This window comes from Ictidomys tridecemlineatus, chromosome 9, assembly GCF_052094955.1.
Source record: "Ictidomys tridecemlineatus isolate mIctTri1 chromosome 9, mIctTri1.hap1, whole genome shotgun sequence".
In the NCBI taxonomy this organism is placed as follows: Eukaryota; Metazoa; Chordata; class Mammalia; order Rodentia; family Sciuridae; genus Ictidomys; species Ictidomys tridecemlineatus.
Genome location: NC_135485.1, coordinates 39,313,538 through 39,379,179, shown reverse-complemented (window position 1 = coordinate 39,379,179; position 65,642 = coordinate 39,313,538). Strand labels below are relative to the sequence as shown.

At 35.3% G+C, this 65,642-nt stretch overlaps 1 protein-coding gene across 2 annotated transcripts; it reads left to right on the top strand.

Annotated features, from left to right (window-relative positions):
- Positions 1-21,296: 21,296 nt before the first annotated feature.
- Positions 21,297-63,265, top strand: Chic2 (cysteine rich hydrophobic domain 2). 2 transcript variants are annotated; one of them, XM_078021298.1, is made up of 6 exons: positions 21,297-21,784; positions 40,391-40,445; positions 40,577-40,648; positions 57,681-57,737; positions 57,904-57,963; positions 61,456-63,265. In XM_078021298.1, exons 1-6 carry the CDS (start codon positions 21,666-21,668, stop codon positions 61,504-61,506), a joined length of 414 nt encoding a protein of 137 aa, XP_077877424.1. In that variant the 5' UTR covers positions 21,297-21,665; the 3' UTR covers positions 61,507-63,265. The 2 variants fall into 2 exon arrangements, with proteins under 2 accessions (XP_077877424.1, XP_005320066.1); XM_005320009.5 differs by having other exon boundaries at positions 21,306-21,784; positions 40,577-40,732.
- Positions 63,266-65,642: the final 2,377 nt, after the last annotated feature.

The following is a 65,642-nucleotide window of genomic DNA, read 5'->3' as shown; positions in this document are numbered from 1 at the left end:
GTGGCTCAGTGATATCAAATGACCTTGAGTTCAATCCCTGGTACCAAAAAAAACCCCAAAACAAAAAACCTCACTACACACACACACACACACACACACACACACACACACACATCAGAATAATGGCTACTTTAAATATGGGCCTGAGTCATAGTGTTAGAAAAACTTCTGGAAATAGAAGACAGTTGCTGTTGATCAGTTTTGTTCACCATTGCTTACCAAGCTTCTATGTGCAGTAGGTGCTGGGGCCACAAAAAGATGACTAGAATTTAACCACAGCCAGCGATGGGTTCTAATACAGGTGTGACAGTGGACCCATCTATGGAATCAGGGAGGAGAGAGCAGCTCTTTCTTTCTGCTGGTATCAGTTTTGCTAAGACTGGGCCTTGAACTATTCAGGAGAGATTCTTAGATTAAAAACAACAAAAAAGAACAGGGGAAGAGAATGTTAGGCCTAAGGTCTAGGACACACAGGCCCAGAGGATGATGGAGGTGGCAGAGCTGCATGCAGGACAGAGAAGTAGCAAGGAGTGGCTGGTGGCAGAAAACAAGGGCTCCGAGTGGCACATGGAGTGTGAAGTGTCTCCATGTTAAATAAACAGTCTTTGGAAGATGGGAAGCATAGAATTGAGATGATTATAGATGCTCCTCCAGTTTCAGGGGACCTACATCCCAATAAACCCATCATCAGTTGAAAGTATTGTGAGTAAAATGTGCATTTTGTATACCTAATCTACTGAAAGTCCTAGCTTAGCAACAGTGTACCTGGAGGGTCCTGGGTGCTTACCTTTGTGAAAGTGTGGTTGACTTGGAGCTGGGATCACTGCCAACCAGCATCACGGCAGAGTGTTGCCCTCCATATTGCTAGCCAGAGAAGAGGTCAAAATTCAAAATCTAATACAAGCTATGATAAGTGTTGGTGAGGATGTGAGTAAAAGGCACACTCATATACTGCTGGTGGGACTGCAAGTTGGTACAGCCAATATGGAAAGCAGTATGGAGATTCCTTGGAAAACTGGGAATGGAACCACCATTTGAGTCAGCTATCCCTCTCCTCAGTCTATACCCAACGGACTTAGAAACAGCATACTACAGGGACACAGCCACATCAATGTTTATTGCAGCACAATTCACAATAGCTAAATTATGGAACCAACCTAGATACCCTTCAGCAGATTAAAAAATATGGCATTATATACCATATTTGGATTTAAAAATATGGCATTTATATACCATGGAATATTACTCAGCATTAAAAGAGAATAAAATCATGGCATTTGCAGGTAAATGGATAGAGTTGGAGAAAGTAATGCTAAGTGAAGTTAGCCAAACCCGAAAAACAAAATGCTGAATGTTTTCTCTGATATAAGGAGACTGATGATAGTGGGGTAGGAACGAGGAGCATGGGAGGAATAGATGAACTCCAGATAAGGGTGGGAGGGGAAGGGATGGGGCATGGGGTTAGAAATGATGGTGGAATGTGATGGTCATCATTATCCAAAGTATATGTATGAAGACATGAATTGGTGTGAATATACTATGTATAAAACCAGAAATATAAAAAATTGTACTCTATATGTGTAATATGAATTGTAATGCATTCTGCTCTCATTTATAAATTTAAAAAATTAATAAAAATAGGAAAAAATCAAAATCTAGTTTCTACTGAATATGTATCATTTTTGCACCATTGTGAATCAAAAAATGGTAAATCAAACCCTGGTTAGTTGAGGACTGTCCATATATTATAATCATTGCAAAGAATGATTGGGGATTTGGGGATACAGCTCAGTTGGTAGAGTGTTTGCCTCACATACACAAGGCCCCTGGGTTCAATCTCTAGCACCATACACACACAAAAAAAGATTGGAACAGAGAGAAACCAGAGACAGTACAAAAGTCCAGATTTGAGAAGATGAGGGCTCCTTTAATCCATAGTGGAATGAATGGATAAGAGAGCATAAATTTAAAGTCGCATAAACAGCCTGGGTTACTCATGAGATGGGATGGAGTACAGAAAGAGAAAAGAGCCAGCAGGGCCTTGGGTTTCTAGCTCAGGTATCTGTGTTGATGGTGATGGTGTTGACAAATACCGTGGTTACAGGTAGAAGATAAACAGTTTTTCATCCCTTCAAATGGGGTTCTGGGTGGAGTGGTTGAAAAGGAAGAAAATTATTTGTTTTTTAACATTTTGAGCTTTTTTGTTTGCTTGTTTGTTTTTTGTTCTGGGGATCTAGCCCAGGGATGCTTTACCCCGAGTCACATCCCCAGCCCTTTTTATTTGTTGAGACAGGGTCTTGCTAAGTTGCTAAGGCTGACCTCGAATTTGTGATCCTCCTGTCTCAGCCTCCTGAGTTGCTGGGATTACAGGTGTGTACCAACACTCAGGTAACATTTTGAGCTTTTTTTTTGTGGGGGGGGGTACTTGGGACTGAACTCAGGGCACATGACCACTGAGCCACATCCCCAACCCTATTTTGTATTTTATTTAGAGACAGGGTCTCACTGAATTGCTTAGCGCCTCATCACTGCTGAGGCTGGCTTTGAATTTGCCATTTTCCTGCCTCAGCCTCCTGAGCCACTGGGATTACAGGTGTGTGCCACAGTGCCTGGCTGACATTTTTAGTTTTAAGAACAATCCGGGAGAATTTTTATTTGATGTATAGTAGCAGTTAGATAGATAAATCTAAATTTAAGAGATACTGAGATTGGAAATTAAAAAAAATGGCAAGTTTATAATATTTAAACTACATGTAATTTATTTATTTTTACAGTACTTATAAATTGAATTCACGGTCACTCTACCACAGAGAGAGCTAAATCCTCAGACCTTTTTATTTTTTATTTTGAGACAAGGTCATGCTAAATTGCATAGGCTGGCCTTGAACTTGTGAACTCCTGCCTCGGTCTCCTGAGTCACTGGGAATACAAGCCTGGGCCACTGCACCCAGCAAAACCACATGTAGCATTTGAAGTAATAAGAAAAAATGAATTTACGCAGAGTTGGGTTGGTGGTTAGGATGATGGTCAGGAAAGACCTCAAAGTCACTTGGGTTCATTACCTGCTAGGCTGGTTGGTACATGGTATGTAACAGGTTGAAAACTGAATAAGTTCAAGAATCTCACTCCCCTGCTGTTAGGAATCATCTATTCTTTTGATGAGTCTATCTGGTTTAGTATTTACCACTTGATAGCAGGGCTGGAATAAACCTGGGATACCGGATCAAGGTTATAAGGCAGTTTGGTGTGAATATGGGATTAGAGTTAGAAAGAATTGGCATGAATAGGAAATCAGAGCTGCAAACAGCCTTTTGAACTCACCTGAGCTAAACATGTACCTTCAAGAATTGGCCTGAGCCTTCCTTCCTCATCCCATCTTATAGAAACACGGTGAAGTAGGGAAATCAGACGCCCTACATTTTTTTTTCTTTCTAGAAGACTGCCTCTTCCATGCAGAGCTTGAACACTTTCTGGCTCAGTCAACTTTATGTCCACATAACCTGTTGACAATTTAACATGGCAAGAATCCCATGGAATAGAGCACCCAGATGTTTGTGCCCTGGTCCTAGCTCATTCTCCTCAGCATTGCTCAGATTCCCAGTCTGAGTCAGAATCTTCCAGGTCATAGCATGTTTGTTTGTGTTTCCTGAAGAAGCTGAAGTGCTTGCAAAATGGTCTGTCATATCTACCTCCAGAAAGAAGACTGCTCATCTTTGAGATCCCATGTAGATGGAAGGAGAGAGACATGGCCAATCAGTGCACAAAATTATATACAGTACCACAATGAATCACCAGCTATAGCTATTAACGTTTCATCAGTTACCTCAATTCCTGGACAGCTGCCCTCATCTCATTGCATTCTGGATCAGTCTCCTACTTGAACTTGGCAGGCCTGTTTATGGTCCTCAGTGCAGGTTGCTATCTTACCATATATGAGGCTTCCTACTCATACCTTTCTCCACTTAAAGTGCTTCTACCTTTTTCTCATTCATCTAGTTTTAATGTTCGATGTGCTACTCAAATCTGTAGATTTGCAGGGCCTGGTGTAACACTTCTGTAAACCCAGCTGCTTGGGAGACTGAGGCAGGAGGATTGCAAGTTCAAAGTCAGCCTCAGCAACTTGAAGAGACCCTAAGCAACTCAGCGAGACCCTGTCTCTAACAAAATATATAAAAGGACTGGGGATGTGGCTCAGTGGTTAAGCACCTCTGGGTTCAATCCCTTTCCCTGCCCCCCCCCCCCCGCAAAACACACACACACACACACACACACACACAGAACAACAACAAATAAACAAAAAACTGTAGCTTTTCCACAAAACTTTTTCTTCCTAATGTTAAAAACTCAAATCATCCCAAATTCCTCTGTGGGTCCGTATATGGCAATATTAAGTATTATGGCTCCATAGCATATCCTGGGTATGATTTCTCATACAAAGGCGACAAAGGAGCTGTTCAAACATGCCTAAAGCATGCCTTTCATCTTTCCATAGGAATCCCTTGCAGACTAACTCTCAGCATTGCCTAGAGAGATGCAGTGAGATGAATGGGCTATCTGACTAGGTCAAGTTGAAGTTTCTCAGAGCATCAGAATAATAATGACACTATCATTCATTGAGTGTCTACTGTGCCAGACACTGTAATAAGCATTTTAATATATTATTACATTTGATTGTCACAATAAGCAGTGAGAAGGGTATCATCCTCATTTCACAGATGAAGAAACTGAGGTTCAAAGAGGTAATTTGTCTGAAGGTCTTAATTAGTTAAGTGGCAGAACCTGGATTCAAACCTATGGTTATTTTTTTCTAATTTTATTGAGGCATAATTGACAAAAAATTATATATTTAAAGTATATGTATTAGTCCATTTTCTATTGCTCTGTCAAGTTACCCAAAGCTGAGTACTTCATAAAGAAAGAAAATTTATTTGATTCACTGTTTTGGAGGCTGAGAGTCCAAGACTGGGTGACATGAACGGTTTGACCCCTGGTAAAGGGCCCCTTCCCTATATCACACATGGAGGAAAAGCAGAAAAAGAACCAGCAACTGCATAAGGTGGCCTTTCATGATAGCACCTCACTCTCTGGAGAGTTCACCAGGGTCTCATGAGAATTCCATTAATAACCTCAATGACATTTATTACCTTCTGAGGTTGGCCCCCTCAATGACCTCCCACTCAGCCCCACCTCTTAGAAGTTCTACCACCTCAACACCACCACACTAAGCACCGAAATTCTAGCATAAGACCCTTTGGGGTGCAACTCAAACCCTATCTGAACCACAGTGTACCTGTGATGATTTGATTCATGTACACGTTGTGAAACCATCGCCACAATCAAGCTGATTAACACCTCCAACACCTCACAGAAGTTACATTTTGCATGTGGTATGGTGAGAACACTTAATAAGATCTATCCTCTTAGCAAATTTCAAGCATATAATACAGCATTAACTATAGTTACCATGATGTACATTAGCTCCCCAGAACTTATTCATCTCATAACTGAAAGTTCATTCCCTTGACCACCATGTCCCCATTTCTGGTCCCCATCCCAAGCTCTGGCAACCACCATCCATTTCTCTGCTTCTATGAATTTGACTTTTGAAAATTCCATTTTAAAATGGTCTGTGTCTGGTTTATTGTACTTAGCATAATGCCCTCCAGGCTTATCCATGTTGTAAATGACATGATTCCCTTCTTTTTAAAGGCTGACTAGTATTCCTTTGTATCTGTATTTTCCTTATCCATTTATTCAATGATGCATACTTAAGCTGACTTCATACGTTGGATGCTGTGGACAACTCTACAATAAACAAGGGAGTGCAGATGCCTCTTCAAGCTATTGATTTCTCTTCTTTTCTTTCTTTCTTTTTTTTTTTTTTTTTTTGGATATATAATCCAAGTAGGATTTTTGGATCATATGGAAGTTCTAATTTATTTTTTTTAAAGGAACACCCATGATCTTCCCCTAACAGTTGTATTAATTTACATCAGTTGTACTAATCTTCAAAGATTGCCTTTTCTCCTTCCCTTTACCAAAACTTACCTCTTTGCTTTTGATAAGACTCATTCTGATAGGGTGAGGTGATATCTCGTCATTTCAATTTATACTTCTCTGATGATTAATGATGTTATATACTTGTTAGCCATTTATATGTGTACTTTGGAAAATATATATTTGGGTTCTTTGCTCACTTTAAAGTCAGATTATTATTTTTTTAATTAAAAATTTTTTTTAGTTGTAGATTGACATAATATCTTTTAAATTTATTTTATATGGTGGTGAGGCTTGAACCCAGTGCCTCACACATGGTGGGCAAGCACTTGACCACTGAGCTACAGCCCCAGCTCAGGTTATTTGTTTATTTATTTTTTACTACTGAGTTGTATGAGTTCTTTTTTTTTTTTTTTTTTTTTTTTTTTAAAGAGAGAGTGAGAGGTGGGGGGGGACAGAGAGAGAGAGAGAGAATTTTAACATTTATTTATTTTTTCTTAGTTCTCGGCGGACACAACATCTTTGTTGGTATGTGGTGCTAAAAATCGAACCCGGGCCGCACGCATGCTAGGCGAGCGCGCTACCGCTTGAGCCACATCCCCAGCCCCGAGTTCTTCATATATTTTGGATATTAACCTTTTATTAAATATATGGTTTCTAAATACTTTTTTCCCATTCTGTAGGTTGACTTTTTTATTTGTTATTTCCTTTGCTCTGCAGAAGCTCTTTAGTTTAATGGATAACTTGTTTATTTTTACTTTTAATCACTGATTTTAATGTCATAGTGAAAAAAAAAACATTGGTAAGACAAATGTCAAGCAGCCTTTTCTTTGTTTTCTTCTAGGAGTTTTATGGTTTCAGATCTTATGTTTAAATCTGTGTTAGTCAGCTTTCTGTCATGATAACAAAATACCCAAGATAACCAACTTGTAAAAAGAAAAAGGTTTTAGTTTAGAGTTTTGGAGTTTCTAGCCAAGGATTCATTGGCCTGTTATTCTGGGGTCCATGCTTACCTCCTGGTCAGGAAGCAAAAGAGCAAGAAAAAGGGACCAGGATGCCACAATCTTCTTCAAGGGTGCACTCCCAATTATCTAAACACCATTCACTAGGTCCCACCTTTTAGATTTCATAGCCTCCTGATTAGTGCCACTCTGGGGACCAAGTCTTTAATATATCAGCCTTTGGAGGCATTCAACATCAAAACTAAAGAAAACTCTTTACACCATTTTTGAGCTAATTTTTATATGGTATAAGATATGGACCCGATTTCATTCTTTCTATATGGATATCCAGTTTTTCCAACACTGTTGTTAAATAAACTAACCCTTCACATTGTGTCTTCTTGGTTCCTCTGTCAAAGATTATGGGGCTAGAGTTGTAGCTCGGTGGTAGAATGCTGCTTGCCTAGCATGTGTGAGGCACTAGGTTTGATTCTCAGCACTGCATATAAGTAAGTAAAACATAATAATAATAAAAATCCATAGACAACTTAAAAGATTAGTTGACCATGTATGTCTGTCAAACTCATGTCTTGCCTAGCATGTGAAAGGTCCTGGGTTCAATTCCTAGCACTGTAAAATACAAACAAATGAGCAAAAACATGGCTGGGGGCTGGGGATGTGGCTCAAGCGGTAGCGCGCTCGCCTGGCATGCTTACGGGGCCCAGGTTCGATCCTCAGCACCACATACAAACAAAGATGTTGTGTCCGCCGAGAACTAAAAAATAAATATTAAAAAAAATTCTCTCTCTCTCTCTCTTTAAAAAACATTAAAAAAAATGGCTGGGTGTGGTGGCACACACCTGTAATCCCAGCAATTTAGGAGGCTGAAGCAGGAAGATTGTAAATTCAAGGCCAGCCTCAGCAACTTAATGAGACTTTGTCTTAAAATAAAAAGGCTTGGAGATGTTTTTCAGTGATAAAGCATCCCTGAGTTCAATCCCTAGGACCCGCCCCCCCAAACAATAACAACAAAAACATGTCTTTGAGACTATGTGGCTCAAATATTTTAGTGATCATTTTAAAAAATTATAATTTATTATTATAATTATTATTTTTTTGCAGTACTAGGGATTAAACATAGAGCCTTAGGCATGCTGGGTGAGTGCTCTACCTATGAGCTACATCTCTGGTCCCAGTATTCTTTTTTTTTTTTGGCATCAGGGGCACTGAACCACCTAGCCACATCCCCAGCCCTTTATTGTATTTTGTTAGAGACAGGGTCTTGCTAAGTTGCTTAGGTCCTCGCTAAGTTGCTGAGGCTGGCTTTGAACTTGCATTCTCCTGCCTCAGCCTCCCAAGTCATGTGCTACCACACCTGGCCAATATTCATTTTTTTAAAAGACAAAAATGATTCTAGAACCTTCTTCCTTTCTTCTTCTTCTCCTTCTCCTTCTCCTTCTCCTTCTCCTTCTCCTTCTTCTTTTTGGTGGTAAGAATCAGACCAAAGGCCTCGCACATACTAAGCATAATACCCACCACTGAACTACCTCCTTAGACCCTCTAGTATCTTCTTGATATTTCTTCATGCCTTCTTGCACAGGGCTGTGTACAGAATGCTCTAAATAAATGTTACTCTTCTATGTTACAGAACATGTGGATGCTCAATTTTCTTCTGAAGATTGGGTATTTTGGTTAATGGTATACAGGGAAGTAAAGGAAAATGTAGGACTTGACTCAATGAAACCAAGGCTCATGGAAAGATGGATAAGTCACTTCCCCTGTTTTCTCAGAAAGGACTACTTAGATCCTTCCTCTCTTTGAGAACAAAGCTTTCTAATACTCAGATAAAAGGTCCTTTGTTTAAGAAAACAGTTCTTCATTAATTCAACAAATATTTATTGAGCATTTAATGTATGCTATGTACTTTTCAAGACTCCAAGGAAAAATGGTGAACAAAACATAAGTTTTCTCCTAATGGACTTACATTCTAACCATTCCTTATGTTAAATATTAGCAATAATGAAAGTCACTGCGGTGGTGTCATTGTAACACTTATTTTCCAGGTTCAAAGTCTTCTGTATTTTTAAGACTGTGCTTCAGTTAAGAGGTGAGTTCTCTAAATGTGAGGGCTGGATCTCCTGTAGTCATTTTGCAGAGAAAAGGGAAGGATCTGACTTATTCTAAAATTGAGCCCAAAGGATTGTGAAGAAATGGTAATAGAAGACTGATCATATGATCATATTGTGCCTTGCCTGTGCAGCCTCTGAACTTCAATCATCAGTGAAGTCAATAAATGCCTTTATTTATTGAGATAGTTGGCATGGAGTTTTGGTAATTGCAATTCAAAGCAGAGTAATTTCCACTTTAAAGAAGTTATCGTTCTCTTTTTATTTCTCTAGAAGCATTTCATAAAACTAGATTTTCTCAACACAAATTTACATTGAAAATTGGTTTCGACAGTTGACAGTTGTTAACTGATATCCCAGAGAGGATAAATATGTATTATTGTGACTAAGATCTTTTCTATTTTATAAGGAATAATTTTATATATACTGATATGCATTTTAAGTGCAAATTAATCTCCCTAAATACTAATCTTCAAAAAGGGCACATGGTTTAAATCTTTGACATATTTTTTTCAGCAAAGAAAATGCCTTTGAAATATTAATAAAGGAAAAGAATAAAAAGAAAAAAAGGTCAATATGATGATGATCAAAAGAAAGAAATTATGTATCTCATGGAAAGAATGAATAAAAGATGGAAGAAGAAGTTTTAACAATTACTTGGACAAGATAGAATACAGTAAAATTTCCAAGATTGCATAATTTAATGTCATATAGGAAAAGATGTAATGATAATAGTTTGTAAAAGCACAACAGTTTTCTTTCTTAAGGTTGAGTGAGCAGAAAAATGAAATGTTTAATATGCACAAATATAATTCAAACTATGTTAATAAATTTGTTCCTATATTATTTTCATGATCATCCAGAAACAAATGATTAAAAAGGATTATAAGACTATCCCGAATGGCATAAACCTAATCTGGTTTTAATCTGACCAGACTGCTCTGCTCAAGCCAACCATTGAAATGTTGTTTTGGATCATCCTTGAAATAAAAATAGAGAATTATATCTGATCCTTTGGCAATCGTATGTATAAAATGAAATTTCACATGCATATGACAGTAGGATCCCAAGCTATTTAGTTTGTAAACTCATTTCAGTAATATGGGGGAAAAAAGCCTCTATTAGTGAACACTAATTATAGATCAACATGTGAGAAGCATTATGTTCATAAATTGATTGGCACGACTCTTAGTTAATCCAAGATTATCATCTAAAAAGATTTTGATTTAGGATTCAATTGCCAAGTTACATCATCCCTAAAACATCTCGGATCAGGCAGCACAGGAAAAAACCACATGCTAATGTCACAGGATGTAGATGGGTCCAAAAGGTCCCTGATTTAGTCAACAGCAATGCTTTCATCATGGATGATCAGCTGCTCTAAGACACTGCCAAGAATGATCACCTACTCAGGTGACATGCCCTTGAACAACAAGTCCTTGTGGTTGGCAGTGGGGTGGGTGGATGATGGCCTAGTAGAACTACTGGCAGAGAGTTTTGGGCCAGACTGGGATCATATCTAGACTGTGCAGTCAGTATATTAGAGGACATATCTCTTCTTACAGGCTAATAATCACTATGGTTGTTGTTGTTTTCTTTCTTTCTTTCTTTCTTTCTTTCTTTCTTTCTTTCTTTCTTTCTTTCTTTCTTTCTTTCTTTCTTTCTTCAGAACTGGGGGTGGAACACAGGGCTTTGCAAATGCAAGGCAGACACTTTGCCATTGAGCTACATCTCAGCACTGATAATCACTCTGGCAATCCCATAAATAATACTGATAAACAACTTGTCTTTCCTTAGACGATACATGCATTGCCACTTCCTTGAACCCTCATAGATAAATGTGCACTGTTCATTTTATTCTCAGAAAATGATAAAATCAAGTCAACTATTCTGTCCCGTTCAGCCATTGAATAATAATAATAATGATAATAATAATAACTATTATTATTATTATTTTGGTACTAGGGATTGAACTCAGGGCCACTTAACCACTGAACTACATTCCCAGTCCTTTTTATTTTATTTTTTTTTTATTTTAAGACAGAGCCTTGCTAAGTTGCTTAGGGTCTTGCTAAGTTGCTGAGGCTGGTCTTAAACTTGTGCTCCTCCTGTCTTAGCCTTCTGAGCTAAGAGAGGAGGGTTGTCATTGAATTCTTCAACTGCCAACCCACATAGGTCTGAATGGATAATGGCTCATACACCCTTTCTGCTGCCCAATGGTATGGCTTTGCTCACAACAGGAAGGAAAGACTGGAAGGGAGAAATGGTTGTACAAATTTCTTGTATCCAGGCGTGTTGGTACACACCTATAATCCCAGCAGCTTGGGAGGCTGAGGCAGGAGGATCGTGAGTTCAAGGCCAGCCTCAGCAAAAGCGGTGCTAAGCAACTCAGTGAGACCCTGTTTCTAAATAAAACGCAAAAAAGGGCTGGGAATATGGCTCAGTGGTTGAGTGCCTCTGAGTTCAATCCCCAGTACCAAAAAAAAAAAAAAAAAGAAAGAAAAAATTTCTTGTATTTTTACAAGGTGCTCAGAACATGGTCCACTATGGTGAATTATTTCTGTGAAGGAAGCAGTTAAGAATATTGTCTTCATTCTTTAGATAAAAGAACTGAAAGATAATTTAGAGTTTGCTGATTATAATGCAGCGTGAAAACATATGTGTACTGCTTTTTATCTAGGGTTTTCTCCACCCTGATTAACAACAACAACAATATCATCAATAACAACTAACATTTATGGAGTGCTTATCATTCTTCATATGCATTATCTCATTTAATCCTTGCAACATTCTGGGAGTGAGCACTATAATTAGCTCTACTGCACAGACCAGGACAACAAGTGTTGAGTCAACTCTTCTCCCAGTTTCTTATACATGATTCTGAGGTTGTTAAATATTTGGTGAAGTGCATATGAACTTTTAAATAACTACCTAGCAGTTGTTCATTATACTGAATCAAAATATTAGCTTCATTTTCTCATCAAGTTTACAGTTTTTCCTTCTTCTCTCCCTTTAGTGGAAACTTTTACCCATAGAAACACTAGATTTCTTAGATCCTAGGTGTACTTCACCCTTTTAGGAACCATTGCACTGGAGTAAATCATTTCACTTCATTTTCTGCTGAAGTTTATGCATTTGAAATAATATCTCTCTGTTTAGATCCCTAGGGTGTCATGAGTGTTAGAAAGAAACTTTTATACATAGGAAAACCCAAACAAACCAACAACAATAGCAAAAACTTAAAACTTCACAAATTAAGAGTTTAATCAATCTATTCAATCTATTTTTCTTTGTCTTTCTACACTATCTATCTATCTATCTATCTATCTATCTATCTATCTATTTATTTATTTTTAGCAGTACTAGAGATTGAATCCAGGGGTGCTTAACAACTGAGGTACATCCCCAGCTCATTTATTTATTTATTTATCTATCTATTTATTTATTTATTTTTACTTTTGAGATATGGTCTAAGTTACAGAGTCTGGCCTCAAACTTGTAATCTTCCTGCCTCCACCTCCAGAGTAGCTTGGATTAAAGGCATGTACTTCCACATCAGCTTTACTCTTTCTTATGATATCTTGAGTTAGGAAGAAAGGGCTAATGTCCTTTTCTTCTGGCCTTGACCATATAATTATCTATGGCTACATAAAATCACTCAAAATATAGTGCCTTAAAAATAACAGTAACAAGCTGAGCATGCTGCCATGCACCTGTAGTCCCAGCTACTTGAGAGGCTGAGGCAGGAGAATCACTTGAAACCACAAGTTCAAGAATTTGAAACAAGTCTGAGCAACATAGCAAGGTCCTGTCTCAAAACAAAAAACAAAGACAATACTGCTAAGTAAATCCAGGGTCTCAAATGTGCTAGACAAATACTTCACCTCTTCTTCAACCCCATATCTTTGCTGAGCTGTATCACTAGCCCATAAACATTTATTCTTTCTTTTTTTAATATTTAATTTTTAGTTATAGGTGGACACAATATCTTTATTTTATTTTTATGTGGTGCTGAGGATCGAACCCAGTGCCTCACGCATGCTAGGTGAGTGCTCTATCTCTGAGCCACAACCCCTGCCCTATTCTTTCTTTAAAAAAGAAAAATTTTTTTTAGGTGTCCATAGACCTTTATTTTATTTATTTATCTGCGGTGCTGAGAATTGAACCCAGTGCCTCACGCATGCTAGAAAAGCACTCTACTACTGAGCTTCAACTTCAACCCAACATTTATTATTTCTGATGATTTCTGTAGGTTAGGGACTGAAGAGTGGCTTAGCTAGATAGTCAGGCACAGGGTCCCTCCCAACGTTGCAGTCAAGGTGTTATTTAGGGCTACTGTCATCTGAAGGCTTGACTGGGGTGGACGATCTGATTTGGGATGGCTTGCTCATATCATTGGCAGGAGGCCTCACTCCCTCTTCGTGTGAATCTCCACGGGCTCTTTGAGTTTCCTCATGACCTGGACCTGACTGCTTCCACTGTGGGTGATTTAAGAGAACCATTTGGAAATTAGGTCTTTTGAGATCTTAGAAGCCACACACTGTCACTTTCACAAACCCCATTGGTCATATACGTTAGCTCTATTCAGTGTGGGAGGGTACTAGAAAAGTGTTAGAGCAGATAAGTAGTCTCATAGGAGGTCATCTTGGAGGTTAACGATAATACTCATTTCAATTTTGTGATTTTGAGCACCTAGTATTAAGAAAGTTATTGGACAAACAAAGGCTGATGAGAGTCAAAGAGTCAGTCTTTGACTGCTGGCTGACTACTGGGTTCCAATTTGGGGACTTAAAACTACCTTCCTGGAGGAAATGTTGTTGAAGTAAATGGGCATATTTAGCTCAAAGAAAAGAGACATGGGATGGGGACTCTAGTTCCTATCACACAGGAATAGACTAGTTTTGTGTCCCAGAGACTGAAATGAGAATAGTTGAAGATAGGTTCCATGACTCTTGGATTCTAGGTAATATTCAAGGACTTGAAATGAAAAAAAAAAAAAAGTCAAAACATAATCCCAAACTTTAAGAATCCAGTCTTTTATGTGGAAGAACACAAGAGTATTTCCCCATAAGTTCAATATGCTCTAGATACTTCATATAATTATTGGAGGTGTTTAGGTACAGAGGGAAGCACCACATGATGAACACTGTTATATGGTTTTGAAGGCCAGTATGGACTACATGACTTCTGGGCTCCATTCTTGATTGATGAGCCTATGATTTTGGGAGCAACTGACAGTCCCTTTATGAACTGAAATCATAGTAGTGAGGAGAGCCTGGCACAACTTGTATTTCATATTTATAGTGTTGGTTTAAATTGGATTGTATTTAGATAATATTTTGATATACATATTATTTTAAAAGAATTAATGCCCACCATGTAGGGTTCTCAAATGGGAAAATCCACATTTTATAATAGATTTATTATATTATAAAATATTTTAGGGATATAGTTTTAATAGATTTATTTATTATAAAATATTTTAGGGATATAGTTTGAACTAAATATTCAGTGTGAAATTACCTAGAAAAAATAAAAGAATGATTTTATACAATGTAGCCATCTATTTAATATTCATTAAGTACTAATTAAATGGTGTAGCTATTGGGAAGATAGCGGTATGTCACCTGACTATTTCCCCGCTGGAATTTAAACCCATATGTGCCGCAATCTGGCTGGGCACAATTCAGGAGCCACTTGTCAAAAGAAATGAACTTTATTTTTAGAACTATACACAGCACCACACAGCTCCTCAGGAAAAACCCTCAGAGCCCAACTGCCATCACTGGCTTCTCACAAGCCTCTCAACCTCCCCTACTCCTCCTGCTCTTGAGGCCTATTCGCTGGGTAGCATGGGCGGAGCCAAAAAAGTCCCCCAATGAACAGATCCATAGTCTGAAAGGGCGGGGGAAACAGCCCAATGAGCATCACCGCAGAGGAGCCAATCAGTTGGCAGCTAGAAGTTGCTGGGGCCTCTGTCAGCCAATCATCAGCTGTCAGCTGGAAGTTTGCTGGGGCCCCTTGGCTCTCAACACATGTGGTATCATGGGGGGGGTGGGGAAACAAGTTTTTAGGTTCAAGTCCTGATTCTACCATTTCTTAGTTATGTGGCCTTGGGCCAGGTTACCTTGCACTTCAGTTTGCATGACATATAAATAGCAATGAAAAGGATACCTATGTGGTATAGATGTTGGTAAGACTAACGGGGTTGTTATGTTACACAGTGCTTAGAATAGTGCCTGCCACACTATGTGTGTGATGAAAGCATTTGTTCTTCCCCCAAACAAAATTGGTTCTACCCTCAGGAAGCCCCTAGTCTAGCTTACACCATCTTCCTTCCCTCTCCCTTAGTTGCCTCAGTTGTATGGAAGCTGAAGAAGATACCTGTTGCTCCCTGGAGATCTTTTGTGGAGTTGTATTGCACATGGCTTTCCTCAAACCTGGGGCACTGGAGCAGCAGCTTTGTTTCCCATGATTCTCTGGGTACCAAAAACTCTCTAAGTTTGGGGCATATCCTGCATATTTTAGGTCACATGTTCACTACTGGAATTGGAGGTACAATCAGCTTAACCCTATCATGTGACCTGAAAATGGGGAGATAGGATTTAGCAAAGATTCTGCTGTTGTGATGCAGAATGCATACTATTTGCAGAACAGGGGAGGATGATACATGCACGGTGGCTGGACTACTGGGTTCCAATTTGGGGACTTAAAAATACACATCTAATAGTGTCATTTCCCAACTTCCCATCTTCAGCATCTTTACTCTCAGGATGAATTTCAGACTTCTTACAAAGACCATCGGGTTTCCATGAACTTCTTTGACTCCATCTCAAAAAATTTTTTAATTGTTTAGATTTTTTATTGATTTTTAAATTTTTTTAAAAAAATAAATGACAGTGGAATGCATTACAATTCTTATTATACATATACAGCACAAATTTTCATATCTCTGATTGTATATAAAGTATGTTGACACCAATTTGTGTCTTCATAGATGTATTTTGGATAAGGATGTCTATCACATTCCACCATCTTTGTTAACCCCCTGCCTCCTCCCTTTCCCTCCCACCCCTCTTCCCTATCTAGGATTCATCTATTCCTCCCATGCTCCTCTTCCCTATCCCACTATGAATCAACCTCCTTATATTAAAGAAAACATTTGGCATTTGTTTTTTTGGAGCTTGGCTAACTTCACTTAGCATTGTCTTCTCCAACGCCATTCCTTTACCTGCAAATGCCATGATTTTGTTCTGTTTTATTACTGAGTAAAATTCCATTGTGTATATATGCCATTTTTTTATCCAGTCATCTACTGAAGGGCATCTAGGTTGGCTCCACAGTTTAGCTATTGTGAATTGTGCTGCTATAAACATTGATGTGGCTGTGTCTCTATAGTATGTTGATTATATGTCCTTTGGGTATAGACTAAGAAGTAGGATAGCTGGGTCAAATGGTGGTCATTCCCAGTATTCCAAGGAATCTCCATACTGCTTTCCATATTGGCTGCACCAATTTACAGTCCCACCAGCAGTGAATGAGTGTGCCTTTCCCCCACATCCTCACCAACACTTATTGTTGTTTGTCTTCATAATAGCTGCCATTCTGACTGGAGTGAGAAGTCTTTTCTCTGCCTTCCTCAACATGATCTAGCCACACTGGCTTTGGTTTGTACCTCATATGTATCATCTTCTTTTCTGCCTCAAGGTCTTTAAACATACTGTTCCCACTGTCTGGAATTTTCCCCTCTCTTCTCTCTTCTTCCTTACCCCTACCACTTTGCTTAGTTCACAGCTTAAACCTCTTCTTCTCTGAGAATAAATTCCGATTTCTCAGAGTGAGTTAGTTTTGTTTACTACTCTCTTTGGCTCCTGTACTTCTCCACAGGACTGATCACACTTCCAATAATTATTTATTTTCACAATTATCTCCCCAGTGGACTTTGTGTTCCATGAAGGCAGAGCCTCTGTCTCATGTACTGTCTTACTGCTAAGTCTCCATTTCCTAGCATAGTGTGTGGCAGATGGGAGTCATTCAGTGTACATTTGTTGAATGAATGAACAAATGAGGATTTATATGCATAACAAAATAATACAGCTTGAGTGTTAGTCTGGTCAAGCTGATATAACACAATATCATAAACTGGGTGGCTCATAAACAACAAAGACTTATTTCTCACAGTTTTGAAGACTAGGGAGTCCACAATCACAGATTGTCAGATGTAGTGTCTGTTGAAGGTCCACTTTCTTTTTCACAAATCACTGTCTTCTTACTATATCCTCACATAGTGGAAGAGTGCAAATGAGCTCTCTAGGGGTTATTTTCTAAGGGCATTAATCCCATTCACTAGGGCTTTATTCCCATGATATAATTATGTCCCAAAGGCCCTACATCCTAATACCATCACCTTAGGGATTAGAATTTCAACAGACAAGTTTGGGGAGGACATAAACATTCAGTCCTTTGTAGACTGTGTGGCTTAAACAACAGAGATGTATTTTTCACAGTTCTGATGACTAGCAAATTAAAGATCAAGGTGCCATCCAAAATTTTTCCTGGTGAGGGTTCTCTTCCTGGCTTGCACTCAGCCATCTTCTTGCTAGTTTCTCATAGGGCAGGGAGGAAAAGAGCAAGCTCCTGCTGTCTCTTCTTCTAAGAGTACTAATCCTACCAGGAAGACTCCACCATCAGGATCTCATCTAAACCCAATAGGCCCCATCTCCAAATACCATCACGTTGAGGGTTAGGGTTTCAATGTATACATGGTGGGGTGCAATTCAGTCTAAAGCACTTGTATTATCTCCTCTGATCCTTGACAACCCCATGACACAGGTTCTATTTTAGGATGAAGAAAAATAAACTTTAGACCATTGAATCTTCCAAAGGCTTCTCAGCTAGGTAGGGACAGAGCTTGGAGGCTTTCAAATCCAGGAACAATGGCTTCACCAGCAACTCAAGACTGGCAGCCCCCCCCCCCCCACCAAGCATTATCCTGTTTGGCTTTGAGTCATGTTGGTCTGAAGGTAAATGTGAAAGTATGGGAGACAGGAGTTGAAGGGGAACTCCAATGGAGAGGAGTGCACACAGGCATGGGAACTCAGCAGGGCAAAGAAGAGCCCCTGAACATGGAGGGAAAAGATACTGAAATGGGTGGTTGGGGAAAGAAGTTTGACAGGAAACTGAACCCTGGAAGGTTGGGGGTGGAGTTTGGAACTATGATGTCAACTATCATAGGGAAATGTTTGACTCATCTTCCCTCACCCTCTTGGCCTTGTTCCCAGGTCCCACACCCCTTTTCTGGCACTGATAGGTTTTTCTGAACAGGAAAAAAGAAGAGCCAAAAAAAAAAAAAAAAAATTAACCCCCACCTTATACCCAAACAGTGGGAGTTACAAAGATCTCTCTGTTGAATAGTTCTTAGAGCAAGAACATTTCTCCCACATAGAACCAGTGTTAAGATAGATAGGGGTGAGATTCCCACAGTCCTCCAAAGCTTAGTTAACTCAATAGCTTTCTGGAAATAGCTTCAGTGACCATATTGCTCAATTCACACAACATTTACGGAGCTCCTTCTCTGAAATAGGAACTGTGAAAGTGGCTGGAGATTTAAGGAGTTGTGTTTGGCTCGCTCTGCCCCTGGGTCATGGTGAGCTTTGTGATGATTAAGGTATTTCAGGCAGCACTCCCTTGTCTGGGTCACTGTTTCTACAAAAAGGTGAATTCCCAGCCACAGCAGATGGGGGTGGGCTGTGTTGGGAATAGGCCTACCTTCCTCCCTTATGCTTTTATCTTACCTTCCCATTTGAAGGCACTCCTTTGAGTGTAGTCATTATCCTCCCGGTTCCTGCTAAGAAGAAAATTCAGAAGCCTGGCATATCCAATGTGTTGGTGCTGAAGCCCTGAGTGACCATTAAATAACTGTGTGGCCATGAGAGAGTCATATGGCATTTCTGAAACTGAAGAAAAAACACCTTCCTGCTTACTTTACAGGGCTCTTGGGGAAAATATCCAATGATATATTACATATGTCACTCAAAAACTACAAAACATTACATAATGCCAAAAAAAGTGTAGTGATTTTCTCTGGTCTTGGTGGCACACACCTGTAATTCCAGTAACTTAGGAGGCTAAGGCAAGAGGATGGCAAGTTTGGGGCCAGTCTCAGCAACTTAAGTGTGATGACCCTGTCTCTAAATAAAAAGGGCTATGAGGGTAACTCAGTGGTAAAACACCCAGGGGTTCAATCCCCAGTACTGAAAAAAAATTGTAATTCTCATAGTTAATGAACTGGATGGGCCCTTTAGAATGCCTATTGTCACTCTTTATTTACTGAGGGCTTGGTCCTCTTCTAAACGTTTCATATTTCACATATTAATCTGAACAGCCCAGTGGGGTAGGTACTATTGTATCCTTCTTTTTACATGTGAAGAACAGAGAGGTAAGTGACTGGTTCAGGGTCACATAATAAGTGACAGAGCCAAGATTCAAAAGCAGGCAGGCAAGTTCTAGAATCTACTGATAACTACCAGACCAAGCTGTCTCCTTTGTGCTCTACTAGAACATCTACATAGACTTCTGAGCACCTGATGGAAAACTATAATTGCTTCCTTTAATGGTAGATAAGGTAACGAAAGCAAAGGAGTCATGTTCACACACACACACACACACACACACCTGTTGTTTGTGGTTTTTTTTTTTTTTGTGTGTGTGTGTGATGGTGATATATTTTCAGTACTGGAACTGAACCCAGAGCTGGAATATGGTAGGCAAATGCTCTATCAATGAGCTATATCCCAGCCCTTTTTTTATTTTTATTGAGAGAAGAGTCTAGCTAAGTTGCCCCCATGGAGTAGCTGATGACATATGTGCCCCACCATGCTCTCTGAGTATGTGTGCGTGCTCAATCTCTCTCTCTCTCTCTCTCTCTCTCACACACACACACACACACACACACACACACACACACACACTCTTGCAGAGTTCCTGATTCATAGTTGAAGCTCATTAACTATTTGTTGAATGAATAAAACCTCTGAGATGGTATACAAGTCTGATAACAACCACTGTTTTTCTTCCACCTTTATTTGATTGACTATGCACATTTTCTCCAGCCATTTCCAATAGGAGGTTGTTTGGCATTTCTCCCTGTCCTTATTGTCCTCCTTTCCACTTTTTCTACTTGGACAATGACGCATGTAAAGTAAACTTCAAGGATGTGAACACTATACTTGGATAACAGTCTGATACACTGGGTCAAATAGGACTATCCCTTCATCCCCCTAAAAGTAGACCCTAATTATTCAGGGATCTGTCCTCAGGAGCCCACTTCTGCCCCTGTATTGTTTGCCTGACAGGTTCTTGACTATGAAACCAAGTATCCAAGGTGACTCTTGGGCCTTAACAAGGCAGATAGGCAGAATCTATGAAGACAACTGTCTTTCCTTCCTTCCTCCCTCATAAACAGCAAAATATTCTGTCCCTTCTAAACATTTCTCTCTCTCTCTCTCTCTTTCTCTCTCTCTCTGTATATGTGTGTGTGTTTTAAGTTTTTGGTCAGAAAGAAAACAAAATTCTTTTAACAGAAGAAAACAGATGATGTTTTGTAAGGGATTTGGGGCAGGAAACTGCATCTTCTAATCTGGAATCTGGAAAATTTATCAATTTTGTTTCATAGAGTAACTAGTGAAGATTTCTTGCAAGAAATAATTATCAGTACCACTGGCCTCACAAATCAGACTATATTCAAAGGGCTAAAAAGGGACAAGTTTTTGAATTTGGAGGTTTTGGGAAGTCCTGTAGTACAGTGGACAGGAATGCGTCTTGTTGGTCTCCTCATGTTGGGAAAGTACAGACCGTTGGTTCTCATCACAAACTCAAAAAGAAAAAAACTGACAAAAATCGAGATTATTAGATAACTGGCAATCACACGCATGATTCATTCCTTATTCCAACCAGGGCTTTTATTTTCGGTTGTTTGTTTGGGTTAGAGATTACTTTGGGGAACTGTACGTCCCACCGGACACTCCAAACTCGTTTCTCAAGTCGAGGTCATAGCCTCCAATCCTTGGAGGGCCACCGCCTTCCGGGTCCGCGACCCAGGAGTTGGCCGGCGGGGCCGCGCCGGCGGGAGCGCGCGCCCCAGCGTGCCGGTGGGTGTTAAGAGAAGGAGGACGCCGTCCTGGGAGCGCGCGAGGCCTCACGTGCGCGCGCGCGCCCGCCCGCCAGCCGGCGCGCCCACGCACGCTCCCGCCCCCACTCCCGGGAAGTCTCGCGATGCGGTAGCCGGCTAGTCCCGCTGCGGGTGGCTCCGGCTGTTGCTGTGGTTGCTTGAGTTGCTGCTGCGGCGGCGGTGCTGGTGGAGGTGTCGGCCCCTGGGCGGATGTTGACATTGTGTTGTTGTTATTGCCGATGGTAATGGCGGAGGCGGTGGCGACGGTTCGGACCCCATCCGTTCACTAGCCGGAGTCGAGACAGACGAGAGCGAACTCCGCGGCCTGAACCGGCAGCAGCGACTCCCTCAGCCTCGCCGCCTCGCCAGCCGGAACACCGGCGCCAGACCCTGGAGTCAGGCCCCTGGGGCAGGGGGGCTCGGAGGCACAGAATGGCGGATTTCGACGAGATCTACGAGGAGGAGGAGGACGAGGAGCGGGCCCTGGAAGAGCAGCTGCTCAAGTACTCGCCGGACCCGGTGGTGGTCCGCGGCTCCGGTCACGTCACCGTGTAAGGCCCGGAGGAGGGCGAGGACGGGAGGTGCAGGGTTGGGGTGGGCCCCACCTACTTCCCGGGAGTCCCCTTCCCCAACCCCCCCCCCCCGTGTCTGTCCGGTGTCGGGGACCTTCGGGAAGAGCAGGCGACCAGGAAGTGAGAACTTGCCTTATTTTCGTTTGTTTAGGTCTCCAAAGAGGGGGCCGACCCCCACCCCCCGTCCAGCAGGCCCTGCAGGCCTGGGCGATGTGCCGGATCCTAATAGGAAAGGTTTTTCTTTAGGGTTTGCCTTTCCAGGCACCCCTTCCAGCCTCGGGTTGGAAGTGCAAGTATTTATGAGGTGCCTCCCCCTCGTTTTCTCGCCCAGTTACCCTGTGGTTCTCTATGCCTTTGAACCTAGTGACATATGGCTCAGAGGCCAGATCTGAGCCCGTGCAAGACCCCAATGACCATTGGCAATGAGGTTTACTGTCGAAGATCTGTGTTTCACACATACCCACAGGTCTTCCCCAACAGAGTTAATTTCTGCGGAGCTAATGCAAGTTCCTGTAGTTAGATGTGATAAAAATATATAGATGAGCAGAAATTTAAGTTACGCAGAAATATATATGTTTACAATGAGTTAAAAAAAAGTTACAATCTGCTGATATTACTGAGAGCTCCCAGCAATGTAAGTTGTACCTTGGGGCATGAACTCTTGATTGGCTTCTTCGTTTGATAAAGGTTCCTGTAAGACTTTGGAAACATCAAAAGTTCCAAATTATTCAAACAATAAGGAATGAAAGCTTTCTGAAAAGGTCATGACTAATAAAGGAATGTGAAGACTTGGACCAAATAATGAGCTGTCCGGAAACAGGAAGTTTTGTAATGTTTCTCTGAAGTCCAGAGTTTTGTCCAACTTAAAGTATTGATACTCTTTCATGTTAGATCTCTTGTTCAAATTTCCATACTTTTCCTGTGCCTCTGCATTTCACCTTTTCACTAAAAGCCTGCAAGTCTGAGAATGCCTGGAACTATTTTCATTATATTTTGGTATAGGGTGAGTGGGATGTGCTTTTAGTAACTTAGTGAAACAGTAAGACTTCTCATATAAAATTGTCAGCAGAATCCTTGTTTTCCCAGAACATTTTTTGACCAGCCATATTGGTGTGTAGGTATGCTTATGTAATGCTTTGATCCTTTAGCACCTGTTAGTTTATATTCAGGTGACTTAAAGGGTAAAAATACTGCATAATCAATCAAAGCATCATGACAAGACAATGGAGTTTATCACCACAATAACAGTAAGTGTTTTAACTGTCATTATCAGCTTAATTAAGAAATAAAATAAAATATTTATTTATTTATTTATACTAGGGATTGAACCCAGGGACACTCAATCACTGAGCTACACCCCACCCCCACCCCCCACCCTTTTTTTTTTTTTTTTTTTTTTTATTCTGAGGCATAGTATCCCCAGTTGTCCAGGCTGGGCAAACTTGCAATCCTGCATTGGTTGGGATTATAGGTGTGAACCACCATGCCCAGCTATATATTAAAATTTTTAACATGTATCACAGAACATTTTTAGTGCCATAACCTGTCATTTCATTTTTAGTTTGACTCTTAAGACTTTTTTTTTTTGCCTTGTTTTAAACCTCAGAAGTATATGGATGTTGAAGGAAGCATCCAAAGTTTTTCATGTGTTCTGTCCTTTCCTCTGCATTCCTGATGTCAAAGGAAAGCTGCTAAAATTTAGAAGGTTCAATTAGGGCTTGGGATGTTAGCTCAGTGGTAGATTACTTGCCTATCATGGGCCAGATTCTAGGAGCACTGCAAGAAATAAAGGTTCAACTGTAGTAGTAATGCTTCCTCTGTTTAAGAGGAGGAAAAGCTAAACACTTTGTTGGATAAATGGAAGGTATAATAGAGTGCTCAGAACCAAATAGGTGATCTGTCAGTTTGATTGTAGTTGGATAGAGAGGTTAATAGGGTGGGAAAGAATTATTAGTGGTTTTCAATCTTATTTGCTCCCTTAGAGTCATTTGGAGTGCTTCTTTAAAAAATAATACCTGTGGCCCTCCCTAGATCAGTTGAAGACCAGGTTATCTGAGTGAGGGATCCCGTAAATGAATAGTTGGGAAAAAAAAATTCTGCAGATGATTTTTAATGTGTAGACAGAACTGAAACCTGCTATTCCAGGATATAAGGAAGAACTGCCATCAATAAACAATATGCCATTCTACATTAGGAGTTAATATTTCTGTAATCTTTCTTGACCACTTCCTCCTCCTCCTAATTACCTTGGTTCTAGGCTCTGGATTCAAAGCCACCTATACCACTTCTTGAGTAAATTATTTATCTTTGTCTTTTCTTTTCAGATAGGGATAGTTACAGTCCCTAGATTATTAAGAATTAAGTAAGATGATAAATGCAAAGAATTCATCACAGTGTGTAGTGCTGTGCTCAGTAAATACTAGTGTTGAAAGTGTTTATTTGTTATCCTTCTCAGGTATAGTTTTCCACTTTGAGATACACAAGTGTAAAATAACATATTAAAAAATCAGAACTGCCATTTTTAAACCTTATAATGATTCACTTTAGTCTGATATTTTCATTTTTTAAAGAACTTGTATGACCTTAAATAACTGTGAAGTATTTCAATCAGAATAAGAATCTTTGTACTGAAAACTTAGTAAGCCTGTTTTGTAATAACATAGATAGGTATAATAATAGTAATGTAATTTTTTTTATTATTGTTACTGAGGATTGAATTCAGGGGCAGTTTACCTTAATAATAGTAGTATAATTTTGTTGTTGTTGTTGTTATTATTGGGGATGGAAATCAGCTACATCCCCAGCCCATTTTATTTTATTTTATTTTGGGGGATACTAGGGATTGAACTCAGGGGCACTTGACCATTGAGCCACATCCCCAGCCCTATTTTGTATTTTATTCTGAGTTGTTTAGTGCCTCCCTTTTGCTGAGGCTGGCTATGAACTTGCGATCATCCTGCCTCTCTGCCTTTGAGTTACTGGGATTACAGGCGTGCGCCACCGTGCTGGTTCAGCTCTTTTAATTTTTATTTTGAGACGGGGTCTTGCTAAGTTGCTGAGGCTGGCCTCAAACTTGTAATCCTCTTGCTTCAGCCTCCCAAGTTGCTGGCATTACAGGCATGCACTGCTGTGCTCCACATAAAACTTTTTTTTACATGACCGACAAGCACATTACCCAGTCATTCTAGATTGGGTAGCCCAGTTAGCACCTGTAAATGTTTTTGAAATTGATGCTTATATGTTACTATAACTGTTGAGCATGTTCAGTTTTTCTTGCCTTTAAATATTAATGTGAAGGGCAATTACAATTTCTAGTAAGACTATAATCCCCCCACCTTTTAACTAAGTCACTGATCAGAGCAGTCTTCCCTTACCAATTGGAAAGTAAATGATAGTGTAAACTGAGTCATCTAATTCAGGTCATTCTGGAAGGGTATAAATCTGTCTCTATATTTTTTATAGATTGGACTGAGTAGGTTGAATATTTCTTCATTTTTTCTACTTTAATATATTCTAGTATTAATCCTGGTTTTATTTTAGAAATCATTGTATTCTTGTATGACATAATTGGCATGTCGTGGTGATGATGTGAAAAAGTAAGTTATCTTCCATTTTGTACTACATAGGCAGGTCCAGCTTAGTTTTGAAGCATAATCAGATTTTAGGGGCATAGGATACAAAATGTCTAATTTTTGTGAACAAAGTCTGCTTTGAAGTGGATTTTAATACAATATTTTCATATGACCCCAAATTAGACACTTAATTTTACTCTTATTGTGAGCAGTGTTCTTTCTTGACATTCTTCTGGATATGGGTAACATTTTTCTTCATTATTAGATTGTATTTAGCAGAAGGGAAAAATCTGGTGTAAAGGCATATTTTGAAGAAAAGTGGTAATAGAAGGAATGAAAGGAAATGTAGATTTAATAATATTTGTTTACATGAAACTTAAAAGGCTTGAACTGGCAATTCAGTTAAAAATAGATTTTTCTTTCCATGGCTTCTAATATTATGTAATGAAAATGAGGGAAAAAATGACTAACTTATTAGATATTGTTGGCCATACTAGCTAGTATATTTAATGGAGTTTTTTTATTTCTCAGAAGAAATTTGTATAAAATATATTGATCATTTATTGAAGACTTTTGATTTTTCATAAGTATGATAACTCTAAGTGATGTGCTAATCTAAGAGTTAGATATTGAAAAGTAATTTGAGGCCAGTATTTTCTAGACAAGTTGTCATTATGACTGCCATTATTCTCTCCCATCTTCCTTATAGATATCCATATCAAATTCAAACTTGGGCTTTCCTAGAGTATTTATAATCTATGACTTCTAACTTAAATTGTGTTGTAGAGTTATTTTGTAGAGGTTTGTTTCTAATGTTATACTCTTCTAATTTTAATATATTATCATATCTTCATGTACTTCTGAGGTATAATCTTCTTCCCCTCTCCAAAAGTAATTCCTCATTTTTCAGCACCAGCTTTTATTAATGGCTGTGGGATACCACCCTTTTCTTGTTTTCATCTCAGCTAGTGAGATGAGGAAAATTGAAGACTTTGAATAATGTGACTTGAAATGAAAAAGTTTGGAAACTGTTTTGGGGTGCAGCATGACGTTTACATAGACAGTGTAAGAACACTTGTTTTTTGACCTTTCAAATGATAAAGGTAATAAAATATTGTCTGTCTTGAAATTTATAATTATCTCAAGACTGCTACTAGATTCTGTGGTTAGCCGTAGGAATTCAACATGGTTTGCCCAAATTACAAAATTGCTGCAATTAAATGATTTATTAAAATGTCATAATTTCTACCTCTTTCTCCCACCCAGCATAATAGGTGAGACATATTCCATTTTCTTTATAAATATTTTAAGTAAGTATTTTTTTGAGGTGGGATCTTTCTGTGTTGCCCAAGCTGGTCTTGAATTCAAACTATTCTCCTGCCTTAGCCTGCCAAGTGCTGGAATTTCAGGCCTGTACTATAGCACTCTGCTAGGCATGTTCCATTTTTAAAGATAAAAATTATTTGTTTTGAGATTTTTTTTTTGATGTATATATCATGCTGGGGATGGAACCCATGGCCTCAAGCATGCCAAGTAAGCCCTCTACCACCAAGCTACACCTCCATTTCTTTTTATTTTAGTTTGTAATCAAACTTACAATCTTCCTGTCTGTTCTGAGATTTTTGAGGGTCTTCTTGGTATTTTTCCACAGGCTGTAAAATTCTTTGAGGGCAGGGATGGTGTTTATTGGTCTTTATTTCTCCACTATTTATTAAATAAATAGTAGTGTCTAGAATATTATAGGTCTTCAAGTAAGTCTTTTTATTTCATTTTTGTCGGGGAGGGGTACTGGGAATTGAACTCAGGACACTCTACCACTTAGCTACATCCCCATACCTTTTTTATTATTTGTTTATTTCTTTATGGTGATACTGATAATTGATTCAGGGGTGTTCCACCACTGAGCTACATCCTCGGCTCCCATTTTTTATTTTTTTATTTTGAGTCATGGTTTTGCTAAGTCCACGAGGCTGGCCCAAACCTTATGATCCTTTCTCAGCATCCTGAGCACCCCTGGGTTCAATCCATAAGAAAAAGAAATTAAAAAATAATAAAATGCTAATGCTAGAATATTATAAAACATTTTCATGAATTATACTGTGTTTTCAGAGAGCTGAATGAACTCAAACATTGTTCAAAGTGTGGTCACAGAATTAAAATTTTGAGACTAATTCTAAGACGTATCTCTATATCTATATAGTTGAAAAAAAAATATCTATCTATCTATCTAACTGCAGGGGCGTGTGTCTTCTGGGTGGAAAGAGTACACTTTCAGTTCTATCCTTTAGTTCTTGAACTACATTGATACCCAGACATATATTAAGACAGACAGATAAATTTAAAGCATGATTTGTAGGCATCAAAATCCGTTTATTTCTTTCATAGTTGTTGTATTACATTTTTGTTAGCCAGCTTTTGTGTGTGTGTGTGTGTGTGTGTGTGTGTGTGTGTGTGGTCATCAAAATACCTGACAAGAATAACTTAGAGGAGAAAATATTTATTTTGGCTCATTGTTTCATAGATTTGAGTCCATGGTCAGCCTGCTCCATTTTGGGGGGCCTGATGTGAGGGTAGATTATCATTGCAAAAGGGATTGATGAAGGAAAGCTGATACAGCTTTTGACTTCTAGGAAGTGGTGGAGTGGCGGGGAGCGAGTATGGAGGTGAAGAAGAGGCTGGGGAGAAAATAAATCTTTCCAGGTTACACCCCCAGTGACTTACTTCCTCCAACCAGATCTCACACCCAAATAGTTCATTCAGGTATCAGTGGAATAATCAAATGGATTAATTTACTGATGAGGTTAGAGCCTCATGATCCAATAATTGCCTAATAACCCCACCTTTGAACCTTGTTGTAATAGGGATCATGCTTTCAACATGAGACTTTGGGGAACATTACCAGATCCATACCATAGTAATCTCCAAAAATAGCTAGAAATCTAATTCCATTGAATTAAATGGAACTAAGTACTGTTTTTATTTACCATCTGTATAACTCATATTCAGTCTGAGTCCAAAGTTTCTAGTTCATATATTCATAGGTCTTGTCATATCCATGGAAGATAAAGTTCTGTGAATCCAGACTTGTTACAGGTTGAGCATGTCAGAATTCATAATATACAAAACTGATTTGTAATCTTCCTTTCTTATCAGCTTCAACTGCAACCTTTGTTTATTCATTTTTTTTTATTGATTTAAAAAAATAAATGACAGCGGAATGCATTACAATTCTTTTTTTTTTTTTAAGGTGTTGTTGGACACATGCCTTTATTTTATTTTTATTTTTATGTGGTGCTGAGGATTGAACCCAGCGCTTCACATGTGCTAGGCAAGTACTCTACCACTGAGCCACAACCCCAGCTCCATGCATTACAATTCTTATTACACATATACAGCTCAATTTTTCACATCTCTGGTTGTACACAAAGTATGTTGACACCAATTCGTGTCTTCATATGTGTACCCTGGACAATGATGTCTGTCACATTCCTCCATCCTTGCTAACCTCCTGCCCCTTCCCTTTCCCTCCCACCCCTTCAACTGCAACCTTTTTATTTTCAGTTGATGGCAGACCCAGAGTCCTATTTATTTAGACCTTTTTTTTTTTCTTTTTGGCATAGCTTTGATGTCTCTCTCTCTACATTTCCTTCTTTCAAGAAATTGTTGGCTCTCTGTCTTCAAAATTTGACCCCTTTTTGACACACCATTGGTGTGAATTGCCATTGTTTCTTTTTTCTGCCTTATACTTAATACTTTCCCCTGTTGCCACCTTTGCCTCTCCTGTTTATAGATTCTTTGGTATGTAAGCCTTAGTGATTCCATTAAAATATAAATCAGATTATGTCTCTTTTCTGTATCAGCATTCCAAAGTCTCCTTACCTCCTTTGGAGTCCTTTTAATAGTCTCTAAGATCCATCATGGCCCACGGTTACTTCTCTGACTCCTCTTCCACTTGTTTACCCTACATTAGTCATATTGGTTTTCTTTTTATTCCATGAATTACTCCAGGCATATTTCTGATTCAGTCTTTGTACTGGCTGTCCACATTTCCTGAACACTCTCCCAAGATATCTAGAGGGTAGGTACTTCATCATCTTCAAATTTTTTTCCACTATCTTTCTAAATGAGTCTTACCTGCCTCCCTATTTAGAATTCCACCTCAACCACCTTCCCCTTACTCTTTGCTACCTTTTTCTTTTTTCATAGTGCTTCCACTGTTAGAAGTTGAGATGAGCCAGACTTGTTATAGTATGAACTTCTGATAAACATCTCTTATAAAGAGAAAAACTTTGAATAACCTTTTTGGACAAGAATGGAAATTTTTAAAATTTTATTGTTTTATAGCAGCTGTCTCATCTAGGAAATGAACCTAGAAAGCATTGCTAATTTTTTTTTTTTTTTTTTTTTGGAACGGGGCTGGGAATTAGCACAAGCTCTGGATTTGATTCTTATTACTGAAATATACGCACACATGCAGGCACACACACAAGCAAATAAAAAACCAACTTTGGGAAAGTGTGTGTTTTTAAATTTTTTTTAGTATTGGGGATTGAACACAAGGTTGCTTTATCACTAAATTACATCCTCAGTCTTCTAATTTTTAAATTTTGAGATAGAGGCTCCTTAAGTTGCTGAGGCTGGCCTTGAATTTGAGATCATCTTGCCTCAGCTTTCTGAGTTGCTGGCATTTCAGGCATGTGCTACTATGCCCACTTGGGATAGCATTTGACTTTTGGGCCATCTATGACTGATAGAAGTCTTTTGCCTTATCTGAGGCAAATAAAACCAGAAGGAAGATATGCTTCATAAAATAATATCTAGTTGATATTTAAACCTAGATTTTTGAATTCAGTTCTTTGTTGTTGTTCTAACTTCACCACAATGCCTTTTTGTGCTTTTCAGTTTCTGTGTTGCCTGCCTGGATTCCTAGCCAAATGCTTCCCCATATTAGCTGTCAACTCTTTAGTATTACATGGTTTTCTTGAAACCCACATCTCCCTTGTGTATCCTATTTGCTAAAAAGATAGAAAATTTGCAGTTAATGTTAACCAATTTGATCATTGGCAATTTTATTTGGAAGCTATTTGATGATACTTGTAAAGTCATTGAGATCTGGACATTCTCTAATTTATTGGGTTATCCATAGTGGTTATTAAATGATAGTATTACCCATTTTACTAAAACGATGATCACCACAATAAAAAAAACATTGTTTTATAGTAATAAAAGCAGCTAAGATATACACCACATATTTTTGGTGCTTTATATGAACTCAGTTTGTGAGTTAGCAGTATAATTACTAGTGGATAAGTAGGAAAACTGAGGCTCAGAAAAGGTAAAAATTTGATCAGAGTGATACACAGTATATGGAAGTGTTTTGGAAGTACATGAATGTATGTGGATTATTTTAATCTATGTAGTATGATTACAGTCTGTTTGCCTAATTACTTCTTTTATTTTATTGAACCAAACCAACAAAGCTAAGTATTCTCATTTTAACATGAACATTGCAACAGTCTCTCATATATCTTAGCATGTTAGGTACAAATGTGAAAGGTCAAAAAGAGATTTTTTCTTAGATCCAAACAGAACTTTAGTGTAATTTGTGCATTAATTTTAATTTTATAACATCTGTTGATAGAAAAAGAAGACCCTCCCCATTCTCAGTTTCTAAATTTAGAATGTTCTATTTCAAGTGGATTAACATTTTCTATTACAGAGAAAGCTATTAGTTTCAAGAGTAGGACCCTAGCCTTGATCTCATTTATTAATTGATCATGAAACTCTTTTAAGTTATTGTCTCTTCTGCATCAGTTTTCATCTCTAAAATAGAATGTTTAGACACAGATAGCTGTGGTCTCTTCTAGCTGTCAGAATATGAAATTCTGCTGTTGTGGAACTAAAAATTAATTTTTTCCTTATAATATACTTAATGTAGATAGAAATAGTCTTCAAAATATTCTCAAGAAACCCTGAAGTATACTTTGAAACTAGAATTGTCTTTAAATCTAGATATGTCATTTACACATACATTTCTTTATTGTGACTAAAAACCAAACACTTTAGTCATCTATTTTTTACTTCAGGTTTTAATCCTGATTGAAAAGGAGGATTGAAAGTTTGAGGCCACACTTTGTGAGACCCTATCTCAAAATAAAATTTAAAAAGGAATTGGGGATGTAGCTCAGTGGCAGATTGCTTGCCTAGCATGTGTGAATAAGCAAAAAGAAAAATAAATAAACAAACAAAAAATAAGCATCTACAAGAATCCCTGAGTAAGTACATAAATCTGATTTTCAGAGTTGCCACAGTATGTTATGTAAAATGTCCTTTTAAACAACCAAAAAAAATGACTCATAAAGAATCAGAATATTACAAATCCCTGAATTCAATCCCCAGCATTAAAAAAAACAAAACAGAAAACTATTTAGAAATTGAGAAGTTGTATTCCAGTGAAGTGGAAAATAAAATAATAACCTATAATCACCGAGAGGCAAAGGTCATATCATATATCCTGGTTGTTCTAATTTTATTTTTTTTAGAAACTTTTTTTTTTTGTATTTGAATACTAATATATATTATTAGGGAAATCGTGACAACATGAAAATATAAAAAATACAATATCCTTAATTCCATTACCTAGAATTAACTACTGTTCATATTTTGATGGATTAAATTTTTGTTTTTGCATGTAAAGATTTTTATTAAAAATTGTGATACTAATATTTTGTTTTTTACATTTTTCATCTAATATTTCATTTGGAGCATCATTATGGGTTCTTAAAAAGTATTAGGGTCTTTTAGATTTCAAAGAACAGAACCACCTTAGTGGCCTTAAGCAGTGGAAATTTATTATAAGAATGCCTGGGGACTAAGGAAGATAGGAGACATTGCCATTTTACAGCCAGGCTCCAGGAGACCGAAAAATTATTGTTTTGGATATAGTACTGCTTTGGTGATCTAGTTATTCTGTCGTTTTCTCAGCACCATGTGTCCCTTGCTCCCTACTCTAGTGCTGTTGTCACAGTGATTCACCTACTTTCAGTTCCAGCTTTTGCTGTTGCATTGTGAACTGACAGACCTCTTTCCCCTGTACCTCATAGTTTCTGCTTACTATTGGTGTCCATTTATTATTGACTTCACTTATTCATGGCTGTACTGTATTTTGACTTCAATTTAAACTCATTCTCTATCCATGTTTCCAACTATTTGTCTTGCAGATAAACTCGAGAGAGATCTGATTGAGTTAGTTAGGTTGTCTGTGGGGCAGCCCTGTTGGCCCCTGCCATCCCATGTGCTACTAGCCAACCCAGGGATTAGCTGTTCCTAAAGCAAATGCCCTTTGTGGTCTAACTAGCCAGAGTGTAGGGAGATCCTAGTTAGGCATTCACAGTAATGGGCTTCTATCTTATAAACATGGTTTTGAGCTATACTATTTTTTTCGGATTGATATAATTTATATAATTGAAAGACATTTCTGTAGCTTTAAAATATTCATTGTTAACAACAGCACTACAACTCAGAAGAAAGGAAAATAAATACTGAACACATCTTTTTGTTAAGGGTGAAACAAGTTGAAGCAGTTAGATTCTTATTTTTCTGTATTTAAGTCAAAATTCACAACTTTAAAATATGTCCTTAATTCAAAATGATAGTGCAGAAATGAATTGTAAAAGATATAATCTGAGGAAACATAAGGAACATAAAAGTTAAAAACTATAAAAAGGGCTAGTGATTATGTGAACCTGCATTATGGAAAAGATTGAATGGCATTCTGGAAGACTTGATTAGTGAACCTAAGCGTCCCTATTTCACTTATGATTAAGTGCCTAGTTATACAAAATAAAAAATTCTTATAGAAGAAAAACTGTGATTGTAATACTTATTACAAAAATACATTTAATGTATTTATTTAGCAACAGTTACCATTACTTAAAAATAGGTCCAGTTTTAAAAAATTGTGAAACAACAAATGAAACAAAAGGTCTTTAATAACCTCCCCAAAACAGTAGAATATTTCACATATCTGTACCACTGTGTTTTTTCTTGTGATATAGTTCTAGAAGTAGAATTATTGGGTCAACTGGGCTGGGGAATGTAGCTCAATGGTAGACTGTGTCTAACATTTGCAAGGACCCATTTGATACTCAACACTGCCAATAACAACAATAATTATCACTGGGTTAGAAGATAAGCATGATATATATATATATATATATATATATATATATATTTTAAAGGTAAGCATATTTATGTGTGTTTATGGATTATTGTTTCTTATTTTACTTTATCTTATTTTACAGTACTGGGTTGAAACCTGGTATATTTGCTAGGCAAGTGCTAACCACTTAGCTTCATCCCCAGCCTAGAATTTTTTTTTTTTGTACTGAGGATTGAACCCAGGGAGGGACCTTAACCACTGAGATACATCACCAGCACTTTTTTTTTTTTTTAAATATGAGACAGGGTCTTACTGAGTTGCTTAGGGCCTCGGTAAGTTGCTGAGGTTGGTTTTGAATTCATGATCCTCCTGTCTCAGCCTCCCAAGTTGCTGGGTTACAGGAATGTGCCACTGTGCCCAGACCCTGGGAATATTTTTTAATATTCTTTTTATACACTATTAGATTGTACTGATGAAGATTATTCAACTTATAAGGTTCCCCCACGCTCATTCTTTTTTTTTTTTTTTTCCAGTACTGGGGATAGAACCCAGGGACACTTTACAATGAACTGAGAACATCCTAAGCCCTTTGTATTTTTTATTTTGATACAATTTCACTAAATTGCTGAAGTTATCTTCAAAAGTGGGATCCTTCTATCTCAGCCTCCCCAGTCACTGGTCACTGGGATAACAGGCGTGTCAACCACACCTGGCTAGATTTTTTTTTAAACAATTGAGATTGTGCACATGTGAGGCGCTGGGTTCAATCCTAAGCACAGCATAAAAATAAATAAATTACAATAAAGGTATTGTGTCCAAACAATTGAGATTGTGCTAAGCTACAGTTTTGTCATTTTCGTGTTATTAGTTTGAAGGTTTCATTTTTAGGCGTCGTCGTCTTTTATAGAGATACTTATCTACTATAGTGTTCTGAGTAAATATTTTTGTGAATAAAATTTCACTGACTTGTTTATGAATAAATTTTTATCCACATTTCACATTATTTTTTGGTTTACATTTCTAATAAGAGAATTTATTGTGACAAAAATTAATTTTAATGCCAAATTAATTTCTGGAATGGTGGTGATAATTTATAGTTTTATTGATATACTACATGAAATTTTCATCTTGAGACCTTCTTGCCAAAATAAAATATTTTTAAAAATTTTGTTTTACTTATTATTAGTCTTTGTAGATAACTGAATTAAGATACTGCCTACCTTGAATTGTATGTTTTTAAATTAAGTGCTACTTCCAGCTTTTTGGATTAATGGAATGTTAGGTTATTAGAGTTGAGATTCACTTTTCTACCCAGTGTTGGAATTATTACACTTCACTCAACACATCAGATTATCACTTTATGGGATAAAATTTGGCTTTTTGAATATACTCCCAGGTCAATTGTACATTTATCTTCTAATTAAGTTATTATTATTATTTTTTTACCATTTGAGGGAGTAATTTGTAAAGCTGTTAATTTAAACTTAAACGTTCATCCTAATTCCATTCTAAATCTGCTTCCTGCTGAATTTTTTTAAAAATAAAAAAAGTCAAAGCTTAAGGTGGTATAAAACTAGGCAATTTATGCCAGGCAAGGTGGTGCTCACTTGCTTTTCCAGCTACTTTTCCAGTTTGGGACTAACTTGGGCAATTTTTTTTAATATTTATTTTTAGTTATAGGTGGACACAGTGTCTTTATTTTATATTTATGTGGTGCTGAGGATCGCGAACCCAGTGCCTCATGCATGCTAGGTGAACGCTCTACCTCTGAGCCACAATCCTGGTCCCTAACTTGGGCAATTTAGTGAGATCAAAGTTAAAATTAAAAAGGGCTGAGAATGTAGCTTGTGGTAAAGCAACCCCATGTTCAATCCCACACCACAAAGAAAAAGAAGAAAAAGAAAAAAACCTTTAGCAGTCTATAGAAAATCAAAACCATCAAAGATGATATTTTGCAGTTATATTATCAAACATGTAGTATGGATTTTCATATCAGTTTAATAAAATACAATGATCTTGTAAAAACTTGACCTGATAGTATTGCTTTGATTGATTGATTAAAAAAAAAAAAAGCTTTGGCAAAGATGAAAGATATAGCAAAGGAATATTTGTCGATGCCTTGCCAAATAAGACTTTCTGATGCCCAGGCTCTTTACTAGGAGAAGGCATACTGTAAAAGAAGACTTGTTGAAAAGAGTTGTTTTTTAACTGCTCTGATGAGATCAGTTTCATCAGTAAAGATGCATTTGAAAGCCTCGATTGTTATAGTTTGCATAATGAATGGGATCTGAGTTAAAGATAGTGGATGTAAAGAACTCTTTCAAGACTCTGAGAGAGAACAAGAGATGGATGTTATCATACATTGAGGGAGAAGAAAATCCCTATAAAACATTCAGGCCATGTGGACTTATGCAGGTTTGTAGTCTATGTGTACAAAGATAGGGATTGCAGAGGGTATGCAATCAGGAGCAAATAGTTAGCTTTGAGAAGATAGTTGCTGTAAATCTAGCAACTGGGGAGGCTGAGGCAGGAGGATCACGAGTACAAAGCCAGCCTCAGCAACTCAGTGAGGCCCTAAGCAATTCATGAAGATAGTTGGTAGCAAGCCTTTAGCTACTTTGGGAGTCTGAAGCAGAATGATCAAAAGTTCGAGGCCAACTTGGGCAACTTAGCAAGATCCTGTCTCAAAATAAAATTTTAAAAAGGCTGGGGCTCAGTGGTAAAAGCATCTGGGGTTCAATACCCAGTACCCAAAGAGAGAGGGAGAAAGATATAGAAGACATGTGGCTAAATCTAAAAGTTAAAAGGAGGGAAGCTAAAGCAGTTTATATTCAGTGATTTTTTTTTTTCCCCACTTGGAGTTAACCACTATGGTTATCTGCAAAAACTGAGTTGTGAGGATAAAGCTGAGTACATGAAGAGGAATAACAACCATGGAATATGGGTAAGGTAATTTAATGGAACAGAAAAAAGATTGCTTAGGCAATAATACTGAAATTAGAAATAATATATTTATAAGTTAGGGTGATTTTTTTTCCTAGTAGCTCCAGGCAGTGAGAATTGAAGAAAGTAAACAGTTTAATTGAACCTGGGTTGTCAGAAGACACTGTAAAGATGATAATGCATATTTGTTGGAGTACGGTCAAAACAATTAAAAGTTTTGTAAAAAAACAAAAACAACAACAAAAAAACCAACAACAAATGAAAATGAGTATATAGTTCTGACACATAGGGAAGGAAATGGAGCCATTGGGAGATTTCAAGGGGTGAAAAGCAGTAAGCTATAACCAGAGGGGCTGGGGATATAGCTCACTTGAGATATAGCTCACTAGAGTGCTTGCTTCACATGCACAAGGCCCTGGGTTCAATCCCCAGAAGCAAAAAAAAAAAAAATATATATATATATATAATCAGAGACCCAAAAACCTTGGTGTAAATGGATGGAAGACATGGAATGTTTAATAGTAGTAATAGAATTTTACAGTTCAAAATTTCAGGTGATACAGTCCCAATGATAACAGTATCCGGACTATATTACAGTGTATATAAGCTGCTGAATTAGATGGAGCTTAATTTCTTCATAATTCATTAAGTTAGGAATGTGTTACAGTTGAGAATTCCTAAGGAAAGAGGCATTTTTCCCCCACATTTTTTTTTTATTGGTGTATTGTAGAGGTTATAATTGTGGATTTTTTTTTTTTTTTGTACCAGAGATTGAGTCCAGGGGTGCTTAACCATTGAGCCACATCCCCAACCCTTTTTTATATTTTGTTAGAGACAAGGTCTTGCTGAGTTGCTTAGGGCCTCACTGAGTTGCTGAGACTGGCTTTAAACTCGTGATCTTCCTGCCTCAGCCTCCTCAGTTGCTGGATTTACAAGCATGTAGTGCCTGGCTCCTGATAATGGAATTTGTTGTTACATGTTCATTTATACACACAATATAACAATATAATTTGGCCAATATCATTCTCCAGTATTTTCCCTTCCCTCCTCCCTCCCCTGATCTGTTTCCTTTTCTGTTGATCTCCTTTTGATGAAGAAAAGATATAAGGAGGTATATACTGGTAGCAGCATAACAACAGATTAGGAGTTCCAAAGGAAAGAGTAAAGGGGATTTTAAATGGGAGGCAGTATCAGGAAAGAGAAAGGCTGAATTGGATGAAATGAGAAAGCAAGGTAACAGCTTAGTTTACACTTTGAGTTATGGCTGTAGATTGTAGGAAGGAGGACATAGTGAACTGGAAGTATGTGGAATATGAATAAAACAAGCCTATTTCAAGAATTAATTTCTACATAAATGCCAAATTACATTCAAAGCTTTGCCTAGTGTTTTGCATGAACTTTTTTAAAATTTATTTTTATTAGTTGTTCAAGACAATACAATGATCTTGACATATACATTTGATTCAAATAGGGTATGAATTGTCATTTTTCCACGTGTACAGATTGCAGAATCACATTGGTTATACATCCATGTGTATACACACAGCAATCCTAGTGTCAGTTGTATTCTGCTGTCCTCCTTATGCCCCACTCCCCTCCCCTCCCCTCCCATCCCTATTGTCTACCCACACTACTGTGACACTTATCTCTCTTTCTCTTTTTTTCCCCTTTCCTTCCCCCCCCATACCATCGTAGATGTATTTTGTGAACCCATGAGGGTCTCCTTCCGTCTTTTGTGCATTTCCCCTTCTCCCTCCCTTTCCCTCCCTCCTCTTTCCTTATTTCGTGGTAATCTTCTCATGCTCTTCCTTCCTACTCTGTTTTGAGTCACATCCCTTATATCAGTGAAGACATTTTGGCATTTGTCTTTTAGGGATTGGCTATCTTCGCTTAGCATAATTTGCTCTAGTGCCATCCATTTCCCTTCAAATGCCATGATTTTGTTATTTTTTACTGCTGAGTAATATTCCATTGTGAATAAATGCCACAATTTCTTAATCCATTCATCTGTTGAAGGGCATCTGGGTTGGTTCCACAGTCTAGCCATTGTGAATTGTGCTGCTATGAACATTGATGTAGCTGTGTCCCTGTAGTATGCTCTTTTTAGGTCTTTTGGGTATAGTCCGAGAAGGGGAATTGCTGGGTCAAATGGTGGTTCCATTCCTAGCTTTCCAAGGAATCTCCATACTGCTCTCCAAATTGGCTGCACCAGTTTGCAGTCCCACCAGCAATGTACGAGTGTGCATAAACTTTAAATTTTTTTTTTTTAAAGAGAGAGAGAATTTTTTTTTAATATTTATTTTTTAGTTCTCGGCAGACACACATCTTTGTTTGTATGTGGTGCTGAGGATCAAACCCGGGTCGCACGCATGCCAGGCAAGCGTGCTACCGCTTGAGCCACATCCCAGCCCCCTAAAAATTAAATTATATAAAAGTAAATTGACCTTGTACATTATTTCTTTAAAAAAAAAAGTTCTAAAAACTTCCCATTATAGGATCATCAGGACATATCTCATAGAAGATGTTCAGTATTTGTAATTTGAATGCCCTTTTCTCCAAGTATTAGTATATTTCTAATAGGTAAGATCATAGTGTGTTAAGTTTATTATTTTTTTGTGATCTTTGAAAATCGTTTATCACTTCTAAAGCCATGTAGTATTTTAATCCAAATTTAAGGAACGATCTTTCAGGTAATAGGAATAGATGGCGATAGAGGAGGTGTCGGGTTTTCTTTCATACCATTTAATACACTGACAATCAAGTAGGTATTGAGTGTCACCTAAGATAATTCTTGGTAGCATTTTGTCAAGCCCTACTTTGTTTTTATTTATATTTTCTCTCCTTTCGCTCTTCTATTCCTCCTTCCCACTTTTTTCCTTCTCTTATTACTTGTGTCTACCAAGGACACCTATTAACCTTCAAAACCATGGCTTATCTCTACCACTAACATTCAAATCTAGAAAATTGGCTATCATGTCTATAAAGGTAATATGTTTTATGGTGTACACTTGTAATCCCAGAGGCTCGAGAGGCTGAGGGAGGAGGATTGCAAGTTCATGGCCAGCCTCAGTAACTTAGTGAGTCCCTAAGCAACTTAGGGAGACCCTATCTCAAAATAAAAAATAAAAAGGGCTAGAGATGTGGCTCATAAGTTAAGTTTCCCTGGGTTCAATCCCTAGCACCCCCCCCCCCGCCCCAAAAATGCTCTGAAGTTTTTAAGGAGGAGGTGGTAGCTCAAATTAAATGAATCATCTATTCTTTTACTTATACTGCTGATTTGGTAACATTCAGTCTCATATTATTATATGAAAGTTTTGATTCATTGACAAATAATTGCTTGTTAAATTTCATAAATTGATTATTATGAAGCTCTTGTGTCTTATACTTTCATTTGTCTCTAACTTCTATATATATTAATCCACATTCTACTGGTGTTTCTGATCTTTAAGTTAAATATTTATTTATTTTTTGTGGTACTGGGGATTGAACTCAGGGTACTATATCACTGAGCTAGGTTCCCCCTCCCTGCCGTGCTGCCTGCCCTCTTTATTTATTTATTTTTTAAAATATTTTTTTCTTTAGTTGTAGATGGACATAGTACATTTACTTTATTTTTATGTGGTGCTGAGGATTGCACCCAGTGCCTCACGCATGCCAGTTGATTGCTCTACCACTGAGCCACAACCCCAGCACACAGCCCTCTTTATTTTTATTTTGAGATAGTCTTATTAAGTTATCAGGCTGAGTTCAATCCCCAGTACCACAAAAAACTTGTGATCTTCTTGCCTCAGCCTCCAAATTTCTGGGATTACAGGCCTCTGCCACAGAGCTAGTCTAAATGTTTACATTTTTTATTTTTTTATAACAGTGATAGATAATAACATTTTCTTCTTATTTTTTTAAAAATAGATTTGGACTGAGCAACAAATTTGAATCAGAATTCCCTTCTTCATTAACTGGAAAAGTGAGTGGCTCAATTATTTATTTCCTGTTTAGATGTTTCAAAACTAAAGTTTTTCCTAGAAAATTAGACAAAATGTATGAGACATGTTTGTTAATATTTTGATGTTGTTATTTCTTAAACTCTTTCTTTAGGTAGCTCCTGAAGAATTTAAAGCCAGCATCAACAGAGTTAACAGTTGTCTTAAGAAGAACCTTCCTGTTAATGTACGTTGGCTACTTTGTGGCTGCCTTTGTTGCTGCTGCACATTAGGTTGCAGTATGTGGCCAGTTATATGCCTCAGTAAAAGAGTAAGTTGAATCATATATTTAATTTTAAGTTTAAACTAATCAAACAAGTCTTATATGTACCTAGTTTTTATTTTATTTTATTTTTTGATGGTACTAGGGATTGAACCCAGAGCTTCATGCTTCCTAGGCAAGTACTTTACCTGGGAGCTACATCCCCAATCCTAGTTTTTATTTTTTCTATTTAATGGATCACATTTACAAATATTATACAGAAATAATTTGATCTAATAGAGGAGTGGTTAAGTAAATTATTATATATTCAAATGATATTGGATAGCCATCTAAAATTATAATTTTTATGATATAGGAAATTACTTAGGAACAAAGAGAAGAATATGTTATCATCTATATCAATGATGATATTGTGTAGTTATCAAAGATGCTGGGTTCAACTCTACCACTTATCTCTGTGACTATGGACATATTTCCTAACCACTTTAAACTGTAGTTGATAAAAACTGTAATGGTACTATTCACCTATTACTTGAATAAGATTGTTATAATAATAAAATAGTGTTTATAAAACTCTTAGCTGAACAACTGAAAACAAGTGGGCGAAAAGTATTGATTAGTAGCATTTTTACTAAGTAAGCTAGTACTCACAGAAGAAATAAAATAATTAGTGGTTATTTATAGTTGGTAAAATTATAGGGAATTCTTTTGTTGTAAGTTTTCTGTAATGAACATGTAGTGACTATGCAATCAGAAAAAATCATATAAAAACTCAATAATTTGACAGCTTATAATAAAAGATTCCTAAGAGGTTAGTGGATATAGGACAAATTAGTATAGATTGAATATATTGTATGTTTTTGTTAAAAAACTTTTTAAATGGTATATGCTCAATGGTAAAGTGCCCCATTCAAATGAAATAGTGTTCAGTTGAAATTAAATTGTTCTGTATTTACACATTTCATTTTGTCACCAAGTAATGGTAAGGAAATATGGAATAGCAAATTCTATTTGGCCCCTGATTTCTGTTATAAAATAAGAGGTGTATCTGAAGTTTTTTTTTTTTTTTTTAAAAACGGGTACATTTTATTGATGGGAAGGAAATGATACCTTTATAAGAAAATTACTTTTGTAAATATTTTCTTTTATATTTATAATATTTACTTATCTCTAAGAACATTTCTCTTTTTCATAGTTTCATTAGATTATCTCTAGACTGCAGAAATCTCTTTTTTTCTCTCTGGTAGTTTGATCCACAGTTGAATTGCTGCCCTTAGATCCCCTTACTTTCCCCTCTACCATTTAAACATTTGCATTGTTTAAATAACTGCTGTATCTCAATTGGTTGGTAATTGCTGTTATTTAACCCAAAGAACCAGAGGAGTGTATTACTGTAGAAACCTTTAAGGTCTAGCTATTTGGGTTTTGGTTTCTGATCCTGTTTTTCACTTTTTAAATCAATAATGCAAGATATCTCAATGAGTGTGTAGTGTATTTAGGAGACAAAAGTAAACATTTTACACTTCCCCACATATTATCAACTTAAAATCCTTTTTGAGATACCTTTATTAAATTTCTTTTTGTGCATAAGATAGATGTGGTTTTTTTAGACTAGTTCTATCTGTAGTTTCAGAAAGTACTTTTCATTTAGCCCTAGAGTCAGGTCTCTCTTTTTATATATATATATGACTAGATGGAACATTTATTTGATGGATTTAATTTTACATGGAAGACTGGGGATGTAGCTCAGTGGTAGAGCACTTGCATATATTTATCTATAAATCTATATATCTATATCTACATATATACACTCTACTATCTAATGAGGATAAAGAAATATAACTATTGCTCTAAAAAAAAGCTGTGCATTTCCTTGTCTTGGGTGTAAACTGTTATGTAACCATGGAGATAGTGACACTTCATAGATATATGTAGAATATTAGAGAACCTGGAGAAAGAAATTTTGAACCAGTTGCAGTGCTGCATACCTGTAATCCCAGCTACTTGGGACACTGAGGCAGGAGGATTGGAAGACAGAGGCTGGCCTGGGCAACTTAGTGAGAACCTGTCTCAAAATTAAAAAAAAATATGTAGGACTGGGGAATGTAGCTCAGTGGTAGAGCACCATTGAATTCCATCCCTAATATGCCAAAAAGAAAGAATGAAAAGAAAAGATTGAGGAGCTTTGTAAGATGGGAACAGAGTAATTACCAAAGTACTAAAAAACTTCATATATATGATTTGTAAATATATGATTTATAAATTTATGCTTTAGCTGGGTACAGTGGTGCCTGTCTATAATTACAGTGATTCAGGAGGCTGAGATAGGAGGTTGGCAAGTTCGAAGACAGCCTCAGGAATTTAGTGAGTCCCTAAGCAATTTAGAGAGACATTGTCTCAAAATAAAAAATGGGCTTGGGATGTAGCTCAATGGTAAAGTGCCACTGGGGTAAATCCCTACTACCAAAATAATAATAATAAATTTATGAGTCTTAGACTCCAGTACAAATTAGGTCCAAAGGCACACTTTAATTCAGTTCAGTGTTTTCATTTTCCTAACATTAGTGACCAATTTGGATAACTTAATTTCTGCCTGCCTTTGAAACTCATCCCCACCTTAATGCCCGTTTTTTTTGACTTTTTCCAGAGACCTTGTTTTTAATCTCTCCTGTTATAATTAGACATTCTAAATTGAATTTTTAAAAATTATCTTAGGTCTGTTTTTGAAAATTATTTTTTCAGAATGCATATAAAAGAAAATAGTAGCAGATCCATGATACCATCATACAATAGGAACACTATGATTTCTTTGAGTAATAAAGGCAAAATCCTGTTTAGTCAAGATAGTTGTTTTTATATATTCACAGTCTAAGGAAATATAGTACATAGCTAAAGGTTAAAAATGAAGATAAATTTTTATACTATCTGCTTTCGTGAACTTCCAGAATTCTATCTAGATACTATGTATCAAGAACCCTTGAACTGGGTGCAGTCATGCATGTTTATAAACCCAGTGACTCTGGGGGCTGAGGCAGGAAGAATGCAAATTTGATTCCAGCATCAGCAAGTTGGCAAGACCCTGTCTCAAAATAAAAAGTTAAAAGGGCTAGGGACATAATTAGTGGTAGAGTGCTCTTGGGTTCAATCCCAGGTACTGCTATAAATTAAAAAAAAATGAACAAATAAATAAATGTTTAACAATTAAATAAAATATTTTTTAAAAACCCCAGAAAACAAAGGATCCTTCATTTAGAGGTGCTAGTATTTTAAAAAAGTCTAAAGCCCTGCTGATTACTAGTCTGTGAGCCTCTTTTCTCCTTTATCTGTGATGTAGAATCCTCCTATACAGTTAGAATTATCTCAGATTCCAGGACAAATCAGGACCAAATGTATAGTTTATATTCAAGTCAGCATTTTCATTTTTCTGATATTTGTCACAAATTTTGGTAACTAAATTTCTGTCTTTCCTTTGAAACTCATCTTCAACTTACTGCTATCTTTTTATTACTTGTTCTTGTTTCAGAGGCTTTAATTTATCCTATTATTATTATTATTATTACTGTTTCACTTCATTATTATTAACAACCTTCTGTTTTTTCCTTCTTTTTTTAAAATGATCTTTAGTTTATTTTTGAAAATTATTTTTTGCACTGGAAATGAAATATATCGTAGTGGTACACTGCTTGCCTAGCATGTGGGAGGCCCTAGGTTTGATCTCCAGTATCACAAAATAAAAAAAGGAAGAAAATTATTTTTTAGTATACCGAAAAACTTATTTTTGGTGTATGGTTCTATCATTTTTGATAAATGCATAGAGTTTTAGGTAAAGCTACAAAGTACATCACAGTGCTCTCCAAAAGGTTCTTTGTGTTTTCCCTTTGTAGTCATACCCTCTTCACTTCTTAAGCCCTGGTTTCCACTAATCTGTGATTTATGCCTACAGTTTTATTTTTTTCTAGAATATTATATAAATAAAATTATGCAAATATATGTAGCTTTTTGAATCTGGCTGCTTTTATTTAACATTGTGCATTTGAAATTTATTTTGTTTTATGTATTAGTTTTTTCCTTGTTATTGCTAATAGCATTTCATTCTGTGGATATATCATATTTTGTTTATCTGCTCACCATTTGACAGACATTGGGTTGTTTCAATTTTTGCTGATTTGAATAAAGCTTGCTTAAAAACATTCACATGCATATTTTTGTGTGAACCTGATGTTTTATTTTTAGAGTAGGATTGCTGGGTCTTATGGTAAGTGTATGCTTGATTTTATAAAAAACTTCCAAACTGTTTTCCAAAGTGAGTAAACCATTTTGCAGTCTAACCAGTAATGGATGAGAGTTCTAGTTGCTCAGCATCCTTTCCACACCTTGGTAATATTAGTTTTAGAAATATTAGTTATTCTTACATGTAAGTGGTGGCATTTTATTATGGTTTTAATTTGCATTACCCTCATAATTAATGATATTGAGCACCTTTTCATGTGCTTATTTACTGTTTGTACATCTTCCTTTTTAAAGTGTTGAGGGCTGAAGGTGTAACTCAGTGGTACAGTGCTTTACCTAGTATTCGAGAGGCCCCTGGGTTCATCCCCAGCACCATAAAAACTAATGAAAAACAGTTTTTAATTTTAAAAATTGTTTTTCCTTATTGATTGTTGAAGGGTTTTGAATGTAGCCCTGAATCCAAGTGTTTTGTCAGATTATGTTCAAATATATTTTTCTAGGCCATAGCCTGTCTTTTTAAAAAATCTTAACAATGTCTTTGACAAAGCAAATGTTTTTGATTTTGATAAAGTTCAATTTATCACTTTAAAAAAAATGAATTCTGCTTTTAGTATCATATCTGTGAATTTGCTTAGGCAAATTCAGTGATCCTCCAGTGATCCCTTCTCTCTTTTTTTCTCTGACCAATTTGAGAAAAGGTTTATTAATTTTATTGATCTTCTCAAATATCAGCTTTTGATTTTGCTGATTGTTTCTATTAGTTTCATGTTTATATTTCATTGGTTTTACTTTGACCTTTATTATTTCCTCTCTTTTAAAAATTTACCTATTTATTTATTTGTTTATTCTAATTAAGTATATATGACAGCACAATGCATTTTGATTCATTGTACACTCCTCTCTTCTTATTTTGGGTTTGATTCATACTTCTGTTTCTAGTATCTTAAGGTAGAAATAAGGGACCTTGATATGAGACCTTTTTTTTTTCCCTAGTATGTTTAGTGCTATGAATTTTCTTCCTGAGTACTACGTTACTAGTATCCCATACATTTTAATATGTTGTGTTTTAATTTTCATTTAATTCATTCTACTTTGTACTTTGCCTTTGATTTGTTCTTTGAACAATGAATTATTTAGAAGTATTGCATTTAACTTCTTAATATTTTGGGAAATTTCTAGAGATATTTCTATTACATATTTTAATTATGGTTAGATAACCTATTTCATATGTTTTGAATCTTTTTAAGTTTAGTGAAACTTATTTTATTACTAAGAATATAAACTGTCTTAATAAATGATCCATATATACTTAAAAAGAATGGGTATATTTAAGCCAGATATGCTCGGTAGGCTGAGGCAGGGGGATCATGAGTTCACAGCTAGCCTGCACAAAACCAAGGTGCTAAGCAACTCAGTGAGACCTTGTCTCTAAATAAAATACAAAAGAAGGCTGGGAATGTGGCTCAGTGTTCGAGTGCCCATGAGTTCAATCCCTGGTATACCCTACTCCCAAAGAAAAGGAGAGAAAAAAAAAAAAGAGTGTGTATTTACCTGTTATTCAAATTTTTTAAAAAAATAAATGTCAGTTATGTTAATTTTTTTTCAATTTTTCCTTTTTAGTTGTACATGACAGTAGCATTCATTTGATGTAATTATATAAGCATGGAATATATCTTATTCTAATTAGGACTCCGTTCTTGTAGATGTACACAATATTCATTATGGTGTATTCATATATTTACATGGGAAAACTATCCCTCCTCTCTTCCCTTCATTCCCCTTTGTCTAATCTACTGAGTACCTATCTGTTCTTCCCCTTTTGTCCCCTTATTATGGTTAGCTTCCACATGTCAATAAAAATGTTTGGCCTTTGGCTTTTTGGGACTGGCTCATTTCACTTGACATGATAGTTGTCCAGATTTATCCATTTACTGGAAATGTCATAAAGTCATTTTGCTTAATGGCTAATCTGTATTGTGTACATATAGCACATTTTCTTTATCCATTCATCTGTTGAAGGGCTTCAAAGTTGGCTCTAGCTCTAGCTTAACTATTGTGAATTGAGCTGCTATAAACTTGATGTGGTTGTGTCACTGCAGTATGCTGATTTTAAATCCTTTGAATATATACTGAGAAGTGGGATATCTAGATCGAATGGTGGTTTCATTCCTAGATTTTTGAGGAGATTGATATTTTTATTGATGTTTCTCTCCATTAATTTTATCAGTTATTTTTTCATTTTGTGATTTATATATTTTGACATTTTATAACTTGCTTCCTAATTTTTCAGATTTTTTTGGTCTACTTCATAGATTGCTTAATCATTATGAATTGACTTTTATTTTTCTCTGAAATCCATTTCATGTATGTTAATATACTCATTCCAACTTTCCTTTCATTAAAGTTTGTATGGTATTTCTTTTTCTCTCCTTTTAGCTTATTTGTGCCTTTTATTTGAAGTTCATTTTGTATAGGTAATTTGGGGTTATTATTTGTTTTTAGTTTTTTCACCCAGTACTAGGGTTTGAATCTAGGGCCTTACCTATGCTTGGCAAGAACTCTATACCCCCAGCTATACCCTCAACCCTTTTTTATTTTAGACAGGGTCTTGCTAAGTTGCCTAGACCGGCCTGAATGTAAAGATTCTCCTACCTCAGCTGTTCAAGTAGGTGGGATTATAGGCATGTACCACCACACCCAGTAGTATTGGGTCTTTCCTTTTTATTTAGCCTGATAATTGCTACCCTTTTATTAGGAATTTTAGACTATTTACATTTCTTTTGATTATTGTTGTGGCTAGATTTAATTCTTTCATTTTAGTATTCCCCTCACTCCAGTTGTTTATTTCCATTTTCCTGATTTTTTTTTTTTAAGTAATAGTTTATTGAGCTTAAGTTCATATAGTCATTTAAGGACTGGGGATGTAACTTAATGGTAGAGTGCTTGCCTTGTGTGTGTGAGGTCCTGGGTTCAGTCCCCAGTACCATGAAGGAAGGATGGAGGGAGGGAGGAATTTTTCCTATAAAATTGGTAAGCTGGTTACCATTTCTTTTTGCTGCTAATGTACTGTTCTCTTGGGTCCCCTTCACCACCACATCACCCGCAACAGTGCTGAGGATTAACTCAGGATCTTACCCATTTTGGGCAAGCACTCTACCACTGAGATACAACTCAAGCCTCTTGGATTATATTTATTCATTAATTCAGTGAATGTACCTGAAATAACACTGTGAGCTTGGTACTGTTTTTGATGCTGAGTTTATGTAGTTTCTATTGTGGACCTAAAAAGTAGACAAAAGCAATAAAATAAATACAAAATAATTTTACGTTGTAATTAGTGCTTAGAAGACAATAAAACAGTAAACTTCAGCCTTTCAGCATGTTCTTTGTAAGAGCCTGAGAAGCTTACAAATAAATAAAATGTTTTAGCTTTATTAAATAGATTTTATGATATTTGCTTTGCAGAAGCTTAGTTTTGTTTATGCTTTGCTTTTGGGCTGTGCCCAATTCATAGTGTTAGAGGTTAGAAAATGTATAATGTATATCCATGTCTTCTTCTTTTTTTTGGGGGGGGGTGCTGGGGGTTGAACCCATGGGTACTTAACTACTGAGCTATATCTCCAGCCTTTTTATTTTTTATTTTTAGATAGGGTGTCACTAAGTTGTTGAGGCTGGTCTTGAACTTGTGAGCCTCCTGCCTCAGCCTTCTGATTTGCTAGGATTATAGGTGTATGCTGCTGTGCTTGGGCTGGCTCATTCCTTGAAGAAACATTTTTCATAATTTTATTATGTATTGTATTAAGGAATTTTGCTTTTATTGTTTTCTGTTCTAAGTAACTGTTTCACTTTTTGTTTTTATATTTATGCATATATCATATCCTGACTTTATAGACTTTGTTTATATGTGCTTTTAGCCCTTATCTTAACTCAAAAGTTTCACACTGTTTAAATATCAACTTAACCTTGTTTTTACTTTTAAAGTTTTCTTTTGCATACAAATAAATAGTATAATAGAGTTTAAGTCCTTGTTTTACTTAAAGTTTTAGTATACTTAGGATTACTTCTGAATATCTCTTCTCAATCTCAAATTTACTTATCCAATAACTGTAGGTCACTCTGGTTTAAGGTGTATTAGGAGTTGAGAATCTAAACGGCAAGGGCTGGGTGAGTAGTTCAGTGGTAGACTACTTACCTTACCGATGTGAGATCAGGGTTCAATCCCCAGCACTGAGAATATTATAGAATATTATGGTGGCACATGCTTATAATCCCAGCAGCTTTGGGAGGTTGAGGCAGGACAATTGTGAGTTTAAAGCCAGCCTCAGCAATTTAGCAAGACACTTAGCAACTCAGACCCTGTCTTTAAATAAAATGTAAAAAAGGGATGTGGCTAAGTGGTTAAACACTCCTGGGTTCAATCTTGAGTGAAAGAAAGAGAGAAAGAGAGAGGGAGGGGGGAGAGGGAGGGAAGGGAAGAAAGAAAATTAGATGGAATAAAAAATTAATAGAAGAGGTAAAGAGTAGTGATTTATTTTTTACTTTGAAGCAGCAGGTAGCCTTGAAAATCTTAAAGAACGTCAAGGGAAAGTGAACCAGGAGAAACTAAGCAGAAAGTTAAATATATTTGTATATGGGAGGAATTTGAAATACATGCAGTTATACTAATGGTACTGAAAGTTATTGAGAACTTTCAAACTGATTTTCTCTATATTTGGGATTTGAACATTTGTAGTCATTAATTCTGAATCCTAAACGAGAAAGGCATTGAACATTCAGAAGAAGAATTAGATAAGAAAAATGCCTCTAACATATTGCAGATAATGAAACAAAGCAAAACACATTTGAAAGGATATTATCAAAATTTTAGTGAAGTAGGTCTCCTGAAAAATTTCTAATGAACAAGGCATAATGAATGAAGTATATTCTAGTAATATACTGTTATTATTGATTGAAGATATAGTGCTAACCTTTTTTTAAAAGAATGCTATCCAATTTGCTTTATTTTAGTAAATATATTTATAAGGATTTTAATTTGCTTTGATGATCTTTAATCTTTTTTGACTTTTACATGCTTTTATTAAGTTCTGAAACACCTGGTCTTTGTTGTAGTGGAAAAGTTTATTCCAATACATTTATACATTAAAAGTTGAAGGTAAAGTGATAGATTTAGCAATTTGAAATACAATTTTCAGAAATTTTCAACAAGAAAACCTGGAAAAAAACAACAACTTGAATTCTAAGTTTGTGTATTTAAATTAGAAATATCTTAGTTTTACATTTAAGAAAGTCTATCACATAATTTTAGATTTTAGACATTTACATGTAATATAATTTAAGGTGTAATGGCTTATAATACCAGTTACTCCGAGTCACTAAATTCCTGATATTTGTATAACTTAAAATATATTGCTTAAAAAGTAAAATCTGTATTGACATACAGTGGAATAATAGACTTCAAGAAGCAAATGAAGAGGAGAATAATTATTGTATACTTACAAGGCAGAAAATATATATTCTCCTTTAATTTTCACAAAAATCCTATGTGGTAAATATCATGGTAGCATCTAGTAATCATTGAGTGTTTTCTGTATCTCAGGGATTGAGTTAACCAATTTATTTGTATTGTATACTTCCCAAAATTCCAGGAGTAGAGACATTCATATTATTCCTATTTTAAGACTCAGAAATCAAGTAACCTGTTTGAGGTTTCTCAGTTTATAAACTAGAGAAATTTAGCAATTTGAAAGACTTCTCAAGTTAGAAAATTCAGGTTCATAATAGTAGGTTATAATTTACCTAAATTTATCTAGTTGATAAATGGCAATAGCATATAAGCATTGTTTTGTCATTTTCCAATGATAAATGCTCTATTTAGTTTTTCACAGCTTTACTGTTACAATTTTTTTCTATCTTTTGCATTTATTGAAGCTACAACCAATAAAGGAAAGAGACTGTAATACAGGTAAAGTGGATATGGGATAAAAGTATATTTTAATAAGATTTTATACATCTCAGAGTTGATGTATTGCTTTTACTGTTCAAGTCTTATAAAAAATAAATGAAAACGAACAGACCTGTACTTGAAAAATTTTTTGCTTCCTATTCCCTAGCAAATACACACTCATGATTTCCGGTAAAGCTCTTTTTTCACTAATGTTGCATTCTTTTTTTTGAAACATGTATTTACTCTCAGAGTGATTAAAAATGACATGTAATAAGTGCCATGCAAAGTTGGAAAGATGAAAAGAAGAATCAGGTTTTCCTCTAACCCTACTTTAGGTTGTCAATTTTTTTTTTCCTCTTCTTCACTTGCAGTAAAGAAATCTTATTTCATTCACTTTGCAAAAGTGGTCTCATACAAAATTTCTTACAACTAGAGGAATACATTTATTGCTATTTCATTTTAAAGACTGTTCTAGCCTTGAAAGGTAGAAAACTGGTTCTTATATAAATTGAGATCATTAGTGTGAACAGCACTGAGAACTTGTTTTTAATTAGGGTGAAAACGTGTTCTAAATTCTCATTATAAAGAGGATACGATAAAACTGTAAGTTTGAGCCTTAAATTTACAGAGGTGGCAATGGGACTTCATAAAAATGTGTTAGAATTCTTAGAAAATGTGTTTTTCTCAAATCTGGCTGACTTGCAGTTCTGTAGCATGGTATTATTGATGTGGTAGTTTATAGGAAGATTTGTCTTCCTGTCACCAATCTGTTGTTAACCAGTCCAGTGAGATTTTTTACTATCAAATATTATGCTTTTTAATTCTAGGATGCCCATTTCATGTTTTATAGATTACACTTCCCTTTTTAAATTCTCTGTTTTTTTCCATCTGTCTTTACTCTCTGTTTTCTTGGATATTAATTAATCATAATTTTAGGGTCAGTAAGTAATAATTTGGTTGGTGACATAAATAATTTGCATGCCATAGATACATTATTTGCCTCAAGATCATCTGTTAAATCTGACACATTCTTTACAAACTCAATAGCTCTCTAATAGGTACCACAGAAAAAGTATGAGGTTGTAGGCCATATTAATTTTCAAATCCTAGCTCCTCTGTTTCTTAATGTAGCTTTAATGTTTCTTGACCTCTCTAAGGTTCAGTTCTTATATGTAAAATGAAAGTAATACAATCTACCTTATAGGTTTTGGTGTGCAGGTTAATAAATAAGGTAACAAAAGGAATATACTAGCATGGGTCAGACCCCATATCAGGTTCCATAAACAATAATTCTTAATCCATTCATCCATTCTTATTTCTCCAGTTGTCTCTTTTAATCAATGAACAGTTGATTTTTTTTTTAAACTGCTTTTCTACTTCTTGGTCCTAAGCACTGATTCATCCTTTAAAAATTATATTTAGTTTTTCAAAAAGTCCCTATAGTAGTACTTATTTGGTGAAATTAATTTGTCTTATGAATAGTTCTTTAAATTTTCTGCTTTCAGTTGAAATTCGGTTTTAGTTTCCTGAAACATTATTAGTATTTTGTTAAATGTAACTGGGATTTAATGGATCACTCCCTTGAAATTTTGTGCAGCATTTTGTATTTCTGTATATGTGCCTCTTTTTCTGGAGAAAGAGTCTGTTAACTTTCATCATTTATAAAATGGTGTAATTTTAAAAGTTATGAGCCACTCACTAGCCTAGCTCATAAACTCTTGATGAAATTCAGTTTAATCATACATTACTTAAGATTAGCACCTATAAGTGATGGCTCAGTGCTGCCTCAAGGATATTTTTGATCCACAAATGTTAACAGTTGTTTAGCTTATCTCTAACAGAGGTACTTTTTCTTCTTCTTTTTTGCAATTATGGGGATGGAACTCAGGACTTCTTCAGGCTTCACAAGCACTGTACCCCTGAACTATATCCCCAGCCCCAACAATACTACTTTTTAACAAACATTACTAAAAACTTTATTCTAATGATACTTTAGTGGATATTTTAGTATATCTAGATTATTTGAAATTCAGTGTTCACATTACAATTTTTAAAAGGAGCTTTTATGTAGAGGAAGGGAATTTGGTTGAAAATTCCTTTGAGCAATTCATACATATTCTTGTTATATGGTTGGTAATCCAAGTTTTTCATATGTCATAATTTTGAGATATGACAGAATTTTCTGCACATAATTGGAATATAAGATTTAACATTAATCCAGAACAAACAGAAGTAAATCAAGTAATTTTCTCTTTAGTTCTCCAAAGTTAAAATAATCCATTCCAAATCATATGTTTTTCTTCTAATAACTTATAACTAAAAATATTAATTGTCTCACTTATTTTAACAATTTCAGTTTATAGTGAAGTCTAAATATATGTGTAATTCTTTTTTGAAAAACATTTAAAAGATAAAAATAAGATTATGAATACATTTAAAGCATTTTAGTTAAAGCTTAATGAATTATACTTTTAGAAGTTTAAAATTCAAAATTTGTTTTAAATATGAAATTGAACGTTTGAAATTTGGCTTTGACATTCTCTGATGTTATGAATAAATCCAATTCAAATAAACCTGTAAGTAGTGAACTTTATCTATAGAGTAAAAGTTAGTTAAATGAAATTGTAAAAATATTTTATAATCAAATTTGAGGTTTTTTTAGGAAATCCTGATTTTCTATTTCAGTAATTTAGGTTTTCACAGTGTTTCATACTTTTTTTTTTTTAAACTATTGTAAGCTTACTTTATATTCTTTTTTGGAACTTACAGGGTATGTCATATCTAACCTTGTTGATTAGTCACCTAAGTAAGTTGTTTTGTGCATTGTTCATATCCTTTGACTTCTCTTGCAGTTCTCATGTTTTGGCTTATTCCCACAGTTTTACCAAACATTTCAAAGCAACCAAGCACAACAAGAGTAGAAGCCAAAATGTTTCTCCTTGTGGTACTACTGCTTATTACTCAATTTAAATCTATTTAACGTATATTTATTAATTGAATTATGTTTTTTAATCTCTTGTTATTTTAAGAGGCTATATTAGAAGTAACTCACTAATAAGGAAAATAAAACCACCAAGATGTTGAAATGAAGAAATATGTTGTTACTGTTTTAAAAGGGAGGGCCTTCAAAATGAACTCTCAAGGGAGATGGGTGGGAGTCCAGATGCTTGAAGCTGTCCTCTTCCAGGTTAGTGACATGACATTCTCACAAAAAGTTGTTTTGCTTACATGGTGTAAGTTGGTGGTCCTGGTACTTTTAATTAAAGAATTTATCATAAAATTAGATTTCTTATTGATCATCTTAAGCAGAAGGACTGAGGATTCCTTGGTAAAGAACCACTAACCTGTCCTCTCACCCCCAGGGTGTAGGCACTGAAAAGGATTAAGGCCCACTGTAGGGAACCTTGTACTGAAGCCTGCACTGCCCTTTCCCCTGTTCTTTCAGCTAAATAGAAGATCCTTAGTTCCCATGACTATCAATTCGGGGCTTTTCACAAGCACTAAATTCTTTAAAGAAAATTAAGATGACTTATTTTTAAAAGCTAGCCTAGAAAGATAATGTTTTATTGGTATTTTTTGTGGCAGGCCTCTACATATTTTTTTCTAATGGTTTAATTTGCTTTATTTTGAAACTTGGAGGTCAATATAGACATTTAAATTCCAGGACAGTTTTTATATGATTAAGTTTGCTTGTCCAGTTAGTTACGGTAGAGTTTGGCAATGCTGAAATTAGAAATAGATCTCTGATAGTCCTGTGGACATAAACTCTTAACTTTTATTTCTAAATGACTGCAATTGAAGTTTGAAAGCTTTGAAATTGCTTTTATAAATGCTTAAGTGTCATTTTTTTCATGATCTGTCAAATTGGTATTGTATTTAATCTTGAAAATATATTTTGATTTTGTTAACTAAAATTAATTGCAGAGTATTAAACATTCTCAGTAGTTACAGCTTTTTTTTTTCCGTTTAATTTGAGCTTTTGTTGCTACTAACAAATAATTTGTGGCACAGTTTCTTTTCTTTCTTTTTTTTTATTTTTAATCTCTGCTAGAATCTACATACTTGTCACCTTAGTGTGCAAGAAATGTTCCACTCAAATCAAGGGTTCTTTCTGGTTTTGTATGTTCTCACCTGCTCCTCACTGTAAATCATTGAGATGTCAAGTGCAATGATTAATTAAGCTGCACGTGCAAGTGCCTTTTTTTTTCACCTGTCAAGCAGGAAAGAAGTCTTATAGCAAGATTAGATGGTGCTAATTCACAGCTTTTACTTCAGACTGTCAAGTGTGTAGAAATATTGTATATTTAGATGCTTATTCAGAATGTAGCATAGCAGGGTTTGTTTGGTTTAGAATTCTTAAATATTTTAAGACACAATTACTATAACAAACCCTATCGTTAAACTCTCAATTAGAGGCAAAGAATAAATTCAGAATTCCTACATAAGTATTTTGGAATTTGAGGTTCATACTTTGTAATTATGTAATTATTTTTTATTCAAATACTGGTAGTTGATGTAAGTTATGTAAAGGAAATATTTTAAAGTTTTAAATTGTGTTTGTGTATATATATATATATATATGCATCATAAAGAATTCCATTTTCATAATGTAGATTTTCATGGATTTAAATTTCTGATGCAATAAGATGATGCTAACAATATTATTTTCTTTAAGTAATAAATATTTGCAAAGTGTAGTGTTAAGCTTTTGGATTCTATTTTTATGTGTTAATATAAAACAATAGACTTGGAAAGCTAGTTCTCTCTCCCTACCCTGTTTCTTTCAACACCCCCTCCAACCTTTAAACCATCAGTAAAAGTAAAACCTCAAATTGTATAGTAATCTTAATCTATTATTAAAAGGTCCTAGAAAGGAAGATTACAAGGTAGATTCAGGTTTTGAATCGGTTTTACCATTGGTTTAGCAGCGGGTGGGCAGGCAGATGCCTGCTCATAGTAGAACCTATTGCCATTTTTCACCATTGATAGAGTAGCCTTTCAGAGTCAATGAGCTCTGTCAATGTGAGCTTGTCAAGGCTACAACTTCATAGACCTGAGAGGCGGTTTGAGAGGTCAGCCCTTTTCAGGTTCGCTGTGATGCAAATGAACTTTAATGCTTAAACAACTATTGGAATTTTTATGTCTGCTCCTTGTTCTTTTTTCTTCACAAAGTCATTGACGAGACATTCAGTGCTTTTTAAATTGGAAGTTGCATTGTGCTAAAGACCTAGTACAGATTTACGGAGGGCTGAAAGCAGTTAGATCATGTTCTTTTCATGGTGCGATTAGAATCAAATCGATTTCCCTACAGCCTTCAGCATTCAGATGGCAATTTTAACAAAGCTTGGGGGCTAGACAAGGGACAAAACGACTGAACTGAATGTTAATTACACTCTGCAGCCTTATTTTCTTTTGATTTGGGGCTGACTGGCAACTAAATTAACAAAAAGTGTGACCATAACTGCTGCCCTATTTTCATTTAAAAGGAGAGCTGCCTCTAAAAGGCTATCTTTACAAAGAAACAAGTGAGGTCTGCTGATCATTGTTAACAAGGGCACTTTTTTTTTCTTCAAAATTCTTGCCAAAAAGACTGTTCAAAAAAAGTAATGTAATAAATTAGTCATTGGCGTATTATCACCCAGAAAGGTAGTTGATTTTCTGATTTCTATGGCCTAAGCTTGGAAAATTTAAGACAGTAGTGGTAATTCGTTGGTAGCTATGAATTATAATTGGCACTTACGTGATTTTGGTATGTTTTTAGCATGTTCAACATGCTAAAAGGTAATATTAGAACTAGATTACAATAAATATTTAAATAAATATTAATCTTTTACTATGTAACATTAAAATTCAAAATCAACTTGATCCTAAAAATTTTCATCTAGCTCATCATTGTTTGACAGGCATTACATATTTGATTATTAGTATTTATTTACAGTTGTACCATATTAATAGCGGTAGATGCTTTTTTCCTTCTTTCTCAAGAAAACTGCAGCTGCACCAAGTTGCAGTTGATCCTTGTGGCAATACTATCACTTTTGCACCTGCAGCTGTGTCAGTCTCATCCTAACACCTGGCATCATGAATTATACTCTCCTTTATTCATCCTTCCAAACAAGAAACATTTCCTGCTGCACATATATACTGGAACAATCAAGTGAAGTGAATTTCTCAGTTGATTCTTTAAAGAGTACCATGTATTAAGAATTTGGTTTGACTACCAGACACTACTTTTATATTGGTTTGAACAAAATTTTGACTTTGTTTAGAAACTCTAACTGGAATAATTAATATTTTTAAAAAATGTAGACATTATTTTAAAGTATGATGTTAAAATTAGTTTGAATTTTATAGTTTGGTGGGTTTTTTTCTTTAAAAATGTTCAGTTATTTCATTTTAAGATTTACCCTAAAGGGCTTTTGCATTTTGTTAGTTAATATTTAAATTATCCTTGTTTTAAAGTATTAAGGGCCTTTGTAACTATTTAAATATTGCAAAAGTATTTTTGAAAGAACTTAGAACTTGAACATATATCATTTGGCAGATAAATAATTTTTTAGACGTTGATACTTTGAAATCAGAAGCTAGTAAATTTGAAAGAGTTAAAAAATACATATGCAAATAAACCAAAGTGTATGTTTATTAAAAAAGTACTGTTTCTGTTCAGGTTTCTATTTCATGCTAGAACATTGATAGTGGTATACGCCATCCTATACTCAGTCACTGTCATGTACTTCTCCCCTTTTCACACAAAAAGCAGCTGCAAAACAAAGTTTTTCTGAAACCAGTCAAGAGTAAACTTTTTCCTCATTTGTCTTCCAGACACGAAGATCGATTGAGAAGTTATTAGAATGGGAAAACAATAGGTTATACCACAAGGTGAGTACCACAGGGAGCAGCTTCGTACTGTTGGGGTCTGAATTGCACAGTATGGAAACAGATGCTTTTGTTGAACTAAAAATATGAAAGGTGGACAAATGGGTTAGTCTGTGTGCTGCAATAAAATAGAGCTCATTTTTCTTCTTTTACTCTCCTACTTGTCTAGCTGTGCTTGCACTGGAGACTGAGCAAAAGGAAATGTGAAACGAATAACATGATGGAATATGTAAGTTAAAGGGCTGTTTTGTGAGTTTCTCTATTAAATGATCATTTATTTTGCTTCTGATCTTATTCTTTCCATGATTATTAATCAGCAAAGGTGTCAGGAGCTTAATCTCCTGAGTGCAAGGATTTTCTACGCTTCACAGATGCATGGGTTTCATGTGCAAGCCTGATTTATAAAGTTATGAATGACTTGAAAACAAGGCTTCACTGTGTTCTGAAAAATAATAAATTAATTGCCAAGATAAAATAGCCTGAACATGTGTTGATGGAGTGTGAAATTTTAAATGCTGTATAAAGAATAACCACAACTTTGGTTACGCAGCAAGTCAGATATGGCTTTTTTATATAATGCTAATCAAGTTTCCAAGTATGGAAGAAAACCTTTCAGCCAAGTCATTGGAGCTTAAGAAACCTTTAGCCTTTATAGACTTTAACTGCCAGTATACCTCAGTGGCCTTTAGAGAATCTTTCAAAGTGTTATTAGAATATTGCTTTGTGAAAATTATCTTAAAAGTAAGCAGGAAAGGAGATGCTGATCATTCTGTGTTTTTTCTTTAAAAGATAGTTAATTTTGAATGTATATACAATTTATTTTAGAACTTTAAAATGACTCCTTGATTTACTTGGACAATTGTTTTCCTTTTGAAAAGTTGAAAATAACTATAGGAAATTATGAATATTTATTTTCTTCCTGAACTTGAGTGTTTTGTTTTAAATATGGAAAGGTTATTACATTAAAAGAAAAAGAACTAAGGAAGAGTTAATTGTTGAAAATTAAAACCACAGCCTTTGTGAAGTACCTGTTATAACATTTCTGATGAATTTTGTCTTTTCTTTGAAACAATATAACCATCATAGATTGTATGTGTGTATAAAAGATTGATTAAAATAGTGTTTAAATAGTTGGAAATTATCATAAAATCATTTTTCTCTATTAGCATTTTCCGGTTCTTTCATTAACATGTCGTCAAATCCCATTTCTAGCCTTGAACAAAAAAGATATTTTTAAGTGTCTTTTTTTTTCCATAAACTAGCTCTATTCAATGAACAGAATAATGTAGATTTTCTTTATCTATTATATCAAACATGTTAATTTATGATGATGAGAAAGACACTTGATACTTCTTTATAATCATAAAAAAAGCACATTTGAGTAACTTGTTTTAAGGTTGACCTATGAAAATATTAGTCATATTTTTTTATTATAGATAGTAAGAGGGTTTTGTGTATACATTTTGTGGGGAGGAATAGATATTTAGGAGATTTAAGGGATTTTGTAAGAAATATTTGCTACATCTGTAAATCCAAACAAATAAGCTTAAGTTGGAGGCATTAATTATTTTTGTATATTTCTAAATTTACTTTGGAAAAGAAAACATCTAAATTATACCTGAGCTTGGAATATAAATCAGTGATAAGAGCACTTACCTAAATGCTCAAGGCCTTTGTTTGATCCCCAGCACTAAAAAAAAAAAAAAAAAAAAAAAAAAAAAAATTTAATGCTGTAATTTTCAAGTAGGGTATATGAATTTTTTAAAAAGATTTCATGACTTTTTTTTATTAACCAAAATTAAAATAATTTAGTAACTTCTAAAACATTCTGAACTTTATGCTTTGTTTGGAAAATAGTTTACCTTGAATTTTTAGATAATTAAGCATTTCTAAAATGATTGTATTATATTATCATAGAAGATACCTAGAAGAGTAGTAAAACAAAAAAAAATTTTTTTAAATTGCTAACAAAGAATGTGATTTTGATAGCTAAAAGCAAAAATAACATGGCTTCAAAAAGTTCCTAAGGGGCTGGGGATGTGGCTCAAGCGGTAGCGCGCTTGCCTGGCATGCGTGTGGCCCAGGTTTGATCCTCAGCGCCACATATAAAGATGTTGTGTCCACCGGGGAAAAAAAAAAAAGAACTAAAAAATAAATATTAAAAATAAAGTCCCTTAGGGTAATTTTTAAAAGTTAAAATAGCATATAATCCAGTAAGAAGAGAGTGAATGCCCCCTTATCTAAGGAATTCAAGCCTTTTTGTCACGTAGCCTTCCTTCCCTCAGCTTTTCTATAACTTACAGAAATGTCATTTATTAGTTAAAAAGAAAAGTAATTCTTCCTGATTGTATTTTGAATTTCGGAGATAATCTAGAAAAAATACCAACTTTATACTAATTTTTCTTTATTCAGATACAGTAGAGGATTATGATTTAGAAGAAACAAGTACCCAATTTTTATGAGTGCTTGTTGAAGGAAAAGAGTTTTGTAGGATATGTTTTTTAAAAACTAATGGTAATTCAGTGGGTTGTGATTCGTTCAGCTATAATCTCAGCTGTTCAAAGCTGAGGCGGGAGGATCCCAGGTTTTAGTCCAGTCTGGGCAATTTAGGGAGACCCTGGAAAAGAAACCAGTAGAACTCAAGGGAATACAAAGTTTCCTAGTTCAAATGGATTAACATGTAAATGTGTTCAGATTTGGAGATCATATCAAGACACACAAAAAATAATAATTTCTGAAAAAAATAATTGATATGCTCACCAAACTTGGAAATTGTTCAGATTAAATGCCTTTTCAGTCAGCAATAGTCCATACAGAGATGGAGCAAGGGAGAGAGTTAAATTAAAATTTAAGATGACTCAAGTTCAGAATAAAAATTAGCTGACATCAACTTGTATGTTTTTGTATTGTTGTTTTTTGCTTTTGTTTTTTTCTTTTAGTTTCCTGTTAAAAGTTCCTTTGAAACAAACACATTTTAATCTTTTTTTTTCCCCCTTTGATGGTGCTGGGGATTGAACCCCGTGCCTTATGCATGCAAGGCAAGCACTCTACCAACTGAACTATATCCCCAGCCCCAAATTTTAATTAATTTTGCTAACTCAAGAAGAAAAGGTCTTTAAAAAATTAAAAGAAGTAGAAAGACCAGTATCCTGTGGTAAAATGAGAACATCTAAAACTTACAGAATTGGATTGAAAAAGGGAAGAAACCTGAAGGAAAATATTGGGTCAACTATAGTCACATAATACAATAGAAAGGACAAGGCTTTGGAGTTAAAACAACTTTTTATTCAAATAGTTACTCCATAGTCCATAATGTTACAACTTGTAAGATTATCAATTTTCTCATTTGTAAACAGCAGTGCTAATAATACCTCATAAATTGCTGGAATTAAATAGACTATAACACTTCATCTGCAATTCTCAGTCTTCTCATTCATTCATAATGTGCATACAAGTGTGTGCATTCCTCCAGTTTGTCAGGGGCATATCAACCACCTCTACTTACCTTCTCAGACTTATTTTACTATGCCTCTTCATAGAACTGAAATTCAGAAAAATTCTCAATGATGAGGTTCTGGGGTGTCAAATAAATGTCGGCTTTAAGAAAATTTGTAGTTTTGATATGTGAATGGATTTTCAAAAAATTTTAAGTGATGAAAGTGAAGTTTTAAGATAAAAAACTGTTTTAGTCCTTTTAAAACTTTCTCTTCTTCCTTTACAGGTCATCCTCATAGAATTTTTACCAAAGACACCAATTTTTCGACCAGATTAGCATTTACTTTATTTATAGAGACTTTCCAAGTATGTTGTCTTTCCAATGGTGCCTTGCTTGGTGCTCTCCTGGTGGTGACATAACATTGGTTCTACAGAATTGTGTGGTGTTTTTTTTTGTTGTTGTTGTTGTTTGTTTTCGTTTTTGTTGTTTTTTTTTAAATAACCGCATGTTCTGTGTGTGCATATTTGTCAAACTTTGCAAGTTATTTCATACAGATGTTTAATACTTAAGTTATTGTGCTTTATTCTGTTATGTATTCTGATTTTCAAGGATTACTTTTTGTATTCTTAAAAAAATACATTTGAACTTAGCATACAAAGTGGCCAGCCTTTTTTATTTTATCACCAAGGTACACACAATTCTTTATTTATAAATTTCTTAACATAGAAAAACACCTCTGTAAGACCCTACTTATATATTCTAGCAAGCACACTCTTTGTATTATTTTTTCTTCCTTTTTAAAATTTAATATAGAAATTACTTTAAAATAATAAGTTTTCTTTAATAGCCTTTGGAACATAACATACCCTTTGTCATATAATTCCTAAATATTCTTTTTACAGCAGATCTATCTGTTAACATTATGAAGACCTATCAAAAAGTTTTGAAAATATTTCTGTCTTCAAAGGTAGTAAGGCAGAATTAAATTATTTTTATTAGAATAGGCAAATCAATGAATGGTATGCATGCATCTAATGGTTACTAGAGCTCAGGATCACAAAATATAGTAGCATCACAATCTGCATATATTTTTGGTCAAGATGATATTAATAATGGCCTTACTTGGGTTATTTTTATTGTTCACCATATCTTATATTCAAAACTATGGCAGTACTCCTTTAAAAATTTCTAAGAAAAAATATTCCTCCCAATCAAATGTAGTTGTAGAATGGATATGTTTCTAAAGAGTTTCGAAAAGAAAACAAAAGTTCTAGATTAAAAGTAAGCTATTATTTAATAGCCCAATGGTATTTAGAACAAGTTCCTACTAAGGGGAATGGAGGACATATTTAGTACTGTTTTTATCTGTGCATTCACTTTCAGTCAGTTATGTTACTTTTTTTGATTGAGAGTGACTGTGACATGAATCATTAGTTTATTATTTTTAAATATATACACATACATACTTTTTTTTGTCTTTTTGATTATAGATAACCTCCGTGCATTTAAAAACTTTTTAGATATCTATATGGCATATGTGTAAATTTTTGTTTTTATAAGCCTGAAATTATACAAGTTTTAATGTGTGTCAAGAGTTTGTTCCATGCAACTGTGGTATCGAGCAATAATGTGAATAACTTTTGAAATTATATAAACTATGCTTAATAATTTGTATTAAGAATTGGTACCACTATACAATACCTTTTTTCCTTGTATTAAATCTTTTAAATACTGGTTTCATTAATTTATATACCTGTATTTTTTTAAGAAGGTATTTCTTTGTACTTCTCCAAAGTACTGTACTTCTACATAAATCTGAATAGTTAAATGCCAGTATCTTGCATCCTATATACTATACAGGACATTAGGAATTATCTTAAAAGCTAGGATTATTTTTTTTCTTTTTTGTCAGAGAATGATCTGTTTTCCTTGTCCCCCACATAATTTAACAACTTGAATTTATGGAATACTTTTCCTGTGAAGAGCTCAAAGTACAAAGAATTCAAATACTTCCACTTTTATTTAACTTGTGTCTGAAGTGTGTCCTGCCACTTTAAAGTAGTGCAATTAAAAGTAACGCTATTCAAAAACTCCAGTATTTGTCTGGTTTCAGTGTGGAAAATACTGTATCTCCATATAATACTAAATCTGCCTCAGGATTCAGAAAGAGCAAAAAAAAAATGTAATGACTGTGTAGACTATGCAACACAGAGTTCCCTGTTTAAAATTGTGTAAATCCATATAATGCTATAGAAATCAGCTTTATGAAAAGAACTTACTTATTTAGATATATTTTTCTTCCCATTATTAGTCTTCTGTCAATAATAATTTTTCAAAATTATATTCCTGTAAGAATATTTTAACATAAGATAAGTTTCATAGTTGATGATATTAAGTATAGAATTTCAAAAAGCTTTTCCTGTTTTATTGAAAGGTAAGTCAGTTGCTGTAAAGATTCCCTGAGAATATGCATTACACTTCCAATGTGTGTGTAGAAAAGAACCATAAATGTTTAATATATTGCATTACCATAAGCCACTTTGAGCTGTTAGAATTTCATGCTTGGATTTTCATAAGGATTCTCTAGTATATTATTTTTTCTTGAATCATGAATTTAAGTACCCATGTTACTGTTAATCAGAAATGTCAGAGATGCCCATGTCATATGAATATTAGTCCAAGAAAATATTTTAAATGGCAATTTTTTTCTTCAGCTCCTGTTTTCTGATTTAAATCAAAGATACTTTTTAAACTGGCCAGGAAAAGATATTGGCAGAAAATCCAATGTAAAGATTTTTATATAGGTTAAGTGAACAACTTAGGGTCTTTTAAAATACATCACCTGCATTTTATAGGCAGTCACTATTCCTGTATAGAAACTTTTTTTTCCCCTCAAATAATGTACTTTGCAAATCCTGTTGTATTTTAGTACATAGATGGGCAAGAAGTCACCTTACCTATCTAAAATCATCATGAGATGCTTTATTAAGTCTCTTTAATGACCAGATTTCAGTCATTTAAAATATAAACTTGTAATTTGAGCCTAAAATCCACAAAATACGTTTAATAAAACCTTAAATAATCATAAACAATTATTTCTTTTTCTTATTAGAAAAGTTAGTTTTGTAATTGAATACTTTCAAATCAAGAAGAGCCACACCTTTCCCTATGATTGTGTTTTCAGTGTTATTTACAGAGAACTTCTATATTTACAGAGATATAGGCCAGCCATATAAGACTTTGACTTCTGTCAATAGTAATTTTTCAAAATAAAATAAAAATATTTTAACATAAGATAAGTTTCATAGTTGATGATATTAAGTACAGAATTTCAAAAATCTTTTCCATTTCAGTCACTGGCTACAAAATGATTTTAAGTAACAATATGTACAGTTGGACCTACAGATGCATGAGTTCAGACACTACTACATTATATGACATTATATATGTATTCAGACTGTTTGAAATTTCATGGTATTTGGCCTCACAATTATACCCTTTAGCTGCATTCCTGATGTTTCACTGTGAATATTTCCTTTGGCTTGCTCTAGGTCAGTAGTACTAAATCCAAAACTACAACATATTTGAAACTGTCTTTGACCAAACTCCAGCATCTAGTCCTGGACCCTCTTTTCTTCTGTTCTTCTGAAGCACCTGAACATAGCTCAGAATTGTCTTTTTATCTTTCTTACCCAAAGCTCCCAGTGAGCATGTTATTTCTTTTGCATTCTTAGCTAGGTGTTTAGAAGACCAATTAAAGTGAGTCACATTAAGTGATGAATGGCTAAACACCCTCAATTCTGCAGAAGTGATACTTGAATTTTTTAAAAAGGGAGTTTCTTAATTGGTGCAGTTGATGTTTTTCTTCTCAATACATCATATCCAGACTTCTGAGAGCTGGGGGCCATAGGGAAAGAGAAGGAAATAGGATGAACCAGAGACTCCTTCTCAGACCAGTTTTTGAAGGAAGTGATTTATGTTTAGTTTTGCTTAGGAAAGGATAGGCCAGTCCTAAACCAAACCATTAATCAACCCACAGTAGTTTGTGTATAAACACTTAACTTTTTTAAAAAGGAAATCAACTTTTTCTTTTAATTGATATAGCCAACTTCATGTTGTTTTAGGAACATACTTTTTTATTCAAGTTGAGATTTGAAGTATGTCTTTAAATCCTGAGTGATCTTGTTCTGAAAATTTACAAAGATTTTTAGATAGCAATTTAAGAAAAGCCTAAATATTATATATATTATTAATCATAATTCTGTGTATTTCATTCTATAATAGAGGTCAGTATCTCCCCCAAAATGACAAATTGAAGCAAGACTTATCTTAATATTGAAAACAAAATCAGGATGCTGATCCTGATCTGGCTTTCATTTCTGATGTTCTACAAGATCATCAAATTACTTGGTCTCTTTGCTTTTATTTTCATTTCCAAAAACAAGAAGATGCTGTGACTACCTCATTGTGCT

Bases quoted from the DNA above. Each gene is read 5' to 3' on its own strand.
- Chic2 (XM_005320009.5), top strand. From the start codon at position 21,666: ATGGCGGATTTCGACGAGATCTACGAGGAGGAGGAGGACGAGGAGCGG. The intron at 57,738-57,903 runs GTGAGTACCACA...CTACTTGTCTAG, and splicing joins ACAATAGGTTATACCACAAG to CTGTGCTTGCACTGGAGACT. The intron at 57,964-61,455 runs GTAAGTTAAAGG...CTTCCTTTACAG, and splicing joins CGAATAACATGATGGAATAT to GTCATCCTCATAGAATTTTT.